This window comes from Tasmannia lanceolata, unplaced genomic scaffold (assembly GCF_043159265.1).
Source record: "Tasmannia lanceolata isolate RefF3 unplaced genomic scaffold, GAP_Taslan_0.1 ptg000013l, whole genome shotgun sequence".
NCBI lineage: Eukaryota > Viridiplantae > Streptophyta > Magnoliopsida > Canellales > Winteraceae > Tasmannia > Tasmannia lanceolata.
In genome coordinates, this window is record NW_027518690.1 from 11285402 (window position 1) to 11357490 (window position 72089).

At 38.7% G+C, this 72089-nt stretch overlaps 5 protein-coding genes across 5 annotated transcripts; 2 read left to right on the plus strand and 3 right to left on the minus strand.

Annotated features, from left to right (window-relative positions):
• Positions 1-1022: 1022 nt before the first annotated feature.
• LOC143889778 (small ribosomal subunit protein eS8) lies at positions 1023-5453 on the minus strand. The gene is made up of 5 exons (XM_077394129.1): positions 5303-5453; positions 5117-5189; positions 3925-4258; positions 1495-1664; positions 1023-1375 (listed from the first exon to the last, which is right to left on the minus strand). Exons 1-5 carry the CDS (start codon positions 5304-5306, stop codon positions 1288-1290), a joined length of 669 nt encoding a protein of 222 aa, XP_077250244.1. The 5' UTR covers positions 5307-5453; the 3' UTR covers positions 1023-1287.
• Positions 5454-10229: 4776 nt separating this feature from the next.
• Positions 10230-23830, minus strand: LOC143889779 (peptidyl-prolyl cis-trans isomerase FKBP62-like). The gene is made up of 12 exons (XM_077394130.1): positions 23509-23830; positions 22925-23011; positions 13309-13569; positions 13140-13214; positions 12967-13047; positions 12664-12858; positions 12479-12571; positions 12180-12355; positions 11959-12081; positions 10777-11051; positions 10556-10676; positions 10230-10461 (listed from the first exon to the last, which is right to left on the minus strand). The coding sequence occupies exons 1-12, from the start codon at positions 23681-23683 to the stop codon at positions 10399-10401; spliced, it is 1725 nt and encodes a 574-aa protein (XP_077250245.1). The 5' UTR covers positions 23684-23830; the 3' UTR covers positions 10230-10398.
• A 5635-nt stretch (positions 23831-29465) lies between these two features.
• On the minus strand, positions 29466-49752 carry LOC143889780 (uncharacterized). Its single transcript, XM_077394131.1, has 5 exons — positions 49534-49752; positions 49219-49413; positions 48123-48365; positions 42255-44777; positions 29466-30254 (listed from the first exon to the last, which is right to left on the minus strand). The coding sequence occupies exons 1-5, from the start codon at positions 49568-49570 to the stop codon at positions 29599-29601; spliced, it is 3654 nt and encodes a 1217-aa protein (XP_077250246.1). The 5' UTR covers positions 49571-49752; the 3' UTR covers positions 29466-29598.
• Positions 49753-57422: 7670 nt separating this feature from the next.
• Positions 57423-62416, plus strand: LOC143889781 (receptor-like kinase TMK4). Its single transcript, XM_077394132.1, has 2 exons — positions 57423-59845; positions 61603-62416. Exons 1-2 carry the CDS (start codon positions 57574-57576, stop codon positions 62130-62132), a joined length of 2802 nt encoding a protein of 933 aa, XP_077250247.1. The 5' UTR covers positions 57423-57573; the 3' UTR covers positions 62133-62416.
• Positions 62417-68347: 5931 nt separating this feature from the next.
• Positions 68348-71229, plus strand: LOC143890803 (Pentatricopeptide repeat (PPR) superfamily protein). The gene is made up of 2 exons (XM_077395482.1): positions 68348-69285; positions 69596-71229. Exons 1-2 carry the CDS (start codon positions 68698-68700, stop codon positions 70841-70843), a joined length of 1836 nt encoding a protein of 611 aa, XP_077251597.1. The 5' UTR covers positions 68348-68697; the 3' UTR covers positions 70844-71229.
• Positions 71230-72089: the final 860 nt, after the last annotated feature.

A 72089-nucleotide genomic window follows, 5' to 3' on the forward strand; every position in this document is an offset into this window, starting at 1 on the left:
CTCTATTGAACTTGGAGTGCAGTCCTTGATAAGATAGTTGTGGCCATTGTATCATTGGCAAAAAATAAAATCCTTCAAGTTAAAGCCTTAATTGGCTAGCCTTGCCCAATTTCCTTATATTATCTCGATGTTTCTTCTTTCATTTGTATATTAAAGCACATATGTAAATGATTACTTAAAAAATTTATACTTTTATAGAACAAAAATCTGATTTGTGGGGAGCATGTGGACAGAACCATGGATAGCAAGAGGATCCAAAAATGCACAAAATTGTATAATATGACTTTTTCTTTTACTCCTCCTATGGAAGTAAAGAAAAAAGGTTACTCGCTACTGATATTTGCACTACCATGTTTCCATAAAAAAAAGGCTACTTTTCTTTTCCTAAAATGTCACTGCTAAGTTCAATCGTGAGGATTGCCTCATGATGTTCTACAAGATCAGCCGTCTTGATTTCGTGTATCCATGTGGGGTCTGAAAATTTCCCGTTACAATTGAACTTGTCTGACACTTCAGTAAATGAAACTCATTCCTCAGCCTGAAAACAGATAACAGTTGATATTTGAAAACCCTATTCCTCCGCTTTCTAGGTTACATTACTTTAAACTAATTTTTCATTAAAATGACTAAGATGATCTACCATTAAAAAAATCCTAAAATGATCCAAAACCAAAACCTTACCTAAAGAAGCCCACTGAAGGTCTAATTGCTAGTCTGTGTATAGTGTTAGAAGGAGAGACCCTTACTCTAAAATCCTAACCCAACAATATAGTGTTAGAAGGAGAAACCCTTATTCTAAAATCTTAAACCCAACTGCAGTTCAGCCCACATCAACATCTCCATTTCCATTCCTTCTTTTACCCCTTCTCTATTCTCTCTTCTTTCTCTTCATTCTTTCCCTCCCTTTGGTTCCTCAAACCCTTGTTTTTCTAAGGAATTATCTGTGACTTCTGCCACCTAACAGCTCTAGCAATTTCCAGATATAGATGAATAGCATGCATTTTCACTTCAACTATTCACTATTTGTTTGATAATGATATTGATGATTTAATTAAAGAAACATGACAACTCTAAATAGTTTAGGCAACAAAGCAAACCGAAATTTGTTGTCGAGTCTCAACTCAACCGAAATTTGTTGCCAAGTCTCACATACTAAAAAATACATAGCAAAATTTCAGTAACTCAATATCAGTTGTAAGTGACCGTCTTCGGATATCCCAACAAAAACTAGCAGGAAGAGGAGACTCCAAGTAAGAAGAGAGAAAAAAAACCTGAAATGGATTTCGCTTAAGCAGCAGCACCAGCACCACCCTTGCCTTTCTTCCTCTGGATCTTTTTCATATAAAACTCCAGCTCCTTCCCCTCCAAAATGTATCTGTTCACAAAAAAAAAGGATCAACCTATAAATCCAACAACTGACAAAGTGAAAAGAACAAAGGAATCAAATCAAGAGAACATATGCTCCTGCTGCTTTATATTGTTTTCTATACTTACCCATCAGCTCTACCACACTGACCAGGACGGGAAGAGATGGCAGCCAATAATCTACCGCCACCAAATTGCTCCTCGATGTGGGAATCAAGTTTCTGACCCTGCTGACGCTTCTCCAGCTTCCGAGTCACATGATTACTCTTCTTTGCTTCCTCCGTGGGCCCCTCACCCTCCTGCCCACCAAAAATCAGTAGATAGTAATCATGAGATAGGTAGCCAGAAACTTATGAGAACAGAACAAATGGGTCTTTCAATTGAGTAGAGCTTTGAGTGTTGGAATTAAACAAGGGAATGCTGTTTGATTCCCAATCATACATATGTGCTTTTGAAAAAATGGGTGTGTTTTCACTCGTCCAAGCAGACAGCTGATATAAACACCATTTTTTGTCACGTTCATTGAATAATATGACCCCATGTTGAAACTTTTTAAAACCATTGGCACGAGTAATGCATCCAGTTAGTACTGATTGGGATAGTAAAAAATACAATAACTAAATCATGTTCTACAGATATTGTCATGGTGAATTCAAATTAAAGTAACCATTATAGCTGGGGTTTTTTGCTTATGTGATGGATTTTTGTGTGTATCTGTGCTTATTATAACACTTCCTGAAATTTCATTTTAAATTCTATCACTTACATATGCTTTATACGTTTATGTGATTTAAAGGGTCTTCACAGAAATTTCCATCCAAACCCAACATGTTTCTATTTCTCACATGGCCGAAACCAAAATGCAATACCAAAACTAAAACTTGAAACCTTAATCCAACTCGACAAATCCATAATTTTAGAGAACTAAAACTCAAACTGAGTCAAATCTCTAGCCTACTTAAGTTAGGGGACCAAATTTAGGGCATTTACACCTATCCTGTGGTTGTAGGAGATAAAAAGGACTAAAGATCCAATAGCAAGGCCAAGATCTCTACTGATGTAGAATCTACCATTGTGAACAGATGTCACATAACTTCCAAGTACTCACCCACCCATTTATGATTCCAATTGGCACTCTCCCAACTACTCAGCAGATTATGTTTACTTTATCCCTAAAAAATTTCAGTGTTATTTGGGTGTTTAGACCACAGCTGTGCTTTCTATTTGCCTCTTCAGCCCAAAATTATGAATAATGTTAGTTTCAATAATACCACATTCCAATTTCAAACAAATATAAAAATGGGAACATTTAGATTAGATATTAAGCATCGCTATAGCATGAAACAAAAAAATAATAACAATAATGAAGTTCTTTAATATGGGGCTCCTCCAGAGTGTTTTAAAATGCAGATGTGGGCAAAAACACGGTCAAAGACAATCCTAGTCGACTCTGCGTGCCACGCATGTGTACTCGGTTGACGCAGTCAAAACTCAGAAGAGTCAAAGCAGTATTGATTACATTTGTAGGGAAAATGCAGACTCGGAGAAGAACGCGGCCAATGTAAAAGGAGGTAACTCGGGTGAGTCAACGATGGAGTAGGGGCGTTTTGAAACTAAGCTTCTGCAAACTATCTGATATAGACAGCAAATTTCTACCTTCATGAATGACTTTCCTTCTCTCAAAAGCTAAAGTATTGAAAACTTAAAGCTGTAATGATTGAACTGATAACCGAAAAATAGAACTGATTTAATGATGGTGAAAACAGTTGCAAGGCAATTGATATCATCATGTAGGATTTTATGAAGTGCATGAATACAAAATTCTGAATTCATCCCCACAAAATGTTGAGGGAAAGACAAAAAATTGCTTCGGAATTCCTCAAAGACTTCCACATCTGCCTCTACTTCAAAGAAACTTGTTGCCACTTGTCTTGGAAGAAAATTTTGTGTGCTCATTATACTGCAGAACATAAAAAAGGATGACACAGACAAAAACCATCCCCATAGCTGTACAAGACATCAATTGCCATTGTTTGCTCAAGAATCCAATATACAACCAAATAGCAGGAGCTAATGCATTTACCATCAGCAATTGCTTTCAGAAAAATGATTTGAAAAAAATTGATCAGTTGTACTAGTAGTATAATGATATGCCAATCTAAATGAATATTAGAAGCCTGAACTTATTTTGAAGTAACTCTTGCAGATCCAACCAAACATGATACCAAATAGATTTCAATCCATATAAATTAACTAACAAAGCTCAGAAAAAAAAGTGATTACATCCGGCACCATTACAAAATTGTATATGAAGTCAAAGCATTAAATTAAGCTGGTAAAAAGATCGGCATCAGCTTTGCAAACAAGCAGCATCCAAGCCATCTCAATATCATAGAAACCCATATTATGTTGCACTAACGGAGCAAACAATCAACCATCGCATGGAAGAAATAAATAAAATCATTAATTCATTATGCTCATAGCAAAAGATATGCTAAAAAACTTTCAATTATTCAATAAACAGCAACAGAGACAATATTTTGAAAATTTTCAAAGTACCTCTGTTGCTTCCTTCTTAGCAGCAGGAGCTTTCTTCTTCCTCCCAATATCAAGACCATAGTGCTGAAGGTACCACTGCTTGAATGGAGCAGCATCAACTTGGACTATGGCGCTCTTCACCAGAGTCTGAGTCCTGACGAGCTCATTGTTTGAGGCATTGTAAACAACATCAAGTACACGTGTCTTACGAGTAACAGCCTCGCTTCCCCACGAGTAATTCCCTGTATCCAATCTAAGTGCCCTCCACTTCACATTCCCTCCCCTAACACGAACTCTCCTCACCGTTTTGTTGCTCGACAGCTTCGTATTCGCTGGCTGCCGACCGAGCTCATACCTTTAAAAACAGAAAGAATAGACACGTATACAATTTCAGGAAAGACCAGATGAGAAACCAAAAGATTCCAAAACTAAGGCCCTGTTTGGATCATAGGAATTTTTTGGAAAGTTTGGCAAGGAAAATTATTTCTAAAATTTTTCACAAAAATTGAACCAACCCTATTCAATTTTTATTTAGAGGGAACTTCAATTGATAATAATATCCCTGTAAATTAACCATAATCATGACATTTCCCTCTAAATCATGGCAATAAAAAAATTCCCCAAGAAAACATTTTCTGGCATAAATGTTTTTCTTGCGATCCAAAAAGGTCCTAAATTAAAAAAAATCCTGACGGATAACAAACAGAAGGTTCGAAAGAAAACAAGCATTAGAATATATGATTAAAACAAGTAATTTGCATACACTCATTAGATCGAAAACAGAAGTAGATGAAAGATAGAAAACATATACAGAGAGAGGGGCTCGATAAGAACTAAACACAAGCATCTCATTGAAAAGAAAAGCATGAGGGACTAGATTAATGGTGAAAAGGATTTCAATTGGATCCAGATCTGTTTCTTTAAGAAAGAAACGATCTTTGATCCTAGGGTTTCGTGACATGCTCTAACCAGCTGGAGAGCTTAAGTGAGAAACTCAGGTACTAGATTTTTTTATTTTTTTATTTTTAATGATAAATTGAGGTTCTAGATTAATGGTGAAAAAGCCTTCAATTGGATCTAAATCTGTTTCTTTAAGAAATGATGTTCGATTCTAAGGTTTTGTGATATACTCGAACCAGATCGAAAGCTTTAAGTGGAAGAAATTCAGGTTTTCTACTTCATGGAATCGGAGAAAGGGAGAAGAAATGCTTACTTTCTCTTCTTCCTCCAAGCTTTCTTCTTCCCTCCTGTAGCACGCCTCTTGTGCATGGAGTCTCGAGAGATACCTGTAAAGTACAACAAAACAAGGCGATGGGATTAAGAAAGAGTGTTTGAAAGAGAACGAAAGGAAAAATTATGGTTTTGCATAGAAAGAGATTCATGAAATTAGGATTCTTACCCATCTTTGCAGCCGGAGAACGACGACCTCTCTGTCTCTCTACGGTCCGATTGCTTGTCTATAAAACCCTAACCCTAACCCTAACCCTAAAAATGGGGGCTTTTGCCAAGAAGAAAAAGAGGCCGTTTATTTTAGTGAGCTTTTATACGGTGTAAGCTCGTAAAGTCCAGTGTGTTTTCAAAATGTACTGGATTACACCATAGGATGATCCAACCCGTCCATTTGATGGGCCGAAATGTAAATTGGGTATTCCCAAAAAATCATGCCCATGAGATGATCCTAGCACTCTGATCTATAGAGCTTTTCATAGTATGCAGTTCCTCTATAGATTGGAGGGCTAGGATCATCCTATGGATGTGATTTTTTGGGTAAAACCTATTTACATTGTGGCCCATCAAATGGAAGGGTTGGATCATCCTATGGTGTAAGCCGTTGAGTACTTTTTTTAAAATACTGCACTATACGGCCTTAAACTAGACTCAAGTAAGCCTTTGTCCCAAACTAGTTTGGTCAGTTAATGAATCCTTTAGAGAAGGGAAATGATATTTTCCCCCCATTTAAACGGATAAAATCCACACCCCGCCCCCTCTTTAACGGGTTTCTGTGAGAATAGTTCACTACTTAAGGATAAATTCACCTACTTTAACGTTTTTTCTTTGCCTTTACTTAACGAATAACGTTAAAAGGGTGGTAATTGTATCTGTCAGAAAGGGGGAAATATTAGTTCCCTTAGAAAATTTTCATGAAGAAGGTGAAAGGATCTATCCGGCTCAAATTGACTAAGTCTAATCCAAACACTAGTTGGGTTCGTCTACACTGATCATTTTCTTTCATTCTATCATATCCAATGTCTTGTTTTCTGTTATGTTCCTAGCCCTCAAGTCTTTCATCACTATTTCTACCCAGTTTTTATCTGTTTGCCCTATTTACTCCATCAACTTGTAACTGAAGCATCCAGATGCCTACATTGGATATTCTTAAACCATCTTAAGCGGTGCTCTCTTATCTTCTCCTCAATTGGTGCTACCCCTACTTTTTTTTGCAGATCTCTTCATTATTCTGCATTATACGGGCTTACACCATATAAAACCCCTTAGTTTAGATGCATCATGGATGGTCCTTCAGCATGGGATTTGAACAAGTTGTCAACTAGAAGTGGCCAATCAAATCAACGGTTATGATCAACAAACATGTAGCATGTGCATGGTGGGCCATCCCCACCAAGTCAAGCTGTAAAAACTCCTAGTCAGGGGTTGGTATCATCCTATGGAAATGATTTTCTGCGTACATCTTACTTACATTGTGGCCCATCACATGAATGGTTTAGATCATTGTAGGAAGTGGGATTTGATAGGGAACGGCTGTTGCATGAGAGTGGAGCCACATCTGATGAATTAAATGAATAGGACAAAATCTGAGCCTATGTGGCTGCACTCTCATGCAACAGCCGTTCCGCAAAATGTCTTCTATAATGGTCCCTAGCAAATATACTAAATGTCAAACAATAGTAAACTCGAGATTCAGGATGGCAAACATGTTTATACCGACTTTTCATAGAAATAAGATAATTAAGCAAATCCCTTAATAAATAATTAATTAAATAATAAAAATTGAAACCACACAGACGCCACGTCTTGGCTGACCCACCTCGACTCTGCGTGTACTGAAATCTCCCAATCATTTTTCTTAATACAGCAAGAGTGTAGTACTAGTATCAAGAAAGTGATTTATTCACCCCATTTTTACTCGGGACAGCCCCCTCTAGTGTCTAGCGTCCCAAGTAAGAAAAAGGAGCAAATATATCATTTCCCATTTTTACTTTATTTTTTAATAGAATTTCATCACCGATCAGAGTGATATGCACTTGAAGACCCCACGGTTTAGACTCGGAGACCGGTGGATTAAGTAGTAAAACAAGGAGGAGACAAGCATTGAAATTACCTAAACTTACCTCGGAGAATAGTGGTAAGTATTGTTTGGTTGCGAAGCATAGAGTCGGAGAATAGGGGAATAACTAGGGAATTTTATTGAATATTTCATATTTCATTTTGGGGCAGGGACAAACTGGGGAATTTTCCTTTTTTTTTTTTCTGCCGAGTAAAGGTAAAGTAAAGAGAGAAATATTTGAAGTTTCTTTTTTAGATCAAAACACTATGTATGGATGGTATGAACTATCTAAATAAGAATTCTTGAACGGCGAACAACCAGAGCCTATTACTCACTACATCAAACAATTTCCATTGAAAAATAAAAAGATAGAAATGAAATGGTAACTCCAACAATTTCTTTGTCCTCAACGCCCCCTATTTCCAAGAATTAGTCACTTCAATGACCTTCGATGGTTATACGGGTATCCAAAGTACGAACGAGATGCTGTTAGAAAAATGATGTGCAAATCTGTAATTTAGGATTCGAGAATACCTTGAACAGAATTAATCTCCTATCTTGTGCAGTAAGAAATCAACAATAACTATTCTGCCAGAATTAATTGTAAACAAATAAATAAAAGTCGTTAGATCACTTATCGAGTTGAGACACGAAGGATCTTCACTGTCCTTAAGGCAAATCTCGCCCCCACTATGACGAATCAACGGTGCAGATGGGCATCTTGGCGTATGCCTCCAGGATTCAACAACGTCGTTAGATCACTTATCGAGTTGAGGTACGAAGGATCTTCGCTGTCCTTAAGGCAAATCCTGCCCCCACTATGATGAATCAAGTGTGCAGATGGGCGTCTTAGCGTATGCCTCCAGAATTCAACAACTCTCGTTCCATAGGTGTGCACTCACGCAGCTCGGATGCCTTAGAACTTGCTTATATGAGCCGAATCTCCTTGATCCAGAAATATTATGGGAGAAATAGAAGTTCCAGAAAAACAGAGAGAAGCACAATAGAAAACAGAAAGTTGTTCCCAAAAGATATCTTTCTGTATTCCACAAATCCGAATAAATAGAAAACGTCGCACTCATTTAGTGCGTGACAAATGTTTCCCAATGGTCACGCATTTTCTTAAACGGTAAAATTAATTAAATAATTAGTAAACCAAGAGAAAAAAGAAAAATTAAAAGGAAAAGACTTTGGGCCCATGCGCGCGGCCGGCCTAGCCGCGCCGGACGGCGCGCGTGTATGGTAAGACCAAAAGCCCGCCGGACCCAAGTGGGCGATCCGTGCGCATAGGATCCCCATAACCTCTTGCTCATTTACAAGGCTAAGAGAGTGAAAGTATATATATATATATATATATATATATATATATATATATATATATATATATATATGGCCACTCTCACCCTCTCACACTTCCCATCTAGAACTAAAGTTTTTTCATTACTTTAGTCCTTTTGGAAGAAAGCCCAAAAGCATAAAGTAAGAGAAACATATAATGACTTAAAACACCCCATTGTAATTTTGAATTACAAAAATACTTTTTTTCACATAAAAAGTCAACCGTTGTCCCAACCATTCTTGTTAGTCCCGATCCCGATAAGGAAAAGGTTGCGCCATACATATGAAAGAGTATACAATAATGATGTATTTGGCGAATCAAATACGATGGTCTAATAATGAACCATTCTAATTAGTTGATAGTTGATAATTTTGTAAAAGATTCATGTGAATGGTTTTTTCACGCTTAATCCATGGGAGAATAGGGGAATAAGTAGAGGATGTCACTACCAATACAGAAAGAGGAGAGAGAGAAAAGTATCATTCACAAGATTTTTCAAGCAAAATTTCACCTTATTAGTGGAATTTGATTTGCAAAATTTCACATTATTTGTGGAATTTGATTTGAAACTTATAAAGAAGGGATAAAAAAGTCACACCAGCAGATACGAAATAATTACCCAAAAGACAACCCAAGAAGTCTCCGGGGAGTTCAGTGCAATATTGGCAACCAAAAAAGAAATGGCATCCCAAACCCAAACAAAATCCCAATAGGTTACGGGATTTTGTGCAATCAAAGACGGAATAATAGTATAAAATGTCATTGTATTTCTATTACAGTCCTGGGTGGGGAGCCTACCTGCTGCGATTGGGATTAGTTGGGACATGGGACAAGTTTAACTGACATAACCTAATGCGTTCCATCAGCTCTAGAGCTTTTAGCGTGGTTCCAAACATTATAGGTTAGGTTCCGAACATTACACAAAAAGCCCATACCAGGCTGGATCCCAACAGGCAGGCCCCACTCCGAATTCCTGAAAGAAATGTATTTTCCTCATAGAAGAAATTCAATATTTCAAAAAAAAAAAAAAAGAAATTCAATATTTCCATATTACATCTGCTCTTAGAATTACTGGAAATGTAAGATCAGGTTTAACTGTTACCATCCATGTCGCTCTTAAATTCATCCTAAAATTAACTAGATATAATGATAAAATCATATCTCACAGTGCTTTCTTTACTAACTTTGTAAAGCCAAATTCGGGGACGGGTTGGGTTACTGACATGCTAACTAGAACATTCAGCCACCAAGGTCCACCCAAAAACAGGGTAGAAGTGCACCAAAAATAGGGGCTGACCCTCCTTGTACGGGTTAGGGTTGAGATTTCGGGTCCGCAGTTTGGGCTAGGGTTGGCGTCAACCTGACCCAACCGGCCGAGTTGCACACCTACATAACTACAAAGCTGGATTCCCTGAACCTATGCCAAGGTCCAAATATTTCATACCCTTCTTTCAGGGCCAGTGGAAAATCTTGTTTTTAGGCCCTTCATCCAAAGGCTACCCACGATGGTGACCGACAAATGAACGGCTTAGATCATCTACATATACCAAACTTTTCATAGGCATGTACTTGACGAATCTACACGCCCAAGTATTAAATAAAAACCAAGAATACCTCCAAAGACAACCAACAATCAAATTTCCTATGTAAGAAAGAATATACCTATTGTGAGAAAAATCTACTTAGCTCTACCACATCCCGTATTCAAGTAGATCAGGATAAATTCATTCTTCCCACCGCAAATCTCTTTCTGCATATTATTATCCTCTACATGATGTTCAACTAGCAAGACTGACCGTAAAGCTGAACCACATAAACCAAAACGAAAGAAAGAAACAAAGTTCAGGCCAAGGAAAAAAAAACTCCAAGCTTAAGCTGCACTATCGACGCTCAAGGGCGCTGTCTCCTGTTTGGCCGCTGCGCTTCCAGATTCCTGCATAATTAGAGACAGAGAAACAAAACTGCGTAAACTTTTTTACGTATTGTTTAATTTGCATAGGAAGAAAGACATCTTTCTCTTTACTCACATTAGATTCTAGTTGCTCTAATTTGCTCATTCTTGCAAACATGTTCCCATAAAACTTGGCTTCTTTCTTGTTATGTTCTTTCATCTTCTCCTTCAGAGTCCTATACTCTAGCTTCACATCCCTGAAATATAAACATACAAACCCATTGATTCAAATAAAATACACTACCAATTGGAATTCAATTTAAGAATAGCATCCCAGATTGAGCTTTGAAGACATACTTGTTATCTGGGTCTATTTCAAGAGCCTTCTTGATATCTATCTCCGCCAAATCCAGGTCGGCCAGCTGAATATAGGCTTGAGCCCTCCGATACAGAGCTTTAACATTCCCACTCTCGATTTCCAAAACCTTTGTGCAAAGTTTCTCTGCATTTTTGTACTCTTTGAGCTTCAGCTTGCAGGCTGCATTGTTAAGGTTGCAGGTAACCTTAAGCACCTTGGCCTGCTTCTTCTCCTCCTCACTAAACGTGCTGTCATATTCAATAAACTTTGCCGCCTGAATTTCAAAAAATGATAAGAAACCATAATCAATATGCTGCAGGAAGAAAGGACCCAGATTTTTCCTGTTTTTGTTTCAATCTTTCTGGCTCAGGGTATGGTCTGGCCAGTAGGGGTGTAAACGAGCAGAGCCGAGCTTGGCCCAGCTCGGCTCGGCTCGGCTAGTTAAGCTCAACACCGGAGCTCGGGCTCGGCTCGGTCAGGCTCGCGAGCCTTACCAAGCTTGTTAATGGGCCAATTGGGCCCCAAAATCCTACATATTTTGGGCTTTTTTGGACCTGTCCTGTACAATCAAATGATTCAAATTCAATAATTACATAACCTGTAAGGGATTTAGGGTTATAACTATATATATATATATATATATATATATATATATATATATATATATATATATATATATATGAGAAAACGGTTCCTACACATATGTGTAGATAAGCTATCTACACACTAGCTTAAAATACAGTGGGGGTCACCTTATTTGGGTGATCCAAACCATTCATTTTTAAGGCCCTCACATAGATAGGGTGTCCACAAAAAATCAGATCCATAGGATCATCCTAACCATTCGAACTTTGGAGGCAAAAAATGAACTAATTTGTGAAGGTTTAAAGACATCCATTTTACCTCCACAAATCGTAGGGTTGGGATGATCCTATGGATCTGATTTTTTGTAGGCTCGGTTCGTTAAGGATTCAAGCCGAGCACGAGCTAGGAAGCCCGAGCCCAAACTGGCACCCCTACTGGCCAGCTTTATTCAATACTATGTAATGCCACCAATGTAATTTTCATAGTATCAATGAACATATGTCAATTTTCAAAAAAAAAAAAATGCCGCAACTCATAACACAGAAATTCCCAATTTGCTCTAAAGATAAAAGTACCAAAATGTCACAAAATTTAACCTTCTCATATCTCTTGGAAGCCGTTGCATATTTAGCCACTTTGAACAGCGCATTTCCTTCTTCCTTCTTCTTCCCAGCAGCTTCTATCTTCTCAGGAGTGCTCATGTCCCATGATTCTTTATCCTGACAGGTTCAAACAAAGTTAGATTGCCACCTCCCTCCCTCTCAAGAAAGCGAACAGACCAAATACTAAACGAAATTTGGGGGACGATTTTACCAACCTTAACAAATGATACAAGCTCAACTTCATAAGATACAGTGGAGTTGGGAGGAACCACAGCCAATTCGTTCTTTGATTCGGAGGAACCGAAAGCATATTCTGGTGAAATCGTAACTAATCCAATTTCCCCCTTTTTCATGGTCATCACTGCTCTGTCAAGTCCGTCAATAACTTGCTCTGTATTTCACGGTCAATATCAATATAATGGTTAGATCATGTAGACATTGCACCAGTGAAGCCAACATTTGAAGAACACCAATAAGGCTAGCAAAACCGCAATAACAAGAAAAGAAGTACTACCATTGTCAGTCTTGAATTCAAATGGCTCCTCTCCGTCATCATGTCCATTTCTCAGAAAAACAGTTCCATCTCCTAGCTTACCAACCAACTTCACTGTGTGCATCAAAGGCAATCAATGTTAGTCACAAGATCGTCAAAGGCAATCAATGCTACGGAAAAAAAATGCTCTTCCTTGAGCTGTTTACCCTTGACAACAGCCCCATCATTGGGACGTTCATAGCCTTCCCCTTCCTTGAGGATCTTCTTTAGAACCTTCTTATCAGGGGTCACCTCTGTTACAGTCTTCCATGAAACCAACTCAAGCTCCACGAGAAGGGTGGCATTGGGTGGGACCGCACCTTCAGCACCAGAAGCTGGTCTGCCCTTCTCCCCAAAACCATCTGGCCATCATCAGACTCACCGCATGAGGGTTTCACAATCCAAACCAAATTCCCAAAAACAAAATGAATTGGCTCTTAAGCTGAAGAGGGTCCAAGAACAAAACTTACATTGTGGCTTTACAGTCAAGAAAACCTTCTCTCCCTTCTTCATTGTTTTCACAGCTTTCGACAATGCAGCACAGAAAAACCCTGGTAGCAAGAAAATTCGACGTAAGAAAATGTATTTGAACACCATTACAAAGGAGAAATCTTAGCAATTAAGAATAAAAGCTCAAACCTACCTTCTCTAACGGGGAATTCCACTCCCTCGGATTTGGAAACCACGGTCCCATCTTCAAGCCGGGCTTCATATTTCACTGCAAAGAAAGAAGATAATTAAATCACCACAATTCATCAAACCATAATTTTTGAATAATTCAAATGCTTAGTAGGATTCAGAGCTATATGTACCAAGGACTTCATCAGGGTCTTTTGGGTTCTCCCATTTCTCTCCCTCAGTAAGAATCTTCTTGAAGATGCCCCCATCCTTGCATATGTCCTTAACGCTGGACCAAGAGAGCAACTCAACATCGAATTGGAGAGTAGCATTGGGAGGAATGGTCGGTGGAGAGCCCATTTCACCGTAGGCCAGCTCAGGTGGGATGGTGAAGATAGCTTTCTCACCCTTTTTCATTGTTTTGATCCCTATGTCCCATCCCTTGATCACTTTGCCTATCACCAAAGAAATCAGGACCATTAACAGTGATATGGGTACTTTATGATCTTGCCAGAATGAGAATCACAGTACAACTAATTACATTTGACGTAAAGATCTTAAAAGATCCTAACCAATTTACATGATCCAACGTTTATAAAATCATAGGTTTAACTTTAAACAATCTAATTTGATGATCTTCTTCAACACCAGTATGAGTGAAATCACTGATAATAAAACCAAAAGCATCGCCCAAGATTTAAATGTTCCAAAAAAAAAAGATCAACCTAAATTAACACAGAACTGTAACGACGTGTTATTTAATGAAAAGATAAAATTTCAACCAACAACCTATTTCGTGTGTTGTCAATTTCACTAACAAATGCAATTCACGGAATCACATGTCAAAATAGAGAAGATGCTTGGGCTTTTGCAAAATTGGCATGAAAAAGGAGGTGAGGCTTTGGATCTTCTTCCAATGAGATTATCAAGTTGGGGCTACAGTGGCAGGGGGTTTCCTCTCCTTGTCAACAGGCCTTATGTTTTTTTATGAATGGTTCAAGAAGCCTTATGTTAATGGTTTTTTACTGATATAAATGAGACAGGAGGGCTGTTCTTATAGAAAAGCTTTATTCCAACGTTCAGCCATTATGGCCATTAAATCATAAAGATCTGGTGTTGCAATCCGACAACCAGAAAACCATTCTGTTTGTGCAGATGTCTTGTATTCTGGTATTATACAGGACCTGACGGACTAATGTCTGCGACGCACACCCGGGCCGAGCTACGTGGTTAGCTGGCTGGCGATGCCGGGGCAGCTTGCCCCGACCGGGGTGCGGGGCCAGCGCCCTATCGAAAATTTTTATTTTCTGTTTTTTCACTAAAGGGTATTTCGGTAAATTTCTCCATTTAGTGGCATTGATACATATATATAAGCCGCATGTTAGGGTTGCAGGATTAGGTTTTCTTTGTGTTTCTTGGCCAAGAAGAAGAGAGTTTGTAACCCAGACCGAAATAGTGAAAATCCACCCCCGCCCCCCCTCGGGTGGACATAGGCAATGCCGAACCACGTAAAATCTTGTGTTATTTGCATAGTTTCTTGACGTTATTTTTTGCTGCACACCGTGTTCAATCCGTGTTGAGAAGATATTTCTCAATTTTTTCTACACATTTATTATAAAAACGATTTAAGTGTTGCATCTCCCATCATGCCATTGTATCAACTGCCCCCGTCCATAGGTGAAGTCCACCTAACGATGTCCCCATGACAGGTTACCAACTGACATAGCAAAACATTGACATCATTCATACCATTAATGTGCATGCTCAATAATGTGGTATATGATTTCATAGAATTTTGATTGAAATATTTTTTTTTTACAGAAAGTGATATATGAGCCCCATTTGCTTCCCCAGCCACCCCCTCCAGTGTCTTTCTGAGGCCTATTTTTACACTACAAGTGGCACGGAACGAGGAGGCAAATATATCAGTTGCCTATTTATGATAAATATAAATATATGCATAGATCAAACCATGCATGGGTATGGTGTTAGGAACTTATCTTACGACGAATGTTATTATACCCATTTGCCAGAGGATCTTACATTGAGAATTTATCCTTATTTTCCTGTTTGTTGTGGCCTTATCCTACAACAAAGGTTACTTGCCCATTCGATGCTGCTTTTTTATCAAAGGCTAAATCGTCAAACGATCCCACATTAAGAATTTATCAAAAACTAAAGTTATTTGTCCCCTCATTGCAGCTATCCATGGTGTAACAATCAATCGCCTATTAGTCCCATGGAGTAGACATTTCTCTTAAGATCCTCAAGGAAACATGTTATCCATACATCTTCAAATGCAATCGCATTATGTGTTATGAATTTCAATCCCATAATAAACTCAGAACCATATCTTGCTTTTCACCTGACCAAGATAATGTTCTTCCTTCTAACAGGAAAATATTTCCAAATGTACATTTTCTATCATTAAGATCTTCAACCAAGTAAACATCAAAAATACCTTATAACTGATAAATTATCTTCTCGATATGTCAACTTGTAATGCATTGTATTTTTAAAATATATCAGAATTCACTTAACGGCAATCCAATGAGCAATACTAGCTTGTTTTGAATCTTTTGATACCTACTCACATAACATACAACACAGCCTAGATCCAGTCTTGCACAAACATGACGCATGTTAGACATCCTATTGCCTGAGCATAGGGTTTGTTTTGCATTTCAGTTATCTCATCATCATTGGATGGTTTTATGTTCTTTGATAATTTGGTAGATTTTGCAAATGGAAATATCCATTGCTTTTGACAAGTCCATGTAAATCTTCGTTACTTTTGCTAAATAATTTTCTTATTATAAGCTAAGTTTGAACTTTCTATCCCTAATAATTTTAATACCTATAACAAATGAGGCTCCACCCATGCTTTCATTGCAAACTATGATTTTAAATTTGAGTTTCTCAATCATGGACGGGCTATTTCCAGCTAATAAAATATCATCAACAAATAATGATAATATCACAAATGAACTCTTACCTTTAAGCTATATACACAATGATCAAAGTTTGTTTGGTATAAAACCAGATTTTATTACAGCATTGTGAAACATGTAATACATTATGTGAATTAGTCTGTATAAAGACTTCATCAGCTTATAGAAGACTTCATCGTGTCTCTCAATTTCCCATCATCCAGTTTGGATCATATAAATTTCTTTATTAAGTATTCCATACGTAAAAAGAAAAAAAAGTGCCTACTAAATATGTTGATATGATTAAGGATATGAACGATGGAGCAATAATTAGTGTCAGACCGTAAAATACCTATCAAGTTGAAGGGAAAGTTTTATAAGACAGCTGTGAGGCCAGCCATGATGTACGGCTCGGAATGTTGGGCCACCAAGAAGCACCATGTGCATAAGATGAGTGTAGCGGAGATGCGAAAGCTTAGATGGATGTGCGGCCACACAACGTTAGATGGAATTAAAAATGAAGACATCCATAAAAAGGTGGGGGTGGCACCAATTGAGGAGAAGATGAGAGAGCACCGCTTAAGATGGTTTGGGCATATCCAACGTAGGCCTTTGGATGCTCTAGTGAGAATAAGTGACTCATGCCAAGTTGATGGAGTGAAAAGAGGTAGGGGCAGACCAAAAACAACTTAAGTAAAAACAGTGAGGAAAGACTTGATGGCTAGGAACATAACAGAGAACATGACCTTGGATAGGAAAGAATTGAATAAAATGATCCATGTCAACGTACCCAACTAGTGTCAGGATTAGACTTAGTCAATTTGAGCCGGATAGATCCTTTCACCTTCTTCATGAAAATTTTCTAAAGGATTCATTAGCCGACCTCAACTAGTTTGGGACAAAGGCTTGGTTGAGTTGAGTTATATGTAAAAGTCGTTTTAACATCCATTTTTTAAATTCCAAATCAAGGCATGAGATTATGACACTATTGATATAAGTAACTTTATAGATGTAAATTTGGATACAAGAGATTATGTCTTATCATAATCAATTCCTTTTTGTGTAAATCTCTTGCAACTAATCTAGCTTTGTACTTGTATACTGGTCCATTTGGTTTGAGTTTTCATTTAAATACCTACTTATATCCTATAACCTTTCAATCTTCAGGTTTATCTACAAACTCCTACACTTAGATTTTTCTCAATAAAGTTTAGTGTTTTTTTTTTTTTTCAATAGCTTCTTTCCATTTGTCCAAATCATGTGATTCTAAAGCTTCTCTTTAAGATGAAGGATCATCAATTATATGTTCATTTAAGAAAGTAACAAAATATCTAAACATTGACATGGATTGTCTAATTCTTTAAACCTTAGATGTTTCAGGTTGAAGTATGCTCAAGGAAGTTTCAATTACATTACTAACCATATATTTTAGTTATTTTATATAACTCTAGAATTAGATTCCCTACTGCAACTAGTTCTTGGGAGATGTTTTCCACATCGGTAAATTGAGGTGGGGAATTTGTTAGGTGCTCCCCAACTAAAGATAAACGCAAGTGATACAGTAGCAGAGTGAGAGATGTAACGCATAAACATTTTGCACCAATTAATGCTTTGGCTGTTAGTAACACATAAAAGCAATGAAGCACGGGTACTTAAAATCACCCGTCATACCCGTGTCGGGTGCATATCCGGTACGGGTACGCTCGGGTACGTCCCGGGTACGCACCCTAGAGATTGTTTTAAATTAACCCTGTTTTGTGAATCGGGTGCGTGTCGGGTGCGTTTGGGGTGCGCACCCGACGCACCCGACACGTTTAACTTTTAAAAAAACAAAAAAAACTTAAGTTAAGGGGGTGTGGGGGGTAAAAGTCAGGGGTTAAACATACATATATGTAATGGGGTGGGTTGTGTGGAGTAAAAGGTGGGGGGGTGTTTAAAAAAACCCTTAAAACTTGCACGAATTAGGTTTTATTCAAACCCTAACTTATATCTCTCTCTCCCTCTTCCTCTCCCTCCGGCTCTCCCTCCGGCTCCCTCCTCCGATGGAACCTCGCTCCGGCTCTCCCTCCTCCGACGGAACCTCCAGCTCTCTCTCTCTCTCTCTCTCTCTCTCTCTCTCTCTCTCTCTCTCTCTCTCCTTTTCTTTTCCTCAGATTATGGCAACTAATTGTGTTCCCCAAACCTATTTCCTCAGATTAATATGTTTAGGGCTGACAATCAGTTGTCATAATCTCCAAACTTATTCCCTTTTCGTTTGAGATTTTGGCAACTGATTATCAGCCTCAAACCTATTTAGGGCTGACAATCAGTTGTCATAATCTCCAAATAGGTTTTGGGCTTTTGGCCTTTTGGGAGCACAATCGGTTGTCAAAATCTGAAACGAACAGGGCCTTAAAAGTTAAATCTGAAACTGTAGTATATGGAATTTGCTATGGAATTTTGGGATTTGCTAGTATATGGGATTTGCTAATATATGGGATTTGCTAGAGAATAGGCTTTACTGCTGCCCCTATTTTTTTTCAGTCCACTACTAATTATTAGACTGAAAATGACATTGGGCCCTGTTTGTTTTTTTATTTTGAGAACAGATTGTGAGTCAAAAGCTTATTCTTGGACTAACAATCTGTTGAGATGAATTTTGAGTCCAAGAATCAGCATTGGACTCACAATCTGTTTTCAAAATCCAAAACAAAGAGGGCTTGCTTAAATGCAAATGTTTGTGCAATAAACTGTTTGAATTCTGCAAAACTGATTATTGGATTCAAAATTTTGTTTAATTTTGAGTCCAATAATCTGTTTGGGGCTCATTACATTTAGTGATTTTGCCCTGTTCATTTTAGGCCCTATTCACTTGCTCAGTTTAGGCCCTGTTCTGTTTAATTTTGAGTCCAAAATCTATTTGGGGCTCATTACATTTTTGGGTACAATGTACAATAACTGACTAACTGTTGAGTGTTGAGAGTCCTCAATTGCATTGCATTACAAATTTACAATTGTTGTTGTTTGTTGCCTTGTAACCTTGTTTTGTTGGGTTGCAATGTTGCATGCTAAAATTGTTTTTGTTGTTTAATAGATTTCAGAATGTCTTCATTCGGTGCTAGTAGTGCCGCCCAAGCCGCACATACGTCTTCTACTGATGAAGATTTGTCGAAGCTTTTATGGAAGCATGTCTCTAAATTTGATAAAGATCCTAAGGGTGGAGGGAATGTGAGGTGACAATGCAATTTTTGTATTAAGAGTTTCAGTAGCTCCTACACAGGGGTTAGGGCGCACTTGTTGAAGATAGCAGGGCAAGGAATCGGACCATGTGCTAAAGTGAAAGCAAGTGATCTACTTGCAATGCAAAGGTTTGAGGAAGAATGCAAAGAGCCTATGAAGCAAAATGCTCCCAAGAGAGTGCCATTGCAGCCATCATCAAGTAGTGGATCATTGAGTTGCCCAAGTAATATGTCTGTCCCTCCAAGTTTTGATCTAAAGAGGAGGAAGACAAGTGGTCTAAGTGGAAATGTGGGTGCTATTGAAAAGGCATTCAACATGGCGGCCCGTGATCACCTACATGGTGAGATTGCTCGGATGTTTTACTCGGGTGGCTTGCCATTTCACCTAGCAAGGAACACACACTATGAGAGTTCATAATCTTATGCGGCCAACAATCCAATTTCCGGTTATTTGCCTTCGGGATACAACTTGCTAAGGACAACTCTACTACAAAAAGATAGGGCAAATGTTGATGGGTTGTTGCAACTCCTTAGAGATACATGGAAGGATAAATGAGTGAGCATTGTTAGTGATGGATGGAGTGACTCACAAAGGCGGCCTCTTCTCATTAACTTCATGGCGGTAACCGAGGGTAGCCCTATGTTTCTCAAGACGGTAGATTGTTCGGGGGAGACAAATGACAAATATTTCATTGCCAACTTATTGAAATAGGTAATTATGGAAGTTGGGCATGAAAATGTTGTCCAGGTAATTACCGACAACGCTACAAATTGTAAGGCGGCCGGGCAACTTATTGAGGCACAATTTCCTTCCATCTTTTGGACCCCATGTGTGGTGCACACCCTCAACCTTGCTTTGAAGAACATATGTGCGGCGAAAAATGTGAAAGCAAATCAAATTACATATGATGAATATAGTTGGATAACGGATGTTTCGGGAGATGCTAGCATCATTAAGAATTTCATAATGAATCATTCCATGAGACTAGCCATATCCAACGAGTTCAACACTTTGAAGTTACTTTCCGTAGCAGAGACTCGATTCGCGAGTGTTATTGTAATGCTTAAGAGATTGAAACTCTTAAAGCAAGGTCTTCAAGCAATAGTTATTAGCGACAAATGGACTTATTATAGGGAGGATGACGTAGGGAAAGCAAGGTTTGTAAAAGATAAGGTGTTAGATGACGTATGGTGGGAATCTATTGATTACATACTCGCATTTACATCCCTCATCTATGACATGCTTAGAGAGTGTGACACGGATACGCCTTGCCTTGCCTTCACTTAGTTTATGATTTGTGGGATAGCATGAAAGAGAAAATAAGGGCGGCAATGTATAGGAAGGAAGGAAAGAAGAAAGAACAGGAGTCCAAATTTTTTGACGGGGTGCACGAGATTCTTGTTGCTCGTTAGAACAAAAGCAACACTCCACTTCATTGCTTGGCTCATTCATTGAATCCAATGTTAGGTGACTTTAAATTTATTTGGATTATTAGCTATTTATGTTTATTTCTAAGTTCTAACTTTTGATTTAAAATTTGAAGCTAAATTAGTTTTTCTTTCTTAAAGGTATTATAGTGAGCAATGACTCTGTGAAGATTCAAGTCGGGTGCCTCCACATAAGGATGCGAAAATTTATACCGAGAGGATAAAGTGCTTCAAGAGGTACTTCACCAATTCCGAAGACCGCACGAGAGCTAATGTGGAGTTCTCCAAATTCTCCATGAAGTCTGAATTTTCAATGATGTTGATTCCATCAATGAACGGTTCACTATCAAGCCTCATGAGTGGTGGGCCATCCATGGTACATGTGCCCCTATGCTTCAAAGCATAACTTTGAAGATTCTTATGCAGCCTTCATCGTCATTTTGTGCCGAGAGGAATTGGAGCACTTACTCTTTTGTGCATTCTCTCAAGAGGAACAAGATAACTCCACAACGAGCTCAAGATTTAGTTTTCATTCATAGCAATCTTCGGTTTCTCTCAAGACAAACTCCACAATATAAGCAAGGAGAGACAAAGATGTGGGACATAGGTGGCGATACATTTGATTCCTTCGAGGATGTAGGGGTACTTGAAGTTGCTAGTCTTTCTTTGGATGAGCCGGAGTTGGAGTCCATTATTTTTACCGACGACGTAGAGGACGATGTTGTCGATATTAGAGATGAGGCGACGAACTTCTAGGAATAAGGATTGATGATGCATTGATGCTTTATGTTATTTTGGTGCTTTATGTTATTTTGGTGCTTTAATGATACACTTCATTACGTATGAAATGAAGAGTAATATTAGAATTTTCCATTTTGGTGATGTTATTGTTATTTGATTGCTCTCCTTCTTCTTTTTTTAAATATATAATAAAATAATACAAATACAAATATTATTATATTCAACGCACCCGAACGAACCCGCACCCGAGTTTTTGGAAAATCACGTACCCGCATACCCATGTCGTGTCGCACCCGCACCCGTGCTTCATAGCATAAAAGTTTTTCATACTTAACATTAGTGGAAGGTTTCTCATGTTAACTTCTTAACTATAGAAGTTTATGGAGACTACTACTGAATCCCATAAGCCCAGGTGACTGCGAATAACAGAGGAATCCTTGCATTCAATCTAAAATTCGATTCCCTACCGCAGATAGTTCTTTGGAGATTTTCTCCGATGTCAGTAAATTGAAGTGGGGAAATTGTTCGGTGGACCTCACCTAAAGAAGAAGTTAGGTGATACAGTCGCTGGGTGAGAGAAGCAACGTATAAACGTTTTGCACCAGCAAATGCTCTGGCCATTAGTAACATTATACATATGGTATGAAATAAGTTTTCTAACCAGTGACCAAAACGCCATGAATGATTTTAACTATTAAAGGCCTTAGCAGCAGAATGTTGGGGTTGTTCTATAAGAACAGCTCTCACCCTCAATCGCGGAGCATCAAAAATCCGCTATAAAGCCCCTTTATAGGAGGTTAAAACCCACCACCACTGTAGTTTCATTAGTCTTCTTATTTTGGAAGAAGAATCGAAGCTTCCATCTCCTTCTCTTACATTTTTTTTGGAAAAAAACATCTCATTCTTTCTTTCTTTCTTTTTTCAGTTTTCAAATCTCCAGTGAAAATAAATAGAGAATATGCTGGGGGCTTTTGCAAATATGGGATGAGAAGGAAGATAGAGGCTTTGGATCTTCTTCCAATAATAGAATCAAGTTGGGGCTACAGTGGTAGGAGGTTGTCTCCCCCTGCCAAGGGGATTTCTATTAATAATTTTTTTCTGATTTCCAACTGATAAAGCGAGTTGTTCTTTATCCAAACGTTAGGCCGTTAGGGCCATTAAACCGTGCTTTAAGACCTGCCATTGCAATCCAACAGCCAGAAAACCATTCATCACAAAAATATTTTATACCTTACGCTAAGCATCATATAATAATAACTAAACAAAAACCAAGGAAAATAACTCGACATTCATTAAGAGGAAAACAAATACTCAAGGCAATCCAAAACATAGAATACATCCCCCAACGATCATCAATAATCAGAAACCCAACACCCAATACAAAATCAGATAAGAAAGAAAATCTATAACAAAACAAAGAAACAAAATCAACAATACATTATCAAGCCACTATAATTCCCAACAAATTCAAATGGATCAAGAGAAGTACCCACCTTGGCCGAGCTCAAATGTGAATGGCGTTCCTCTATCGCGGCTAGAATCGAACTGTGTTCCATCAAGTAGGGTTCCAGTATAATGAACTGCAAACCAAATACAATGATAGATTTAACAATCCTTCATTCACCCCAAAAAAACAAATGATAAACAAACAAAAAAACAAAAAGAGGCTAAATCAAAAATAGTTTAATTCATAGAGTAGGATTCCAGTGTAATGAACTACAAATCAAATACAGTAATAGATTTATATACCCTTCATTCACCCCAAAAAAACAAATGATAAACAAAAACAAAAACAAAAAGAGGCTAAATCAAATATAGTTTATTTCATATAGTAGGATTCCAGTGTAATGAACTACAAATCAAATACAGTAATAGATTTATATACCCTTCATTCACCCCAAAAAAACAAATGATAAACAAACAAAAAAAACAAAAAGAGGCTAAATCAAATATAGTTTAATTCATCAAGTAGGGTTCCAGTGCAATGAACTGCAAATCAAATACAAATGATAGATTTTATCATTTAATCCAAACAAACAAATGATAAACCCTAGAAAAAGGAGGCGAAATCAAATACCTTCAACTTCATCGCCGTTCTCTGGAGTACCCCAACCCTCTCCTTCTTTTATGAGCTTTTTCTTCAAACCCTGATTTCCAATCTCTTTCTCTTCTCCAACTTTCAAAGTCTCGTCAGGAATACCCATGCCCTCATTCATCTCATCCATTGCAGGCAGATCGAAATCCTCCTCCATGATTTAGATCAAAGATGTTGAGATTAGGGTTTTAGATCAAAGATGTTGAGATTAGGGTTTTAGCTCAAAGATGTTGAAATTAGGGTTTGCTATGAGCAATGGAAAGAAAAATGCTTGGTGATGAGTACAGAAAGAGGAGAGTTTTATGATGTGGGGAAATGGGGTAGAGTTCTAGAGTGTTCTAAAGAAATCAGATCGTTTGGATCATCTCGATACTTCTCTCGACGGTTTGGATCATCTCGATACTCGTGCGGTAAGCACGTGGGTGCCAATATCAATTTTTCAAAATGAGCCCATATCAATTTTCAATGGGAAATGATATATTCATCCCTTTTCTTCCTTGGGCCACCCACTTGTAGCGTAAAAGTCAGGGGTGCAACACGGGCGGGCTCAACCCAAACCCAGCGGGTTCAACCCGGAAAAAACTCGGGTTGGGTTGATTTCAAGTCGGGTTCGGGTTAGGTTGGGTTTTCTCAACCCTGGTTGAGGGTTTGGCCAACCCGAGATTTTAAGCTTAAAAACTAAAAAGATTATTGAACTCGGGTTGGCAAAAAGCGCTGCTCGGGTCGAGTCGGGTTGAACCTTGTTGGGTTGGAACTCGGGTCGGGTCGGGTTCGGGTTCGGGTTCGGGTTCGGGTAAATTGTTGCTCGGGTTGGGTTCGGGTTGGCCTCAACCCGAGCCCGACCCGCCCGAGTTGCACCCCTAGGTAAAACCGTAAAAGGATAGACATACACTAGAGGTGGGCTGGCCCGGGGAAGAAAAGGAGGGTAATAAAACAGTGCCTTTATCAAAAGATGTTTTTTGGCTTTTGCTATGTGTGGGCCCATAGTACATGTGGCACGTACGTGTGTTGATCAGGACAGTTGATATAATAATGGATCACCATTAGTACTACTCATTGACTCTAGTTTGACTATGATCGAATGATCCTAAGCCATTGATAAATAGATTGTTAGAAAATGCATAAAAAAGAGTTTTAAAGCTTTTAAATAGGGAACTCATATATATTCGCCCCCTTTTCTTCCCTGGGCCACCCCCTTTAGCACACCTTTTTTTTTTATATTGGTAATTTGGGGTTAGGCAGACCCCCACCAGAATTTATTCAAAAGAAAAATGATAACATACGGTTATAAACGGCTCCAGAGGAGTCTTCCAGAAGGATTACATTCAATTCATGAGGAATAACATAAGGGGGGATTGGAAGACCCTTACAAGGGCAAGAGATCTTAGATAAGAAATCAGCAGCCCTGTTTCCTTCTCGCCAAATATGAGTAATAGACCAGTTGTCAAAACCAGAAAGGTGCTCCGCAAGATGTTCAAGATCAGGCATTTTCTTCCAAGGACATGGAGATGAGTTTTGGACCACTTTGACAGCTGTCAAGGAATCTGATTCTATTCAAAGATTTTTTATGTTCATAGATTCAGCAAGGAGAACGCCGTTGATTCTAGCATCAATCTCGAGGAGATGAATGGGAGCTGGAGCACAATTCAGTGAGAACATAGCAGAAGACAGGCCCAGGTCGTTCCTGAGGATGCCCCCAATTCCTCCATCGTCACCAGTTAAAGATGCATCTGTGTTTAGCTTGCTGAACAGAGAAGAAGGGGGGATCCAGGAGCAAGTCTTTGGAGATGCTGAATTATGGAAAAAAGGGATGTTCCATAGGCGAGTAATTCTAACATTTTCATCGGATAAAGAATCATCAAGTTTGAGAAACAGAATTCTGTCTCTCGCTGCGGAGAGGATTGATTTCAAAATGTAATGCTTGTGCTTCTTCTGATTTTCATGCACTCTTCGGTTCCTTTCGAGCCAGATGAAGTGGATTGTAGCTGTGAATAGGATTCGGGCGAGGGTTGCAGTTTGGCCTTTCATTTGAATTTGCCTTTGATCCAATCTTCTTCCTCACCGATGGATTTTTTTTTGCTTCTTCCGATTGGAGATGCGCCAAAGAATTTGCTGCCAGATCCAGGCGGAGTAGCTGCACGAAAAGAAAAGGTGATTGTGGGACTCAGAATCCACATTACAAAGAGAGCAGAGAGTATCTCTCAAAGGACCTTGGAAGGAAAGCCTATCTCTAGTGCTAACCTTCCCTTGGATGGCTAACCAAGAGGGGTTCCATAGGCGAGTAATTCTAACATTTTCATCGGATAAAGAATCATCAAGTTTGAGAAACAGAATTCTGTCTCTCGCTGCGGAGAGGATTGATTTCAGAATGTAATGCTTGTGCTTCTTCTGATTTTCATGCACTCTTCGGTTCCTTTCGAGCCAGATGAAGCGGATTGTAGCTGTGAATAGGATTCGGGCGAGGGTTGCAGTTTGGCCTTTCATTTTGAATTTGCCTCTGATCCAATCTTCTTCCTCACCGATGGATTTTTTTTTGCTTCTTCCGATTGGAGATGCGCCAAAGAATTTGCTGCCAGATCCAGGCGGAGTAGCTGCACGAAAAGAAAAGGTGATTGTGGGACTCAGAATCCACATTACAAAGAGAGCAGAGAGTATCTCTCAAAGGACCTTGGAAGGAAAGCCTATCTCTAGTGCTAAGCTTCCCTTGGATGGCTAACCAAGAGGTAGTACTGAACTTGGGAATATGCCCAGGGAACCAAATAGACAAGGACCAATTTTGATGATGGTTTTTTGTTCTTATGGTGTTCCAAGCACTGGAGAGGGAAAAGAGCCCATTTGAGTCAGGTTTCCAAATAACTTTGGAAGGTAGCTTTGAAGTGAGGAGGGCGGAATCAGTGAGAGCTTTAAGCTCAGAGAAGTGAGGTAAGAGTTGGATCATATTCCACCACCCCTTCTCAAAGGTCTCCTGGATGGTGGCATTTGGAGGAATGAAATTTATTATGGAGCCAAAGGAGGGTTGGGAAGTAATAGGGTCATTTGGGAGCCAAGGATCGGACCAGAATTTCAGATTAGAGGTTGGACTAACAAGGTAGCAGGTGTGAGGCATTGCAAGAGATCGAGCTTTGATAATACTCCGGGCGGCCCAGGAGGGGCTGCAAGGCATCGGCAAGCTCCAGATGCTCCTGTTCCTGATGTATTTGAGATTGAACCATTTCACCCAAGGAGTACTTTTCCTAATCAAAATGTTCCACAATTGTTTCATTTGAGCGGCTTTGTTGAGGTTAAATAGGCTCCTGATTCCCAAACCCCCCTCTTTCTTGGGCTTACAAATTGCATCCCAAGAGATATTGTGGTAATTTTTCTTCCCACTTCCTCCCGACCAAAAGAAATCCCTGAGAATTTTCTCAATTTTCTCCAGAGTATTCGAGGGAATGTGAAACGCAGCCGACCAGAAAACCTGATAGGAGGTCAGAACCGATCTTATCAGCTCAGCTCTCCCAGCTCTAGATAGGGTGTTATTGGACCAAGAGGATATTCTGCATCTGACTTTGTCAATGATTGGCTGACAGTCAAGAGAGGTAAGTCTAGAGGTTATGAGGGGGAGCCCAAGGAATTTGATGGGGAAGGATTCCTTTAGCACACCTAGGACTACTCTTGTGTGTATTTTTCATAAAATATATCAGGGCTTACCTTTTTGGGGGCTAACCTATTTTCCAATGTAAATAGGTTAGCCCCCAAAATTCATCTCCGAAGGATGACCAGAACCCTTCGATCTACAGAAACCCTACGGATCCAATGGTTAGGATTTTGAGATGATTTTTTTGGGGCAACCTATTTTAAGGGGCCAACAAAAGCAATATTGGGGTCACTTATTCAATGAATCAAAACCATTTATCTGTTAGGCCTTGCCATGGATGGGGCCATGCGTCACCATGCATTTTACACCCACAAACTGCATCCGACGATCATTTATTGTCTTTAAACATGGAGGGTCTCAAACTACACATAGGATCACATTCATTTGTCACAAAAAATAGAACTGGATACTTAGTTTGAATTTTGAACTAGAGGAAATGGAAGTTGGGACCCACTATGGCATATTGGCCACGATTCAGTTTATTATAATGAGGGCGCACCCTACTCGAGTATGCGCCCTTACGCCCCTCTTACAACTTGGAGGACACAGAAATTGCCTTCTATCATGGGAAATGATTTCTGCGCTCCAATGTTTTGATAAACATGCGCTGCAACGCTGTAACTTTTGTCGTGTATCATCTGACAACCCTTTAAATACTACACGACAAACATGTGGATCGCCTGCTTATCAAAACGTTGGAGCGCTGAAATCATTTCCCTTTATCATTGATTAATAAAGTGACTTTCTGTATAGTCTTTTATCAACCTGAAGTTTGCAAGGGGACATGCATTTGGGGGAACTGAAGAGCAGCAGTCACATCAGATGAATTCAATGAATAAGACAAAATCTGTTAGAAAAGTGAGCCCATGTGGCTGCTCTCATGCAACAGCCATTCCGTGAAATGCCTTCTTCCATGGTCTGTAGCAAATCCTGAACTTAAACTACCCTTCAAAAATTTCTAGATAGGTTCAGCATAAATGAATTTTCCTAGAAATTGGGGAAATTTTAATTTCTAAAAACAATTCCATGCAAAATGAGTTATCCAAACACTGAAACTTCCAAGAAAAAAATTCCTGAGAAATTTTCCACCTAGACCCAAACAGTCCCTCAATGCATTTTGGTGGATGTTATTTGGAAGGGAATTGCTAGTGTCCATCGCAAAAGGCATTTCTCGGCTGGTCTGTCGCACATCAGACCAGCCACCTCGTGAATGGAGACAATAGATGTGCGACAGACCAGTCGCAAAAAGCCTATTGTGATGGACCTTAGCAAATCCCTATTTGGAAAAGTATATAGAGTACATGCATGTTAGGAAATGGTAACCTACATGCACATTTTCTGATTTTTTACTTAACTCTTCCAAGCGGAAATAGTCCCAAATCCAAACTTCGTAACAATGATCTTGAGGCAGTACCGTCTTTTGCAGAATAGTCCAAATTGATTTTGAGAAAACGGTTTTTACACACCAAGTGTAGATAAGTTATCTACACACTAGCTTAAAAATACAATGGGGGCCCACATTGTTTGGGTGATCCAACACATTCATTTAATGGGCCCTCACATAAGATAGGGTGTGCCCAAAAACTCAGCTTTATAGGATCATCCTAACCCTTCGAACCATGGAGCCCAAAAATGGACAGAACGAAGGTTTATACAAGTCCATTTTACCTCCACAAATCGTAGGGTTGGGATGATCTTATTGAGCTGATTTTTTGTGGACACCCTATTTATGCGAGGGCCAATCAAATGAATGGTTTGGATCACCCTAACAATATGCCTTCCACTGTATTTTAAGCTAGTGTGTAGATAACTTATCTACACCTGTGTGTACGAACCGTTTTCTCATTGAAATTTTAGAAATTTATTTTGGCTACTGACATTGGCACTACTATGTTTTAATAATTGCACTAACCCAGCTTTGTCTTTTCTGTTTTAATTGGCTCCTGAGAGTTTTTGGGAACTGTAATTACCTTTGACAGCTGTTTAAATAATAACAGACAATATGAGTTAGTGCAATTATTAAAACAAAGAAGTTGCAATATCAGTTAGCCCTTATTTTGGGTGGTCAACATAAACACAAAATTATGTTAAGAAAATGCAATTTTGAAGTTTTCCTTGGATGTGGAGAACTGTTAACCCAATAGCCTATTCTTATCAAGTTATCACACAAAAGGAAAATTAAAGCTAAAAAACTCAAAAAGGAAATGGATTCCAAAGCATTTCGCCATGGTTGGTTGAAGCTTCTATGGCACAAATAAGAAACAAAAACCAAAAATAACCCACAAGAAACCCACAAATCATCTAACCAGAAAAATGCAAAATAGATTATTTCAGAAACTCTCGATCACACACATACAATATGAAAAACCAACATGCGACAGCAATATGTAACAATTTTTTCTTTTCTTTTCGTGCTTATTATTCTCATTCTAAACTTAATTAACAGAAGAGCAACATACAAATGGAACCCAGTATGCTTTCACCTTTCTCTTCCCCGTCTTACTGACCGGTAGCCTCGCCGGAGAATTCCATTCTTTACTTGTGACGCCTTTGATATCCGGCGCTGCAGAAAATTCAGGAGCGATCTTGACCGTTGGACCATCATCTTGGGAAGTCTGATCTTTGTGGATTGTTGTTGTTGTTGTATGGTCTGGTGCAGTTAGAACCTTTTGTTGTTTCATGTCAAGGTTCGCTTCAACCAGAAGATTCTTCAATGGAGTATGGGGTTTTCCAGAGCTCCAATTCACCACCTTCGCAATGATCTCCTCATTTTTCTTTCTTCCTTCTGATTCATTCACAACATTTGTCGGGGAAGGAAACCAAGCGGCTTGTGAAGAAGGTGAATTGGGCTGTTGAGGGTTTTGTAAGAATTGAATTTCAGTAGAATTGGGTTGTTTCTTGTCAACTCTGCGAGGTTCAACCAGGGTCATGAAAGAAGGTGCCTCAAAGAGATCAGTGTTATCAGTATGTCCCTTCTTTGTGTTGGCATTGAATGCTTCTGTTGATGTTTGGACATTGATGGTTGGTAGAGTTTCAGTGGTGAGGATGGGTGGTGTATCTGTAACATCTCTTGTGGAAGGGACTGTTCCATCTGTGAAAACAGCAAAAGGAACCAATTTTACTAGTTCACGGAAATATCAGCGCTCCATTGTTTTGATATTTCCGCTCAGGTTTCTTGTCTTTTAGTATTTAAAGGGCTGTCAAAAGGCTAATACAGTTCCCAAAAAGCTCTCACAAGCCCTTTAAATACCAAAAGACAAGAAACCTGAGCGGAAATATCAAAACATTAGAGCGCTGATATCATTTGCCAAAAGAAATTGTTTACAAATAACTTGTTTTAACCATTATGAATTTCTCATAAGAAGTAACAAAAAAGCAGCCCGAATAAGGTGATATACTTCCCAAAAAATGAAGAAAAAAGAAAGAATAGAGATTTACATTTACAAAGAAAGAATATGTAATGAGACCTGATGGAGCTGATATCTAGAACCACAACACACGTAGGGCAAATCAAATTTCATCAGGTCCCTAGGAAGAACATGAATAATGCTGCATATCGATAAATAGTATAGCATAATTTTTTTTTGAATGGTAAATAATTATAATATATATAGCATAATTAAATAGGAAATAATTATAATATATATATATATAGAGAGAGAAAACGGTTCCTACACATATGTGTAGATAAGTTATCTACACACTAGCTTAAAATACAGTGGGGGCCACATTATTTGGGTGATCCAAACCATTCATTTTTAAGGCCCTCACATAGATAGGGTGTCCACAAAAAATCACATCCATAGAATCATCCTAACCATTTGAACTGTGGAGGCAAAAAATAGACTAATTTGTGAAGGTTTAAAGACATCCATTTTACCTCCACAAATCGTAGGGTTGGGATGATCCTATGGATCTGATTTTTTGTAGACACCCTATCTATGTGAGGGCCTTTAAAATGGATGGCTTGGATCACCCAAACAATGTGGGCCTCCACTGTATTTTAAGCTAGTGTGTAGAGAACTCTCTACACATATGTGTAGGAACCGTTTTCTATATATGAGAAAACGGTTCCTACACATATGTGTAGATAAGTTATCTACACACTAGCTTAAAATAGAGTGGGGGCCACATTATTTGGGTGATCCAAACCATTCATTTTTAAGGCCCTCACATAGATAGGGTGTCCACAAAAAATCACATCCATAGAATCATCCTAACCATTTGAACTGTGGAGGCAAAAAATAGACTAATTTGTGAAGGTTTAAAGACATCCATTTTACCTCCACAAATCGTAGGGTTGGGATGATCCTATGGATCTGATTTTTTGTAGACACCCTATCTATGTGAGGGCCTTTAAAATGGATGGCTTGGATCACCCAAACAATGTGGGCCTCCACTGTATTTTAAGCTAGTGTGTAGAGAACTCTCTACACATATGTATATATATATATATATATATATATATATATATATATATATATAGAGAGAGAGAGAGAGAGAGAGAGAGAGAGAGTCCAAACTGCAATCATAATCTAAAAAGGGAACTAACTGCAATCCAAACAGCCAAGGTTAGTGCCTACTGCAATCCTAAGCTAAATAGGGAGCTAACTTTTAAAAAGCCAAGGTTAGATGCCTGCAAAAACTGTACAAAATGTAGCTACCCTCAGGGAAAACAAAGGTGATGGCAGCATACCTAAGAATTATATATCATGTTTTGATGTCTTAAAACAAAAAAATTGGTGGTGGGTGCTTTATTGACCAAAACCCATCGTGTCTGAATTGGATTCTGCAGAACTCAAGATCTTCGAACTGGAGATCTTTGAAATGAGTACTTGTGCCTTCCAAATTGACATCCGAGTGTTTCATGGAAAGCAGTATGTGTGATTCAGCTTTCCTCTGGTTGGAAGAGAACTCAGCTCCTATATATTGATCAATTGGAAGGGCCTTGAAACATGACTGCTACTACCCACTGTTCTCCTCTTGCTAGCTTTCTTTTTGTACTTTCCAAATTGTCGGCTTATTCATGGCACAAACAGATACTTATTCATGGCACAAACAGATACTAGTTAACGCAGGGTGAATCTTCCTCTGCAAAATTTTCTGAGTGAGAAATCCTAAAAAGGTCCAACATCTGTTAATGCCTGGTTGATGAAAAACAATATAATGATGGTTGGAGCAATATGGAGCCGAGGAGCAAGGTTGTGAATAAGATAGAAGGGGGGTCCAGGATCTTGGTGGAGTAGAGGAACTGCTAAGGATTATGAACTTAAAACTTGAAGGCCAAGCAGCTGCTGAGAGAGTGGTTAGCAGCCAATAGCACCCTAGTTGATGGTGTCCCTTCTGGTGATTGGCACTCGACGAACCACGAGGCACTCCCTACAAAGCAAGAAGGTGTTAGGGTGCAAGGACATCAATTCTCATTGGGAGGTTGAACCAAAGAACCTATGGAAGTCGGAGCGGCCCCATCCCGATGGAAACGCAACAATGCCCCGGGGGAGCAGTTTAGAGGCCTTATAGTAGCAAGGAACTCTTTTCCTTCTAGGTCATGTGAAGGAGGCTAGTACAAGATCCTATTGTTCCTCTACAAAGAGGACAGACACTCTCTACGGCTAGGCACCACTCTTTCTGAGTTATCCCAACTTCTTGATTTCATGCCACGATGAATGAACAAAACCAAAAACAAAATTTGGAAAGCGTAAGAGAGGATGTGCTCGAGATTTATGAACTTAAGAAAACCAAATCCTCAACCAACTCCAGTATGTCAGCATCTAGCGTGTCACCTGGGTCCAAACCTTAGTTGTCAATTGTGTAGATTGAAACATTTTAGTGTCCCATTTGGTTTTCGATGGGGGAACGACACTTCCTAAGTGTAGAATAGCATGGTAATACAAAACATTGAACGAAAGCACAAAAAATGACCAGAAAAGATCATCTCCAACCTTGGTCTAGGATTTTAACTTTTAAGAAACAAAAGAAATCCTAAATGTGATCAATAGGGGGATTTTCTATAGATTTGAATTCTTTCATTAGAATGGGAGCAGGTGAAATACATTAAAGGGTCCTCATTTCCCTTAAAAATCTAACAGAAAATAGGTAAAATACGGAAAAAATTGCAATAGTAATTTTCACTGCATTTCTTGTCAATTCACCTTCTGGTTGGAAATTTTTGGAACTCCGATCGCACGTTTCATTGAGATTTCTTTTTTGAATTCTCTCAAAATGAAATTGTCTGATAACATGCCTCCCACTCGACCAGGTCCCATGCCAAGTGAGAATAGCCCAAGCATTTTCTATTTTCCATCCCATCATCCATAACCTTCCATCTGGTTCTAGAAGATTCCATTTTCTCGTCGTGAACTCACACATACATAATTATACTATCTTTCGGGTATGATATCCTGTTGTATGAATTATCTTTTTAAACTCCTAATACCAAGAGCTACATGATATCCTTTGGGGCAAATTTCCTAACAAGAACACAAGCCACAAAGAACCTCTCCTACAGATACATATCCGCTCAAGCTCCTCCACACCTCTCCGAAAATGCTTCCAATCGCCGAGGACGTACTCTCATCCATGTTAGAGTTAGTGCCCTAAAAGCCAGTACATTTCGTATATCCTGTCACATTAGTATTAATAAAGGTTTAATTTCATGACATCTAATGGGTAATATATGATTGAATATGTGTGATGTGCTTGTTATTCGTCACATATTCGTCCTTAGGTAGCAAAGTAGGAATACCATGCTCAAGGATTCACAGATCTTAGGGAGCAAGGAGATATGGTATCCCAGTTCTTTGCAGACCTTAAAGGTTCCCGGTTGGGGTCGAGATTGGACATCTCCTCTTGTACACAACCAACACTAGTCTTGCCTACATGCACGTGTCGTGGAGTGGTTTATTTCAATCACTTGGGTAGTGGACCCTAAGCAAGAAGAGTGGGTGTGACGATAGGATCACAAACTGAACAGGATCACACTAGAATAGCCTGTGGACAGGAGTTAGTAAGGCTATTCTACCAGATAGGACCATTTACATGTCCTTAGACCTGAGGGGTCATATTGGTATGTGGGCCCGGCCTTGATTCTTAGCTTATCTAATCATGGTCCTTCTAAAGATCACCAGAGGGTAGTACTAGAGTCTTGGACAAACCCACGAGGCTAATAGTGATACCCAACATGGAATTCTCCGCCCCAACTACGAGGATATCATCTACAGTTTCAGTCAGAGCACTGGGCCTATAAAATAACTTGGCCAAGTGAATTTGATAAATGGATTATCAAAGGTTTTACTAAAACACTTGATTGTGTTTTAAATAATTTTACAAATGCATTTGCAGGCTCTAACTGCTTGACTGAAAGGTATACCATGAGTGGGCCTAGGGGTAGTAGTTGTCCACCTCTCCTAGGACTCAACTCAATAGATGTGGACGGAAGAAGGGACTTGCACATATTAGATGTGATTAGGGTGTGATGATTTGCCGATAATCTTCAGGGTTTCGTCTCGATGGAGGCCACTAATCCAATGCAATTGTAGTTGTTAACTACGGAGCAAGATCGCAGTGGGGCCCACCACTGGGTTCTGCAGGATTGACAGTCGGATCCCTGCAATGATCCCACTCACAACTTGAATGACCCACTTATATCCTTTGGATAAGGGTCCTGCATTTAGTAGATTGCACAGACCGACTAGATTTGTCACATTTGATGCGAGGGAAAAGATTTACGTAGTTCCTTTGGTGTATACACACCGTAGGACGCATTTGAAATACCCAAAGAGTTAATTGTTAACTTGGGGATATTTTGGGAATTATAGAATATTATGGATGGAGCTTTTATCCCATTTGATGGGAAGAAATAAGTTTATTTAATTAGAAACATTAAATAACAAGTGTGTATTTAGCTTATATTTAGCTTATAAACTCGTTTTACTAAAACAGTCATAACTTTCAAACCTCTTGGCCAAAATGTGTGTAAGTACTCGTTTCGAACAACTTTGAAAGGGCTACAACTTTGTAGTTTATGATTTTTTCTGATTTGGCCATCTAATAGTCCAAAAACGAAGTCGGAAATTGGCTAGCGGTTTTCTAGTGGGAAAGTGGAAAAAGAGAGAATATCGAAGAGATTTTAGGAGACTTTTTTGGAATTTGATTTGAGCCAATTGTGAACATTTTTTTAGTATTAAAGATTTCCAATTAAATCTTGTTTCTCTTTAGTGAAAAAGATAAAAAAAAAGCTAGTTTTCTGAATTAACTAGTTTTAAGGAGAATTAATTGGAAACTTAAGAGGAAAGCAAAAACTATATAAACACATATGAGAAGGTTTTTTACAGATTTTTGGTGAGAAAAATGTTCTCTCCGCCTTGGGAGAACATCCAAAATTTATCCTCTAGTTCTTCGTCCAAAATATCTTTGAAAAACCAAAAGCTCCATCAAGAAAAATCAAATTTCCATCCAAGAGTGCTGATATAGATCAGTACATATGTTTGAAGAAAAGTTCTTCAACTTCCATTCGCGCAATTTGAAGGGATCGGTTCAACTTGCGAGTCCGCGGCTTTCGGAACGATCGTGGCCGCTTGAGGAGTAGATCAAGCAGAGGCTGGTATTATGGTCAGTCACAAAGGTATTTTTATTTGAATCACCATCAGATCATCTAGACCCAAGGATCATGGCTTTAAGGGTGAAATCGGCGAGAAAATTTTTGTTCTACGCGATTTCTAGTTTCGCTGCGCGTGGTGATTTCATCTGGGTTACAAACCATCCAACAATCCATGCATGCAGTGGAACCCCCATCGTCCATAAACAGCTTTCATCAAACAATGCTGAGAAAGTGATATGCTAATCACGATGAATGACCTCCTAGAACCGTCTTCATATCAATCTCCAAGGGGAGAATGAATAGAACCTCCCAATTTTCTACCTCCCAAGCCTCGATTCTTCATTTATCCATCGTTCTATGGTATCACAGCCTTCAGACACCTCCAAAGGGGTGTTCATGTTGTCAATTATACCAACCAGACATCTACTACGAATTGCACACTCTGGATCAATGGCTTCTAGGGATATACAAACTGAGGGAACTCTTCAATCTCTACTTGAACCACCTTACTAATGCCCATGAGAAACAATAATGCATATAAGTAGGATTTCTCATTCCTTTAGACTCTAACTATGACCTTTGTTGTCGAAATAACCATGCATCTCTTCTCGGGTTCGAGTGACGGAAACAGCCTCTCTGCAGAGCAAGGGTAAGGCTGCATACATGTAGCCCTCGCTAGACCTCCCAATGGCGGAGCCTCGTGCACTGGGCCGCCCTTTATCCATGGTATCCCTTCAATTATCCCCTTTGTTTTAGTTTTTGGAAACTTTTGCCCATGGTAGGGACCTTAGCGCACTCTATGCAGGAGCTTCACAATCGAACATGGACTAACACTCTTAACAGATCCTATAAAGAACCATATGACCAATGTTTTTAAAGTTGCAGCAAGAAATCCACTACTCTCTTTGTGATCCTTATGATCGAGTGGCATGGCACTCTTGATCCTTCCATCCCTTCTCGAACGAACTTCCTCCCATTCACAACTGGGAGAGCTATCCTCACTACGAGAACAATCCCAGTCGACAGAATAACAATGGGAAAAGACCATGCCTCTATGATTCGACCTCCTCTTTGCATTGGAGATTAGCTATGTCTAGGGGTGTAAGTGGATATTCGAAAATTCGATTACCGTCCACATCCGAATCTGTTTAAAGCGAATATTATTTGAATCTGTTTCAAGTGGATATTATCCGAATCCGTTCATGAGATATTCGACTCTTAGCGGATGCGAAACTGGTAAATGGTACATCTGATCCGTTTAACATCCGAATCCGAGAAGTACATCGGTTTATCCCGAATATCCGCATCCGTATCCTTATATCTGAATTCGTATTCAAATTCGATATCCAGATTTGTTTTATTATTTTTAAAATAATTTTTAATATTTATTATTAATAATATCATCAAATAAGTGTCATGACAAATAAATCCTCAAATATACTTATATTTACATTTTTGCCATAAAAAAGAGGTTAGTCATACTCATGGCCATTGGTGGAAAAGGCAAAATTAATGGTTGGGATCTAAACTAAAGGGAAAAGCCTACAATGAAGTAAAAGTTCGTCGATCCTCAGATTCTCCACGCGATCTCAATCTGATCATCGGCATTGATAAATATGGTTTTTATAAGCAAACCTAGAGAAATTATATGGTGTAAGTCCCGTACTTTTCTAAAAATACTGTATGGCCTACACCATAGGATGATCAAACCATCCATTTGATGGGCCACAAAGTAAATATGTTGTGCCCTAAACTTTATTTCCAAAGGATGATCATAGCCCTTTGATCTATAGAGGAAATGCATATTATGGAAAGGCGGTGATAAATTCAGCCCCTTCTATGTATTAATTCACCCCCTATTTTTCAAAATGGACAGTACATCCCACACCTTATGATGATCCAAATCGTCCATTTGATGGGCCACAACGTAAATAGGTTGTGCCCCAAAAATCATTTCCATAGGATGATCGCAACTGTCCGATCTATTTTTTGGGCATAACCTATTTACCTTGTGACCCATCAAATGAACAGTTTGCATCATCCTATGATGTGGGCTGTACTGTCCATTTTGAAAAATAGGGGATGAATTCATACATAGAAGGGCCTGACTAGGGGTGTAAACGAGCCGAGCCGAGCCGAGCTTGGCCAGGCTCAGCTCGGCTCGTTAAGCTCAAAGACTCGGCTCGGCTCGGTCAGGCTCGGCCAGGCTCGCGAGCCGCTCGCGAGCTTTATCGAGCTTGGGTTTATCGAGTTTCGCACATGTCAAAGCTTGGTAGCAAAAGCAAAGGTTGGTAGCAAAAGCACAAAAAAAAGTAATCATTACACAGAGAAAAGTAAAATAGTTGATTTATATAGTTTAAAATGAAAAATTACGAAGAAAAGGTAGTATGTTATGACAATTAATAAAAAAATACCAAAAAATGTTGAAAGTTATGATAATTACAGGAAAAAATTAATTTCGAATCGTTTGATTTGCGATGATGTTGACAAGACCTACCTACCCTCGGTACGTTATTTTTGCTTTTTGCAGATTATGTTGACTTTACGAGCTTTAACGAGCCGAGCTTGGCCTAACTCGGGCTCGGCTCGGCTCGTTAAGAATTCGAGCCGAGCTCGAGCCGAGCTTTTCTCGAGCCGAGCTCGAGCGAGCCTCCGAGCCCGAGCCAAAATTGACACCCCTAGGCCTGACTTTATCACTGCCCTTATCGAAACCTATTAGATGGGAGGATTGAAATCATCATACGCCCATATTTTTTGGGCAACACCTATTTATGTTATGGCCCATCAAATGGATGGTTTGGATAATCGGCCCCTGTTTTGAGGGGTTGGGCATCACAGTGGACCCAAAAAATGAATGGTTTAAATCACCTAATAATGGGGCCCCAGTGTATTTTTTCCCAGCTATTAATCCTGTGGTGCAGTCCGTACAGTACAATTAGAAAAACACGGGACTATAAGGGCTACACGGGTCACACACTTACACCATAAAAAATCTCACAAAAGGTCAAAAAAGGAATAGCAAAAGCAAAAGACTAAAAGAGGAGATCTGCTAGGGTTTCTCAAACCCCCCCTTCCTCACTCTCCTAGTCGAACAGCAATCTCCTCCGGGTATCCCTCTCCGCTCCATCTCCTTCCTTCCCTTTCTCTCACGTTTTTAGCGCTGGATCGAAAGAAGAAGAGTAGAGGATTCGATTGGTTTTTTTGGGGCTACATTTGGAGGGGAGAGCTCAATTGCTAGGTTTTGAGGAGGAGAAAAAGAAGAAATAAAGAGGTTTCTCACATCTCTCTCTCTCTCTCTCTCTCTCTCTCTCTCTCTCTCTCTCTGTGTGTGTGTGTGTTTTGGGGGTAGAAGTGATCTCTCTCCCTTGGATAAACGGATTCGAATAATATCCGAATTTGAACATCCGAATATTCGAATATACCGGATAAACGGATTCGGATAATATTCGAATTCGAACAATATCCGCCGGAATTCAATTCGGTAAGAAAAATGAAATATCCGTTCGAATTCGGATATTGTATACTGGAATCGAATTCGAATTCGAATATAGCAATATCCGCTTCGAATTCGATCCGTTTACACCCCTCGCTATGTCTCGTCAAGGCAAGATCTCAGTGTCACAAATCCCTATAGGGACGGAATAATCCCATATGACAAAGCCACTAGAATCACAACAAAGACCTCCAATACCAGCATGACACGGGTTACCCAAGCTCGAACCATCAAAGTTGAGCTTAAACAAACCACCGGGCGGGGCCTCCCAATTTTGCACAATTTGACGTCGTCTCTCCCTACTAAAGCATACCTCCTGCCACCCCTCCCACAGGTCAAAGGCCAATACAAAGTGAAAAAACGGTAAACTTCTCACCCAAGTAATAGATAACGCTATTACTTTGATATAAATCCAATAAGGTGATTTGGCTATCCCTTCGAATACTCTGGAGTTTCTCTCTTTCCATATAACCCACCATGTAGCAAGAAGATAGATTCTCCAAAGCACCTTTCCTTTCCTCTTCCATGGCACCATCTCCCAACTCATAATTAAGTCAGGTAGTGTAAAAGGAAATACCCAGCAAATGCCAAACCTAGAAAGAATATAACTCTAGATATCTCTAGCTAATCTGCAATGAATGAATAAATGACCTACAGATTCCACCAGCCACATACCATGTTTCCAGGGAAAATCGATTGTTTGGATCCGAGCACTGCTTGCCGCCCTCCAAAAAATGCATACTCTACGTGGAACATGAAATTTTCATACTTTTGCTGAAATAGAGGGTAAATCACAAGGCACTAAATGGAAATAAAAGGATTTAATAGAGAAGACACCTAAGGAATCCTAGGTCAATACTCATGATGTAGCACCCTTTGATCAGATCTAAAAAGTGTGATATGAGTCCAATTCTATACCAAAAAAAATCCTTAAGAAACCTGGCTTCCAAACCACACTATTCCTTTCACGCACAAAACATTCAGAAACTATGGCTTCCTCGTGGGAGGCAACAACAAACAAGTCAGAAAAAAGATCCATGAGGGGCTCGGCCGAACACCACGCATCACCCCAAAACAAAATGCGGTCCCCAATGTAGACCCCATATCTTATACCTTGTTTAAAGCCATGACTCATCCCCATGATGTCTCGCCAAATAGTCAAACCTTGCTTATTGAAGACATTGTCCGCTTCCCAGTGCGCAATATTAGAACCATACTTACTCCCGATCACCCTAACCCATAGTTAAGATTGCTCGCCAAATCTCCATAACCATTTACCCAAGAGGGCATGATTAAAATCTATAATCCTTCTAATCCCCAGCCCCATATTCTTGATTGGCAACAAACTTTCTACCATTTCCCCAGCGGAATACTCTGTAAATGAGACACTTCCACCTCGTTTTGACCAATTTTAAAGCCTTCAGGGTTCAAACAAACCAGAGCTACACCCTCAATACATCAGTCTGCTAAGGGTCTCGGCAATAATGACGAATAGGAAAGGGGAAAGAGGATCACCCTGCCTAAGACCTCTTGAGGATTTGAAAAAACCTTTCGGCAATCCATTTAGTAGTATCGGAAAACAGGATGATGAGATACATCTCCTGATCCACCCTCCACCTGTTTCCAAAATCCATTCTCCCAATCATATAGTCCAAGCAGTCCCATTCCACGCTATCATAAGCTTTCTCCGTGTCTAATTTACACAAAATACCTCTCTCATCTGATCTTGAATAAGAGTCTATGGCCTCATTAGCAATTAAGGAGCAGTCTAAGATATGTCTATTGCTGACAAAAGCACTTTTACTATCTAAGATGACAGATGGGAGGACCACCTTAGGGCGTCGGCCAAAACCTTCACCAAAACTTTATACAAGCATCCCACTAGGCTTATAGGCCGATATTCATATAACCTTGAAGCACCCTCCACCTTGGGGATGAGAGCTATAAACGTTGATCCTGTAACCCTATCCAATACCAATGATTTCTATGGCTTGGGAACTCGCAAAATCTTTGTAGAATAGGAAGTCCAACTCATTGCTCAGTATGTTAACGAGTTACGGATATCCAAATGAAACTAAGTGGAGAAGTATCATTGTTGGATTGTTTTGCATGTAGTTCAATTGGCTAAAAGTAGAAAGCAATTAAATCGAAGTGAAATTAGACCTTATCATGTAGATCGATCGAACACTAAAGGAGTTTACAAGGAGGAATAGCTACTTGAGGTTGCGACCTTATTGGACAAGAAGGACAGTCTACTCAAATAAGCCATATAACCAATCTTAGTCAATGAAGATAAATTATAGGTGGATCAACTTCTACTATAAACTTTGGAAAAAACCCCTCAAGATACAATATATAATCATTCTTTTAACTCCTTAAAATTTAAACAACTTGGGTATTGAATAGTCAAATGTCCAAATAGAAAGTTTGTGAATGTAGCTAGCAACCAATGATAATAAATGCCCCAGCCATGAAGAAGATCTATATGAAAATTATGATGGAACAGAATATGATGCCACATTGACGAAGGAAACAGAAGATGGAGAAGAAGCTCTAGTTGTTAGAAGAAGTGTTTCAAAATGCGGATGTGGATCAAAACGCGGTCGAAGAAAATCCTAGTTGACTCGGCACGCCGCAGTCGAGAACTCGGTTGGCGCAACAGAGTACTCGTTGATGCAGTCATAACTCGGGAGAGTCAAAGTAGTTTTTATTGACTCTGTAGGGCCAAATGCAGAATGCGGCCGAGGTAAAAGGGAGTCGACTCAGGGGAGTCCACGATGACGGGGGGGGGGGGGGGGGGGGGGTGTGTGTGTTAAAACTCTGGTACTAATAAGTCTAGAAGATGATGATGAATTCAAATGTTACACAGTGAATAAAGAATGTTAGGAATCAAGATACATTAAAACAGAAAATTTATCATAAAAAAATCTGGAACAAGTATAAACTGAGAAACAAAACAAAGCGATTGAGGAAAAAAGAATAAAATAACGAAACCTAACCTGAAACAGAGCCCCAGTACCCTTCCACGCTGTCAGTTTGACTAATAGAATCTGCTGATGTCTCCACGGTAAAAACTGAAGCCTTGACATTTTGCTCAATAATATCAACACCCTCCTCTCCTAAAGAATGAGAATAATTGTCAGCGGCATCCCCTTCTGAAAAATCTTTTGCGTTGAAGTTGTCAAGGGTGACTGAACTCTGAACACAACCAGTATCCGGTGGTGAAGTTGCATGATCTTCAGATGTGGGATTTTGTGCATCAAACTGGTGGAATCTAACCTCACTACTCTCATTCAGTTTAGGTTCTTCAAGGTGGGGTTTGCGAAGCCTACTTTCCATTTCAATCCCTGCCAGACCTTCTGTTTTCATAACAGACGGATCCAAGCAACTACGAAATGCAATTTCCTGTGAGCTTTGATCAGAATTAGGTTCCGATATATTTTCAGTTGGTTGTAGATTCCTTTTCACTTCATCCCTTCCAATATCGCCATGAAATTGCAGCTTTGTTTCAGAAACACCACTTGCAGATTCAGGGATAATCTTTGTGCCAGACACAGAATTTTTTACTGTAGCGCCTTCCTCACTGTACTCACCAACTATATTAGAATGGGTCTCCTTATTAACAACATCACAATCCCTACTCTCCATTGTGGTTTCATCTACAGCTACTATTAGGGATTGTGGTGGGATTTCACGTGATACATCAATCTGACGTTGGTGCTCTCCATAAGAAAATTCTGTTTTCTTTTCTTCTGAATTTGCAGATTCAGGGTTAATCTTTGTGCCAGACACAGAATTTTTGTCTGTAGCGCCTTCCTGACGTTGGTGCTCTCCATAAGAAAATTCTGTTTTCTTTTCTTCTGAATTTGCAGATTCAGGGTTAATCTTTGTGCCAGACACAGAATTTTTGTCTGTAGCGCCTTCCTCACTGTATTCACCAACTATATTAGTATGGGTCTCCTCATTAACAACATCACAACCCCTACTCTCCATTGTGGTTTCATCTGCAGCTACTATTAGGGATTGTGGTGGGATTTCACATGATAAATCAATCTGACGTTGGTGCTCTCCATAAGAAAATGCTGTTTTCTTTTCTTCTGAATGGCTTACTGTTGTATTTACGCAAATTGAACCCATAACTCCATCATTGGGAGTGAACGCATTAGTTACTAATGGTTCTCCATTAGTGACTTCTGAACGGGCATCTGATCCCTCTGAGCGAAGCCCTTCAGCTGCACATTCACTAGATGTAAGCCCAATATAATGACCCCTTTCCTCATTGTGATCCCCATCTGCACCACATTCACTAGATGTAAGCCCAATATCTTTGGGCATACTTTTGCTGCCTGGCACATCCACTTGAAGGTTACCTTCCTCTACTTGCATAGTTGAAGCACAGGTGTCCACACTTTCACCATGTTTAAGTGACATGGACCCTGGATGAACTTCAGTATCTATGAGATGAATTTCTTTCTCAGAAATGGTTTCAACATTCGCATCTTGCCTAGAATCAATTTGCACGCTTCCTTCTAGAACTGCAGCATCAACATTCGCATCTTGCCTACAATCAATTTGCACGCTTCCTTCTAGAACTGCAGCATCAACTTTATCAGCTTCAACTTGTGTAGATCCCGAGCAAGTACTAGAAATCAGTTCTTTATGAGGCTTTGGCTGTCCCAATGCTTCAGTTTGCTGTTCTTGTTCCTGGCAGCTTATTGTGCTGTGTTCCTGCAAATCAATTTCTGACTTTATGTCAGAAATGTTTCCAACAGTTACGTCTGCAGGCATAGAAGATTTGGGCAGATTTTCATCTCCGTGTCCGTGTACATGCACAAGGCAATCCTCAACTGTATCACTTGGATTTTGAATATTTCCTTCTGAAGCTTGAGCAGCATCAACAAAAGCATCCAGATACTCCTGACTTTCAGAGTCCATAGACCCCAATTGAGTACTAGCAGACAGTTTATTATGAGACTTTTGTTGTCCTAAAACATTGTCTAGCTCTTCGTGTACGCGGACAATGTCCTCAGAAGAATTTTTAGCCATTTTGACGGCACTAGGATTAGTGAGCTCTGATGGAACTTCTGCGTAGGCAAACTCATCCATATTGTCTAACGTAGAATCGATCTGAGAGATATCACTTATAGATATGCCGGGTAGCACTGTGACTGGTAAGTTTTCATCTCTATTACCTTTTTCATGGCCTTCTGCTACAACCACAGAGTCAATAACATTCTCACAAGTATTGGCTGTTGTATTCCCTACAGATTTATCTCTTGGGGTTTCAAGTACCACAGTGGATGCTCCAGATAATAACAAACCGTCATAATGATTTTTATCTTTTGTTGGATCCACAGCTATGGTCTCCGTTCTCTTGTCCAAAATTGAGCTCACATCATCAGTGGAAGAGCACAAAGAATGATCATGGAAAACACTCTGCATCTGAACTGCTTCACTTTTCAAAGCATCAGGAACTTGAATCTGATCACCACATATAAGATCGGTAGGTTTTGGAGTATTACCTGCAACATGGGAATGTAGGTTAGTTACAAGCACCATAACTGTGAAGAAACCATGCTAATCCAGAGAAAATTAGTCACCAGGAGTTAATGCTGAGTTTTTAGTTCCTACCGGAAAATATATGTTAGCTTACACCATAAGTACATACCAGTTGTAGGAAATCAAAGCACGACTTCCTCGATAAAGTTACTTTTATCTCTTACCAATCATCCCTGATGTCAGTAAACTGAGTTGTTCATAAGCGTCAGCTTGCATCTATTCATGGATTGGCTTTGGCCTGACTGATGTTTCCCCCTATGTCATGTATCGTCTAGGGTCTTTTTGATTCATCTAAATCTGTATCATTGTGCGCACTCAGTTCTATGGATAGTTCTTAGGTACTCTCCTGAGTGTCTTGAAATCGGCAAGTAGTGGTTCAAATCAAAACATCAGGTACAGAGGTATGATCAAAATACCCAATATACCCCTAGAAGCTTATTTGTCAGAAAGTAAGCAGGGCTATGTCAGGAAGTTTTTTCATGCAAGGCTTCAAGTTTCAATTTCAGTATGTGTTTCAATTATGATGGGAATGGAAAGATGGCCATTAAATTTTGGAGAAAATCAAACATACGAAAATACATCCTAATCATAAGACATTTAAAAAGAAACCTCATAAAGTGCTAGAATAAGCAGAAATACACATTAAAAAACCATCACAAAAAGAAAAAAAACCCTCACGTAATGGATCAACAACAACGAACACCTGCATGTCTGATAGTTTAGTATGTACCACATTTCACATATTATTCATATAAATATTTATACATAATAAAAACACGACACTTCACATGTAATTCATGTGTAAGTGTGAAAAACATACTGGTTAACTATACTACTTATACACTTACTATTTTTGTTTCGGTATGAGTTTTGGTGGGGATGAAAAACAACAACATTTCGGTCGTTTCATGTCAGTTTAAGTGGAAGTTTAAAACCATGCTCCCATGTGTTATGTACAAGGTTGTCCATATAATTGAAATAATCACTTGAAGTTAGAACCACTTATATTGAAACAGATTTTTTTTTTAATAGCTCTTATATTGAAACAGATAAAAGCAAGATGATGAGCAAGCTTTGACTGCTTCATCATGCAGAAGGAAAAAGTATCAGTATTGCATGTCAATTCACCCAAAAACTTTAACATATCAACAACATTGATATGTGTAAGGCGATATGCTATATTTTTCTTTTCTTAAAATCAGCAAACATATGAAAATTAGAATTTCCTCATTTATCAAAAAAAGAAGATAGGAAAGTATCAAGTGAAATGCTGTATTTTTCTATTCTTGTAATCAGGTTAAATTTAAGAAAATTACAAATTCTTCATACATCAAAATAAAGATATAGAAGTAAGAAATAAAGGACAGAGAGGAATAGATAAATCTTTTAAGCATATTCGTACACAAATGAATAAAACAAACAAAAGCTCTAACACTTACAGCTTAGAAGCACAAATAAGAAAAACAACAAAATTACAATGCATAAAATAACTAAAAAAGAAGAAGAAAACTAAATATCCCCAGTTTTTGGACTTTAAGTTTGTATGGGCTCTAGGTTGTGTATTGACCCTGTGCATGGAATTTGAGAGTTGGTGTGGCCTTCATGATGCTCCTATCGTCTAAATAGTGCCTTTCTTGTGTTCGTGTGGCATGTCTTTCTTTTCTTTACATTTTTTTGAGAAATGATGTGTGTGGCATGCATGATCCAATTGATGTCTCGTTTGTGTGGGTCTGCAGCTATAATGTTCCTGGAAAGTAGACTCCTGCCGGGAATTGAAAGTTGCTGCCCTATTTATTTGTGTTTTTCGCAGTTTTTTAGTCATCTCCCTACTTTCCTATGGTGTAGACCTCTTGCTACTTTATTGGTTGCTATCTTATTCACAAATTTGGTAGGGTGCTGCCCTGTTTATTTGTTTGCTTCCCAGTTTTTCACTTTTTTGTGATCTCCCTACTGCCCTGTAGTGTAGATCTCTTGCTACTTTATTGGTTGATGTCTAGATCATTAATTTGGAAGATTGTTCCCTAATTGTGTGACCTATGTGCTGAATTATTGTTCTAATCAGTTGCTTCCCTATTCCTGATTTACACTCATGAGTGAAAGCAAGCCTAGCATACCCAACATTGTGCAGACGCCAGTAATACCAGTGAAGTTGAATAGGCCATATTATCTTGTGAGCCAGATCTATAAATGCAGCATTAGGTGCAAGTGGTAAGTTAAATTTTTTTAACTGAGGAAGGTTAGGATGAGGCCATGGTAGTATCTGCTAATTTGAGCTCAAGATTGAGGATCAAAAGTCAAGCAGTAAGAAAATCGAGAAAAGTGGTCAAAAAGAGACTTCTATTGTCATCATGCTAACGTTGCCAAAGGGAACTGCACTAAGTCATTTGCACTGATAATTGAGAGGTCATTTTAAACTTTTAAGAATTGCAGAGGGCTTTATCCTAATTGTTAGAAGATTCTAGACATGAGTTTTGTTACTTGTTTAAGAAGTTTCTTTGATTAAGTTTGATTAGTAGCCGGTTGCTTCTTTAGTAAGTTGCTTTGGAGCAATGAATATAGTACAGGATTAGAAGTATCGAGTTACAATGAAAGTCTATTCGTCCAAGTTGCATAATGTATATGTAAATTCGGGTGAAGAGAAAAATTCATATTTTCTATCACTGACAATAATACAGGTGGCTCTCTCAAGGCCCTAACTTGAAAATCTTCTTTATGTTTAAGGTTGCAATGGCCTCCTGTCTGAACAAGTACCTTTTTCTTATCGTGATCATCACAATTCCGAAGAAAAAATCCTCTGAATTCCATCAAAGCCCCAACTACAGAAACTTGGACATGGTAAGTGAGCATATGATAGACATGCAAATTAGAAAATGTAGCCATAAACAACACAACTCTCCTCCCTCCCTGAAGATTCTGTGCATTGCGTATTTATTATCTTTCTATGTCTCTGTCTTTATTTCTTTCATTGTGCACCAACCATCTCGGTCTCATGGTTTCCCATTTTCTTTTAATATTATTTATCATCATCATTAAAAACGAACGCAACTCTCCTATGGAGTGTAGGGGGGATGCAGCCTTTCCAAGATAAACTGCGATTCAAAGTTCTCCACCACATTTTTTTTTTAAACAAAAGGGTGTACTTGATCCCAATCCAAGAGTCTAAATTTCAACTTATTCAAGGATAGCTATATTAGGTGAAACTACTTGAACATAAAGGTGGTACCATCAGTAACTAAAATTCTTTATGACAGGGAACAAACATTTTCACAATTTTATCAACTAAAAATCACAAGGCTAGAGAAACTTACTTTCAGCAGGAGCCTCTAAAGCACAATTTTTGGTCTGATCCTCTAAGACTTGTTGTAAATCTTTGTCCTGTTTTGTGGTTCCGCCGTCCACAACTGTTTCAGTCATCGGACCAGATCCCAAATCTGGAAATTCAGAAACAGCGTCCGAAAACACGTCCTCTACGGATTGGTTCACTCCTACTTTAGCTTCAATTCTGCCACTACTCTTCTCATCCAGCCCAGTGTGTTGATTTTTCAAACCTTCTGCAATTTGCAATTCATTCAAATTCCAGAAAAAAACATCAAATTCCTTGGTAATAATTTAGGCTCTGTTTAGATTGCAAGTAAAACATTTCTTATGGAGAAATTTTTTTTATTTCCCCAATTTCAAGGGAAATAATGTGATTACGATTAACTTAGAGAGATATTATCATAAATTGAAGATCCCTCTAAATAAAAATTGAATAGGGGTGGATCAAATTATGTTTTTTCAGGCGTAAAAAAGTTAGAAATTTTAGAAATAATTTTCCTTTTCAAACTTTTCCAAAAAATTCTTGCAATGCAAACAGGGCATTAATGAAAGAATGCGAACGATAAATCACTACTATATAGAATAAAAATAAAAACATAAATAGAAAAATAATAGAAGAAGAAGAAGAAGACAGGTTAATTCTAGAAAACCCAAGCCTCTAACTGATATTGATAATTTTCTTTATTCTTTCTCGTACAGTCAATCCTTTATTTATACTAGTTCTACTCTAATTAACTCCTTAACTCAACCACATAATTACTCCATAAATCAAGCAATTACAAAGTATAATTATTCCTTAAATCAAGCAATTCATTCAAATTCCAGAAAAACATCAAATTCCTTGGTAATTACTCCATAAATCAAGCAATCACAAGCATAATTACTCCCTAAATCAAGCAATTCATTCAAATTCCAGAAAAACATCAAATTCCTTGGTAATTACTCCATAAATCAAGCAATCACAAAGTATAATTATCCCCTAAATCAAAAAATTACAACATTACACTATTTATTTTGGAAAATCATAAAATATGGAATAAAGACAATTTAAGGAAGTTCCTAACAGGGAAATTCTTAATTTCATACCAGGTTTGGGATCTTCATCAGAAAGCTCATCATCAGAGACTCCCAAATTGCTCTTACTTTCCGAGCTTATCACTTTAAAACCCTCCATCTTTCCACATACTTTCTTGTGGGCCCTTCTCTGTTTTGCACTCGGATGTGGATTTGGGAAGCTCCACCCACATTTTTTACACACATGAACACCATGATTTTCATGCCCTGAAAACCAAAACTCATCATAATCCCTCTACAAATTAAAAGGAACAAAAACCCAGAAAAGATAGAGGTGTAATTCAGATAAGGATAAGAAAATAAAAAGAACCCATCAAAGAATCAAACCTGGTGGGTGGATTTTTCTCTCCTCTTCGGTTTGCATCTTCTTAAGCTTAAAATTAAAAACCCAAAAATAAAATGCAGGGCAAGAACAGAACAAGGGTTTTGATTTAGAGAAGAAAAGTAAAAAAAACCAATTGGGTTTTTTCTTATCTTCTTCAGAGAAGCTTCGTGTTTTCTTCCCGTTGAGGGGAGTAAAGTCGTTCTAAGAGTACAAAAACAGTGTCAGAAGAAGATGAGAACAGCTTATCATACACCACCCATGTGCGCATGTTAACAGTGTGGGTCCTACTAAACAAAAGGACAGCGAAAGGAATTCTTGCATCCGACAATCGTAACATATATGGGACTTTGGTAGGCAGTTTTGCAGGAAAAAATTTCGCGGCTCGGTTTTTCAGGGGAGAATAACCACAATTTTGTCTTATTGATTATCAATGTGATGTGCCTTCTCGGAATGGTTTTTTGCGAAGTTTGTTAGCAGATCACAAAAATTATACAGAAGAAAAATCTAAAAAGAGGGTGGCAGTTGCATTTTGTGGACCTCGCTTATGCCAAGGAAAGGACAAAGCCAGGAATTTACTTTGGAGGCAAAAAATGGTTCTTATAACTTATAACTTATAACTTATGAAGATATTTTATATGGTGTAAGCCCTTATAGTTGGGGAAGATCCCAGTAAACTAGGCCTCCCAAGGACGGAAAAAAGTCCCTCAGTTGATTCCGCGTGGAGGAGATTGTTGGGGTTCCACGCAAAAGAAAAGATCCCACATCAGAAAAGTGAATGGATTTGATGGGCTTACAGGGACATGGCATTCTTCCCTTAACGGCTAGCTTTTAAGGATGAGTTCTACCTGAGTCCCAACAGAGATTCCTCATCATAGTTGACTGGGACATGTTTATTGGCAGTATTGATCGTTTTCGTGGATTTTAAGCTAGAATAATTCAATGGTGCGAGTAGATGATACTTGAAAAGAATAATAGTGGTTTCCCATGCCGACAATTAGGTGGAAATGCCAACAAAAAAAAAATTAATGTGACTGAGAAACAAGCCATGATGAAAATGTTAGGTTTTCTCGTGTTTCCTAGTTTGATTAGGAGTTAGGTTAGGATACTTTATTGGTTTACTAATTAAACCATTTAGGTTTCTTAGGTCCAGGGAGAAAGCTAGATATATACATTTCCCCTTGTAAATTTGTTAAAAAAAAACAACCTAATACATGAAAATCTAAAAAGAGATCGAGTGGATTTCATCTTGGTCATGAGAGGGGGATTTCCAAGTTCAGTTAGGGATAATCAAGGTTATGGGATTGGGCAATCCCTATAATCTCCGTTTATCTTCTCTACAGTGGAAATCATATCCCACCCCTGTGAGCATAGTCATCGTCTACTTGAACCACGTAAAATGCTCATGTTATTTTGTGCATGATCGTATTGATTTCGACCCATCAAATTTCTACAATTTGGAGTAAAGCGGGTGTTCTTGAAGACACTTTGGATTGGATGATTTTTTAAGAAAAGTTTGGAAAAAAAAAAAAAAATCTGATTCTGAAATTTCATGCTTTTTCATTGTTTGATTACATAAGTTCAAAACTGAATAGGACAGCCGTAGTTCAAGTTTTATTTACATGAACCTTTAATTTAGGCTATTTATATTTGCACTATTATGTCTTAATAACTGCACAAACTCAGTCTTGTCTTTTCTTTTGAATTGGTTTCTGAAAACTTTTTGGGAGCTGTAAAAGCCTTTGATCTCTGTTTAAATAATAAAATACGATATAAGTTAGTTCAATTATCAAAATATGGTAGTGCAACCATCAATAGCATTAATTTACAATGATATCCCTAAAATTTAATCTGTGTTTTTGCAAAAGAAGTCCTCTAGTTTGCTTTATTTGCAAAAAAGAGCTCTTCCAGTCTGACAATTTGCGACTAGAGTCGTCACATTTGGGTGAATTTTAGTCTATAACACGTGATTTGACATAAAGTTGCCCACTTTTCACGTCAAATCAGGTTATAACGGGCCGGGGGAGTTTAACGTAATGCAGGGGTGAAAATATCATCTCCCAGACAAAAAGGTAAAAATTATATTTAAAAAGACCAAGATACCCATTATGGACCGTGATATGTTTTGAATAAGGGTGTGAGAATATCAGTTTCTGTATATACTAGCATTCCTTGCTCATGGCCTCCTGCTATGCAAGCGTGTGAAAAGAACTGTGAGGTTTATAAATGGTTGGCCCCACCTATCCATAGGCTCGGGTGGGGGGAGATCATGAAACCTACGTATCAAAACATGAGGCAGAGTGGTGGGTCTCATTGATGAATGGATTTGAGTTGAATTTGTGGGACCCACGCCTGTCAAAACATATTATTAGACCTGGCAAACGGGCGGGCCGGGCAGGTTTTGACCCGACCCGGCCCGTATGGGCCCGGGTCAAACGGGCAAGGTCAAAATGACCCGGGAAATTTTACAGGTCACTATGCTTGGACCCGGACCCGGCCCGTATGGGCCGGGCCGACCCGCGGGTAGCCCGGATTTCTGACATATTATTTTTAAGATTTTTTTTTTAATAGGGATTCGCTAGCCACCTTCCCCGAGTCTACTTTTCAGCTTGTCCACATCCTTTGCTGCAAAGATCCGACAGAAGTACGAGTTGCGCAAAGGTGGCTAGCAATAAAATAATAGCAATTTATAATAATCATACAGTTACTAAATTTTAAATGAAACATTACCAAAAAAATTACCAAAAGAATGTTTTAAATATGACAATTACCAAAAAAACTACAAAGAAAATTTAAAAAATATGACAATTACAAGAAAAAAGGCCAAAATAAAACTTTTGTAATTCGCTAGGGCACGGCCCAGTTCTGACGGGCCGGGTGGACCCGCGGGTCAATTTTAAACGGGTCACAGATTGGTGACCCGGGCCCGAAATTTACGAGCGGGCCGGGTGGACCCGCGGGTCCGGGTCACTTTTTGCCAGGTCTACTTATTATTCTGCATCACAGGTGTGTCCCGTCTTTTTAAAGGGGAATTTTCGTACTTTCACAAATAAGGACATTTTGGTCTTTTATGCGTTAAAAAACTGCCATGGTTATTTTGGGTCACAAATTAATGGCCAGACCTGATTTACAAAATTCACTCAGATGCCATGAGGAAGACCTCTTTTTGCAAATAAACCGAAGTACAAGACTTCTTTTGCAAAAAACCCGATTCATTATTTTCCTCTAAAATGTGGAAATAAAAAAATTCCTAGAATGACATTTCAGCCATAAATGCTTTTCCTCCAATCCGAACAGCCTAATGGAAATGAACGTTTATTGGGTTGAACACTTGAACCGGAGGGGTAAGTCCTATCCAGATCTATTTTCAACACAAAGGAGGAATTGTGATATTATAAATTGAGAGTGGTTTTATAATCCATATGTCCACGTTTGTATACCTCATGTTTTTGTATTTGGATTTGGATTTGAGTTTTGGATACAAAATACACCGGTCACTCTCGTGCTTATGTTGTACGAGGGAGGGACGTCTGGCTGTTGAAGCAGCAAGGTTGAGGAGCAGCGAGGGTGAACGTAATTGCCACAAATATAGATTTCCAAATAATGTCTTGCAGAACATATTTGTAAATCGGTTTTTTTTTTTCACTGTTGTAGCTGATTTAGAAATTGAAGGATCTAATCCATTTCCAAATCTCAACAGCAAATGTGAGAAATCCAAGTCTAAATCTTGTGGGTATCCAAACATGGCCTAAAGGGAAGTGATGTATTCGCCCCTTTTTACTATTTGGGACAGCCCCTCTAATGTATTTATCATGACTACTCCTTTACGCTGGAGAGGGCTGTTCCAAGTTAAAAAGGGAGGAATATATCATTTCCCCTTGTAGAACCAGTGTAGACTCTTATTAATAGTTCCCAACTCCTTACTTGGACAACGATGCATTAACTACTTAGCTCATAGGCCAGGCAAAAGCTTTTGCAATCATAATCCTATTTAAGGATGAGAAATGATATTCCCACCCCTTTTTATGCATTTTACCCCCTTTTGTTCGTTTTTTCTTGAAAATGAAAAAAATACAGACAAATGGTGGTGAAATTGCACCCATTTTTTTTAGGAAAAATGAACAAAAGAGGGTGGACATATCATTTTCCATTTAAGGATTAATCAACCAAGGCATGTGTTAAACCCTAATTTTCTTTGGTTAAGATCCATGTTATTCTATGCAAATTTTAACCCTAATTTTCTTTGGTTAATGATGCAGTCCAAAAATCTGGACGCTCTTCGTGGCGCAACAGCGGATGCAAGATTGATAAAATAAATGAAAAAAGGTCCCTTCGAACACTGTCGTAGGGAATATATTATTTCGATCACCGTTGAAGGGGATGTGATTTACTTTGATCCCGTCGAAGTGGAGTTTCTCAGAGCGAAACTAGAAAATACTCCTGCAGGTGCTAATCCAAGCAACCAAAAGTTTTCAAAAGAACTCAAAAGCCAAAGGCAAATTTCATTCAATAATCAAAAGTCCCATTACATGTCTCATCCACCTCCTTCTATAGATTAGGAGGAATTCTAAAAATGGAATCTCATACAAGCAAAAGAAACATCTAAAATTCCCACCTTCATATTAAAGGCAACCTAAATATAAAAAGTAAACTCAATCCTAAATGACTTTATTTAGCTATGCATAGAATGGACAAATTCCTTATTTGGTCGTGCATGGAAATAGAAATAAATCTATCCTAATTGGCATGAAAGAAAATGAAAATAAATCTAGCTTAAACGATATGCAAGAAAATAGAAACAAATCAGCCCGTGGATTTGGGTTGCATCAGTCTCCCCGGGTTGGAGAAAATCCGTCCTCGGATTTGAATCTTTCAAACAATACAAGCTTTCGGTGGTCTTCGCTTCCATCATTCTTCCATGGTTTAAAAATACCCGTCCTTTAGTTTTGAAGTAACGGAGAAAGATCATCAATTGAAATTAACACAGACAAAGCCATACTATGTAATTTCCAAAACGAAAAGATAATGTCCGTTGATCTTGGACATGCTTGAATTTATAAAATTTTAAGGTAGCCGCCACTGTATGATCTAATAAAAATGGATCGACATAAACTGTTGAAGAATTCGACATAATATTCCCGTATTGGCCCATCACTTCAATGTCCAAGCCGTCATATCCAATTTCCACATTCATGTTTTGATTGGGTGCATCAACTAGCTTTTCAAGTGAATCATTGATCACTTTGTCACCAGCAAGAATCAACGATTCATCTGAACTCTTATAAAAAATTAAATACCCATCTTCCGAATATTCATCATAGATTGGTGGAGAGTCCCAATTTATGATTTCTTCTTGTAGGTAATAATAAAATAATTTTAATTGCGGTGTTACCTCCCAATCTTGGAATTTAGAAACCCTCCTTTAAAGTGACTGAAGATAGTCTGTAGCCATCGAGAATCCACACAAATCTAGCTACCAATTTTCCTCCTCAACCCGAGGAAGGAATCTGCTCTGATATCAACTGATGCAGTCAAAAAATCTGGACACTCTTCGTGGCGCAGCAGCAGATGCAAGATTGATAAAATAAATAAAAAAGGTCCCTTCGAACACTGTCGTAGGGAATATATTACTTCGATCAATGTCGAAGGGGATGTGATTTACTTCGATCCCGTCGAAGTGGAGTTTCTCAGAGCGAAACTAGAAAATACTCCTGCAGGTGCTAATCCAAGCAACCAAAAGTTCTCAAAAGAACTCAAAAGCTAAAGGCAAATTTCATTCAATAATCAAAAGTCCCATTACATGTCTCATCCACCTCTTTTTATAGATTAGGAGGAATTCTAAAAATAGAATCTCATACAAGCAAAAGAAACATCTAAAATTCCCACCTTCATATTAAAGGCAACTTAAATATAAAAAGTAAACTCAATCCTAAATGACCTTATTTTAGCTATGCATGGAATGGACAAATTCCTTATTTGGTCGTGCATGGAAATAGAAATAAATCTATCCTAATTGGCATGAAAGAAAATGGAAATAAATCTAGCCTAAATGATATGCAAGAAAATAGAAACAAATCGGCCCGTAGGATTTGGGTTGCATCAGTTAAGATCTATGCTATTCTATGCAAATTTTAACTCATGCAAGTATGATACTTGCTCTTTCTCTTTCTCAACCATCCTCTCTTCTCTCTCATAGATACACACATAAGGCCCCTTCTTTTTCATCTCATGTGACCCCTCTCTCTCTCAATTGCAAACCTCTCTTTCTATCTCTCTTGACACTAATTTTATGAATTCAGACCAACCTTGGATCTTCAATGGCTCACTCTATTATTGGGCAAAGTACAATATAAAGCGGGTTCTAGATGATCCATCTCCAATGGCCATCAACTCCACTATCGGACAAAGTAAGTTCCAAGGTGGGCCCTATTGGATGATCCATCCTCAATGGCTATTAAAACTATTCCTGAGCAATGTGAGATCCAAGGTGGGACTCGTAAACCCTTTCTTGTTTTTATGAGTAGTGAACTTTTTTTTATGGCGAAGTGACCTCCCCCTCCCCCCCCCCCAAAAAAAAAAAAAAAAAAAAACACACACACACACACACACCTTTTCTTCCTCAGGCCAGCCCCTCCATTGTATTTATGAATTATGACTACTCTATTTACACTAGAAGGGGGGTGGACCAGGGAAGGATTCCCCATAAAAATGTTTAGTGGAATTGCTAGCATCCATCACAAAAGTCATTTCGCGGCTGGCCTGTCGCATGTTAGACCACCCACCTCGTGAATGGAGACCAAGGTTTTAAAGTTTGACCAAAATCCAAAATTTCGGATTTCATTGGAGAATGAAACCAAAATTGGGTAAAGTCGAAACGTTACAAAATTTCTATAGAAATTTTGTTTCCCGGCCAAAATTTAAGGTATATCTCCAAAAGATCAGTTTTTGGATGATTATTTAATATTATCCTGAAGTTTCAGCCGAAATTTGTACCCGCTAAAATATTGCTTTACTCTATTTCAATCTATTTCGTTGAAATCTTAGCTGAAATTTTGGTTTTATTGAGGACCGAAATGCATTCCAAAACTGAAATTTAAAACCTTGATGGAGACAACTTTTATCTCCATTCACGAGGTGAGTGGTATGACATGCGACAGACCAGCTGTGAAAAGCCTAGACAATAGCAGATCCCAATGTTTAGTACCAAAAATTTGGGTTTCAGTTTATAACAAAACCGAAATCGATTAAACCCGAAATTGTAGTTTATTTTAGCCTAATTTTCTTCTGGAAATCTCGTCCTAAAGTTTAGGGATTTCTCCTAAAATTCCGATTTTTTTATAATTATTTAATATTATCCCAAAAAATTTCGATCGAAATGAAGTCCGAGCAAAAATATCCATGGAATAGATTTCGGCCGAAAAAACAGGAAAGGTATCCCAAGTCAAATGTTGAAGCAAAAGGCCACTCATTGGATGGTGGCTCTCCCATCAAAGTGCTCAAAATCAACGGCTGATATTCGATATTCGATATTCGACAGGAAGATAGTAACACGACACCCATATAAAAAATTAACCTGTTGTCGGTAATTTGCCCAAAGGCCAAAACCCAAAAAGTCACTGTCAGAAGTTACCCCATTTCAGTAACTCTGCAGATAGACAATTAATATAGCACAGATAAAGAGACCTGATATATTCTCCTCTTTTTCTTCCACAGGCAACCCCATTTAGTGTAAAATCTAAAATACAAAAAAGGGAGTGGCCTAGGGAAGAAAAGGGCCCTAATATACAAAAAACACTTATCTTAACACCTCTGTTTTACCTCAAAACAAATAACCGTTTTAAGTAATCTCCCACTGAAATCACGCGTTTAGACAAATCAATAAACAAACATTTGAAAAAACAAAACCAACTTCTCTAAGTACCTCCACTAGAAGAACAAAAAAAAAAAAAAAAAAACCCCCCAAACCCTACTTCATCTTCTTCTTCCTTTCCCTTTTATCCCCCTTCAGCTTTCAGACCCTAGAGAAACAAAACAGAGAGAAAACCATGAGAGAAAGAAAACCCATTTCCCCTCTTTATCTCTTCATTTTCCTCTTCTTTTTCTTCTCTCTTTCCCACTCTGCAACCCCAGGAGATACTACCGTTATCCAAAAACTAGCAGGATTACTTTCCCCAACACCTTCTACCTGGACAGGGTCTGACCCATGTCAATGGTCAGGCATAAGTTGCAATGGGGGCCAAGTTCAGTCCATCAGCTTAGCTTCTAAATCTCTTTCTGGATCTCTCCCTTCAGATCTCAACCAGCTTTCTTCTCTCATATCACTCTCTCTCCAAAACAATACGCTCTCTGGCCCTTTACCTTCTCTCTCTAACCTCTCAAATCTTCAAGAAGTTTATCTAGACTCCAATCAATTCACCTCCATACCTCCCAACTTTTTTTCTGGCCTCACTAGTCTACAAACCTTTAGTGTGAACCAAAACCCATTACTCCCATGGGTAATTCCTAATGATCTCTCTGCTGCAAACAGTCTCACAACATTCTACGCTAGTAATGCCAGTGTCACTGGTTCGATTCCAGACTTCTTTGGGACTTTGCCTAGTCTCCAATCTCTTAGACTTTCTTATAACAATCTTACTGGAGGTCTCCCTCTTTCTTTTGCTACATCTGGGATTCAGAACCTCTGGCTCAATAATCAGCAATCTGATGCCAAGCTCTCTGGACCCATCGGCGTTCTTGGATCGATGACTCAGCTTTTGCAGGTATGGCTCCACTCTAATTCTTTCTCTGGCCCAATTCCCGATCTTTCGAAATGCACTTCGCTGTTTGATCTTCAGCTTCGCGATAATCGCTTAGTTGGGATTGTGCCCAATTCATTATACTCTATTTCTAGCTTAGTTAATGTATCTCTTGGGAATAACATGTTACAAGGACCTTACCCTAGTTTTTCTTCGCGAGTTACGATTGATAAGAGCATGGGGATTAATAATTTCTGTAATGTTAATCCGGGGCCTTGTGATCCGAGGGTGATGGTATTGCTTTCTGTAGAGGAAGGTTTTGGTTACCCGTCGAACCTTGCGAATGCTTGGAGTGGGAATGACCCTTGTAAGGCTTGGTCTTTCGTGTCATGTGATACAGAAGGGAAGAGCATCACTGTTCTAAATCTCGCAAACCAGCATTTGGTGGGGACAATTTCGCCCGCCATTGCAAATCTCACTTCGCTTAAGAGCTTGATCTTGAGCAACAATAATCTCACTGGATCAATCCCAGATAGCTTGACGAGTTTGCCCCAATTGCAGACCCTTGATGTCTCCAACAATAACCTTTCTGGAAACTTACCTGTTTTTGGTGGAAATGTGACGGTAAAGACTGTAGGTAATCTGTTTATCGGTATAAATTTGACTCCGAGCGGAGGTCAGACAACTCCTGGTAGCAATGGGCCTAGCCCGGCGTCAAATTCTGGGGGGAATACAAACTCATCATCCTCTAGTGGAGGGCGACGTGTATGGTTGCCTATTGTGATTGTGGCTGTAATTCTTTGTCTTATTGTAGTGCTTGGTTTATCTTATTTTAAATATAGACAATCCAGCCAGAAGAAATTCAAGCAGATCAATAGCCCTCTGAATGGATCAGAAATGGGTAAGATTGGCCTAGTGGGTATGAATGGAAATGGTGGGATTACGAGTGAAAAACATAGCGAGATCAGTAGCGGGCGTAGTGAAATGCAGCTGGTTGGAGCTGGAAGCATGTCCTTTTCAATTCACGATCTTCGACAAGTCACGAACAATTTCAGTGGAGATAATATATTAGGGAGAGGAGGGTTTGGGGTTGTCTATAAAGGGGAGCTTGGTGGGACAAAGATTGCAGTAAAAAGGATGGAATCAGCTGTAATTAGTAACAAAGGAATGGGTGAGTTTCAAGCTGAAATTGCAGTTCTTACTAAAGTCAGACACCGGCATTTGGTCGCTCTTTTGGGTTATTGTGTTGAGGGGAACGAGAAATTACTAGTTTATGAGTATATGCCACAAGGAACTTTAAGTCAACATTTGTTTGAGTACAAGGATAATGGTTATGATGCTCTTAGTTGGAAGCAAAGGCTAATAATAGCATTGGATGTTGCTAGAGGGGTTGAATATTTACATAGCTTGGCGCAGGAGAGCTTCATTCATAGAGATTTGAAGCCTTCAAATGTACTCCTAGGAGATGATATGAGGGCTAAAGTTTCAGACTTTGGGTTGGTTAAGCATGCTCCTGATGGGAAGTTCTCTGTAGAGACACGATTGGCAGGAACATTTGGATATCTTGCACCTGAGTATTGTGGTAAGTACAACTTCACTTCAAACATTCTTTGGTTGCACTTTATGTTCTTTTGATGCCTGGAAACAAACATAAATACACGAATTAAATACAACATAGCATAAACTACCTTGCATATGTTTTTTTTTTGGCTAACATGTAACCACGCAATATCGTGGAATAACATACAGTAACTCAAGTTCTATTTGCAACATGTAATTTCTTAGTATATTATGCATCAAACTTCTAGGCGTAAGTCTGAAATGGAATATTAGTACTTTATTTTGAATTTCTCAATAGTTTGTTAAACCTGTTCTTGAGCCTGTCAAATGGTATTCATTTGTACAGTATTCATGGATTGATAGAAACATGCGTGCATTTCTCTTACTACACTCATGGCATTCTAATGCACGGCTTGCATTTCTCTTACTAAACTCATGGCATTCTTATGCACGACTCAGGATTTCCTCTGTGAATAAATTTACAGAGGAAATTTTTGTTTGCAACTCCCAAGTCACAACAGCCTCTTCTTGGTATGCCGATAATTAATATTGATTTTTTCCTTTTTCCTTTTTTTGACTGATAGCATTGATAGTGATTTTATTCCAAATAAAACAGCAATACAAAAAAGCCATTCAAAAAAAAAAAAACAGCATTACAAAAGAGGGGTGAGTTGCCCCTATACAGTAAAACACCACTAATGGCGCTACTCATTCGCGGATCTTGTCTTGTGTTGAAAAGATAGAGTTATCCTCCAGCATAAGTCGAGAATTTCCATTTCAATACCTACAAATATTCAACGTTCAACTGAATTCCTTGTACACATAAGATAAGATTTGGGAAATCTCACTCCACCAATAATTTCCCACTCAACAGTGATGCAAAAATCCAATGTCCAGATAGTAAAGCGTGCACCTCTGTGTGATTTGAATCACATTTCCCGGCAGTTCTGGAATATGCCTTTGGAGCTAAGCGATGGTGATCTCGAAATACATCACCCCTTCGGCTATAGCCGGTATCCCTCTTGAACTACCCTCAAAATTTTAGTGTTATCCATTCATGAGGACGTGGTTCCCAATATTGGTTATGGAGATATTGAGCCATTTTTGTAGAACCTTTGGACTGCTCATGACATCTGCATTTGTATCCAACCATCAATCTGTTTTACTCCAAGTTATATTTTATTCCTCTCTCTCATCAGTCTATTTTTAATATGTCCATACTCAGTATTGAGTTTTTCTGTAGAACCTTTAAACCTGTCACAACATTTGCATTTATGTGAAACTCATGGATGCCCTGTGCTTATTTCTGTTTAGGCCTGTAAAAATGTAAAATCTTCATGAAAAGCTTGTTTTCTTTGGTATACTGGGTTTTGAGTTCACATTTGACAAATGTATATCCTTAACATTGTCTTGTCTTTTTGCTAGCTTCGTCGTAGGATGATTCTGGCTATTTTCTTCCTCTCTTCCATTATGAGCTTGTGGCTAATTCTGTCATCTCTGTGCCTAGTAATGCCTTTTAAATGACCTAAATGCTTTTATTAACTTTCTAGATTACTCCAACTCTAGAATATACTTAGGCTTTCAAATTGACGGGTCTTGTTGATGAATGATCACATTTTGTAAATTTGTCCCGTTTCAGAATTTGTAAAATTGCCCTTTAATCTTCTCTTATGGAACTGGGTTTTGTTGTATATTTTCCGAGTGGATTGTCATATTATTTCAAGCTTTTTGAAGTATATAGATATACTTGCTGAACCTTCAATCTATGTTTCCTTACAGCTACTGGGAGGGTGACCACCAAGGCAGATGTTTACTCCTTCGGTGTGATCCTAATGGAGCTGGTCACAGGTAGAAAGGCACTAGACGATTCCCAACCCGATGATAGAACTCATCTGGTCACATGGTTCAGAAGAGTGTTGATAAACAAGGATAACATGATGAAGGCCGTGGACCCTATTCTTAACCCGGACGAGGAGACCTTCGCAAGCATCTGTAAAGTGGCAGAGCTCGCGGGTCACTGTACAGTTCGTGAACCTTATCAGAGACCTGACATGAGTCATGCAGTTAACATTCTGTCTCCTCTTGTAGAAGAGTGGAAGCCCACCCAATTTGATGAAGAAGATGGATTAGGCACCGATTTTCAAATGAGTCTCCCTCAAGCACTACAAAGATGGCAAGACAATGAGGGCACTTCCATGACAAGTGACATGCTATACAGCCACCAGAGAAGCCTGGAGAACACCCAATCTAGCATACCCACGAAGCCTGCCGGGTTTGCAGATACCTTCGATTCAATGGATTGTCGGTAGAAGAGAAAACAAAAGAGACCAGGAAAAACAGGTTCCCAATTCATCTTCTATGTGGGGTTAAACATCGCTTTGTTTCCACGATTTTTTTTTCTGTTGTTTCTCATCAGAATATTTTGCTTGAATCCTGAAACAGAAATGTTGTGTCTTTCATCTTTTTTGGATTCTTTGTTGTATAGCTGACAAAATTGGTTTGTTGTTGTTGAGGTGAGTATTGGACTTTGGTGGTAGTATGCTTGTTGAAGAAAGAATTAAGAAATTATATGATGTTTTTACTTGTTGGGTGACCTTTCTACTCTCTGTTTTTTTAATATATGTTACCATTTGATGATGATTTTATTGATCATACAAGGCTTGCTGAAGAAAAAAAAGAAGAAGAAATTGTATGATGATACCATTCAAAAAAAGAAAAAGAAAAAGAAATTGTATGATGTTTGTACTCTTTACGAGAACTTTATACTATTTGATGATTTTTTTTCTTATTTGTCACTATTTGATGATGAGTTTGTCGATCATATAATACAAGACTTGCTGGATTGAATTATATCATAGGTGGGTGTTATTGCTTCTTTGTTTTTCCCCTCTCCTTTTTCTTTCTGGGCAGTGAATTGTTCTAAGGTCCATGTGGTAGGTTGCCACCGAAAGTTGAATGACATCATTTTCCCTTTCCCTGGATTGTTTGGTTGAGTCCCTGATAATGTGTTTATCTACAACTAATGTTGCTATCTTCAGAAAGCTTTTGTTGTTCAATCTCATCCATTCAAAAAAAAAGAAGTTGAAGTGCTTATCTTTATGCAACAGAACTCATGTCACAATCGGAGGTTAGACCACCTCTATTATAAGTTTTGAGTAAAAACCTTTTGTGAGCCTTGTATGTGTGCCACACTTTATGGCTATCTAAAGGCCATTGGAAAGTCTTACTGTGTTAGGTGTAATTTACTTTACAAAGTACTCCATCCAGCTCATTTTCCTTATGGGATGAGCTGTATTTTATTTTGGCCAAGGTGGTGCCTAAAGTCTCTGTTCCCATTTTCAGCTCAAATGAAGTGGAAAATGGGATTCCAGCTGAGATTCTCCAGGATATTTTTGTACTAATTTATCTATTGGGTGTCTGTTTGACATGGGACCTAGACCACTTGGGCTGCCCCATGATTGCACATAAATGTCCCCATATAAAAATATAAATCAAGCTTATATTGTCCTCTACTAATAATGATAATGACACCTATTTAAAAGAATGTCTTCTGATAACGGCAACCGAGACCAAAGACATTTTTTCCCACATTTTTGCATTCCCTTTACTTTGTTTTAACTTAGAAAATGAAGTCATTTTACTTATTCAAAACAATGAAACATAATGATCTTACCAGGTTATGTGAAATAGGATCCTGTCTTCCTCTTTATGCCAGCAAGATATAGCTGCATGGAGAAGTGGGGGGTTTGAATAATAGTGGGCAGAAGAGGGTGGGGACAGGTGTGGACAAAAGGTGGCAAAGGCAATTTGAGTTGCTTTTCTTCGATCACATGGGAGAAGGGAGCATTTAAAGGCATCTTTTGTGGTCTTTTCTGAAATCGAGATGGTATTATTGTATTATATTGCAATATTGTAATGGTGGAAGGTGTTGGAATGAGTAAGATAAGGCGTGTTGCACATGAAATGAAACTTTGGGTGGGGACCCTTTGGGACAAAAAGTGTTTTGTTTACGCGTTGAGTTGAAATGATTTCTGTTTGGTTTTGCATGTAGTTACATCATAGAGTAGTTGTGGAAATAGTCAGCAGGGAGGTGACGAGCCTTGGAGTCTCCTTGTATTTACCTCATAGAATAGTGGTTAGTGTTCTGTTGTCAACCTCGTAAAATAGTGGTAGCGGTTGGGGTTTCTTTTGGAATGAAACCAACTAGGTTGGAGGTAGAAGATGTGATTCAAGAGAATAACATTGTTCTCTTGATGCCAAACAATCGAAAAAAGAAACCCAAGTTGATATACTACTCACTAAATTAGATGCATGGCCCAAAATATAGGCTACACTTCAAATACGAGATTAGCTTTTCTTAATTACACTTAGCTTTCTTAAGCTACTACTAACACACTAACAAATGAAAAGTAAATGACTTGCATAATTTCAAAAGAGCGTTGCTAGGAAAACGGAATTTCGTCTTGGGAAAAAAAACGGGCATCGACAATTGTAGCCACGTCCACTAAAAGACAAATGGAGGGAACTCAAATCCCCATAAAAGCAATAAATACACATTGAAAAGGGTCAGATCAACGGTTATTTTGGTCCAAAACAAGAAACTAAGTCCCTAGAATATTAACTCCTACAAAATGAATTCCAAAGTAACTTAAAATGTAGGAATATCAATGTGTACATGGCAAGCTCCATGCGAGTCACAAGTTCCAAGAAAGCCATGTGTCAAGCTTATATTTCCAACAGTGTCATTACTAGTAGAGAGAGAAAGCATCAAATTCAAGAAAATCCAAGCAAAAAAGGTGGTTTTTTTGCTTGGATTTTGTCGGGAGTTTACTGGCACGACATGACGCCAGACAAGGAAACAATGAGAGACATCCATGGTAAAAACTGAAAACCCAAGTAAAAACCCTAAAAAAGCCCGGCCTCTGTGCAACCAAACTAAGCCTTTTTGTATGGCATTTGGGTGCCACATCAGCAAAACCCCTTGTTTGGTTGGGGGGCCTTTCAATTGATTAAGACTATACGTATAGGTATAGCTGGGGTTGAGTAAAACATATAATATTTGACATGAAGTTTCCACTTCCTTTTTTATCTTTTCAAAAAACACTAATCAAAGGAGGGTGGAAAAACAATTGGAGAGATTTTAGATTGGATTGAAGTCATGTTATGACTTTCCAGCATGTTCGCCGGTCAACTGACAACGAGGTAGATAGCCTCGCCTGCACACACTTGGGGGTGGATATGACTTTCTTTCTTCTTTAAATTTTTGTTTGCTTCGTTCTTCTTTTTTGTTTTGGAGTATTTTCTGAGGTGACCACCGTGATCTTCTAACCTTCTTTTTTCTAATAAATCATTGTCATCCGAAGGTTAGAGAAGGTTGAAAATGAAATCATTTTTTTTATAGGAAGGCTATGTTTCTTTCAATGTAAAATGAGCGTAAAACAGGCTATGTTTCTTTCCCCGTAAAATGGGCGTAAAACAGGCTATGTTTCTTTCCCCGTAAAATGGGCGTCAAACAAATTTTGGCCCCATTTTAAAGTGGGGAAATGGTCGCAAACCAAATTTTACACCTATTATACGTCCAAAGAATATGAGCGGAAAATGCTAAGGTGGAAATGCTGGAAAAATGGAGGTATCATTTCTAACTTAAAAAGTTCATAAAATTATATTCGATTATGTGATGGTGGAAAAGGTAACTTTCCTACTTGGCCGATTGGGTTGAAGCCCTACAATAGAGAGAGAGAGAGAGAGAGAGAGAGAGAGAGAGAGAGAGAGAGGTACTGCTAAAAACATGGAAAAATCCTTAAAAAATGAGCTTTCCATGGTTTGGTTTACACATTAAAAACAGTTTTATCAATCTTGGAATAAACTTTATGTAAAAAAAAAAAAAAAACAAGGGAAGAAGGAAACCTAGTCGGACTTATTGGCGGAGCGGCACATGTTTTTTTAAAAATAAAAGCAAAAGGGGTAGAAATATGGAGAATGGAGAAATCACTTTCCTTGCCACTAGACAAATAAATATTGGAAACCTTGTGACTAAATTATTGATTTATCACGAGTAAAACAGACCTAAGAATTTTGGTCGACTCATAATCTTTTCAAATAAATTGAAAAACATTATAAATGTAAACTTTTTTTTTATAAACATGAGAAATCTTATAAGACGACTAATATAAGGGAATCTTTATTGTAGAAACTATACAATAATGTGATTATAATACATTCAAATTTAAAACTAAGGCAAATTTGAAAGAAAAAAAGTGGCTTTAGGCCCAATCACAAGTCGAGCACACTTGAGTTGTTATACCAAGATCCTAGAAACTTGGTCAATAAGATTGTCTTTAAGGCTCCATTTGGATGCATTTCTAGTAGGAATTCTCAGCCGGAAGCTATAAAAAATACACTTTTAGGGGGTCAGCTGGTGTTGGGATGCAAGGAAATTTCTCATTGAGTAAAGCCCCAAAAAGTCCTAGTAAAAGAGAGCCTTTTTTGCTTTTTGCCTTCTCGCAATGGAAAACACACTTTCCAACACCAATTTCACATTGGTGTCCCTGATTTGATAATGACACTACTTTTGAAAGTCTAATTTAATGAGAAATTATATGATAAAAGCAAGGCCTTATGAACACATACCCATTATTCCATCCTTGATATTTGATGCAAATATCAAGGGTTGGACCTTTATCTTACCACCTTTACTGTTCATACGTCCTTTCATCATATAGTTGACACTACTTTTGACATTCTAATTTAATGAGAAATTATATGATAAAGGCCTTATGAACACATACCCATTATTGGGTTGGACCTTTATCTTACCACCTTTACTGTTCATACGGCCTTTCATCATATAATTTCACTTGATTTGATAATGACATCCCTCTAGACTTCCAACACCCATCTCACTTTCCTTCTAAGGTATTAGAACGAAACACCATTTGACCAATCCACATCACTCTCACACGCCTTGGGCTCACTGCACTTCACACCCTTAGCCTAAATGGGGCCTAAGGGCCTATCAATAATAAGTATTGATGATACTAAGGTGGAAGGGGCCATCCCACTGCCATGAATCCATATTCATCCATGATGCTCTCTCTCTCTCTCTCTCTCTCTCTCTCTCAACATTAAATAGGAAAATGATAAATCCATTCCTTTATTTAACAATGCAGCACCCTCAAAGTGTTTTACAATTAAGGAATAAGGTCACATAATACCTACCAAACCAACTAAAAAAAGGTCACATAAACGCGGTTTGTTCTGGATTTTAGAATCGATTGTGACTCCAAAACTGCATATAGGACTCAAAATTAAGGTCCTATTTGTTTTGAATTTTGAGAATGAGTCCAAAACTGATTATCGGGCTCACATTTACTCACATTTATGTTTAATTTTGAGTTCAATAATCAGTTTTGGACTCACAATCAATTCTAAAAATCCAAAACATATATTGGCAGTGGGAGGAGGAAAAAGTAAAGGATCTAGGATTTTCTATCTGATTTTGTGATTGTGCCTGGGTCACGATTCAAAATAATTTTGATCTTTTTGACATGGATCCAATGGACACAGTTCGGATCCAACTTTGTGTCCAAATCCTGTCTATTAATGTTAGGATCCCTCGGACCTGCGGAGGTCCATTGACGCCTCTAAGATTGCGAGTTTGAGATATTAGAAAGCATATGACATTTAGTTTGCAGACCCTCAAGGTCGAAATTCATCAATTCATGGATTCATTTGCAAATGCCAAAGCTTATAGCAAATGTTTGTGGCTTAAAGAATGGAAACTTGGGTAGAAAAGGTCAGGTTAGGGAGCTGACCGAGAACTATTACTGGAAATTGGGCTACAAAGAAGTGACCCTACAACACTAGGTTCTATTTTTTTCAAAGGTCCTGGACTAATGAAAGCCGGATTTTGAATTCAAATCATGTGGAAGCTTGACATGGAAATAATTAGGGTGATTACCTAACAGCCAGACCCATTTTATTGGCTATCTAAACCATTCATAGAGGATGATCCTAACCGTTCAAGGGTCTAGATCATCCGATAAAACTGCTCTCATCAAAATTTGGCCAGAAATTAGATGAGTCACACTTAGAGTGGAATAAATTAGTTTGGTTTTTTTTTTTAATATTTTTTGGAATTTTCTTTCTAGTTGTTTGGTATGGGTGTGAGAATAAGATCGGATTATCTGATAGATTTACTAGTTAATATAAATTAAGATACCAATTTAGATTAAGATAATCTTGATTTAAAAGTTACTATATTTATCTGTATCTCTTTTTATGTTAATCCCTTTGAGTGTTCTATATAAACACTCATTAAATTCCATTGATTTCGGGTCCTTCCTTGAAGTGGGTTGAGAGGCTGATCTTCCTTTTAAGAAGACTAATCCTATTGCGAACTGATTCGGGTTCATAACACCATAGGTGTATTCCAAGAAGGGTACTGCTGATATCAGATATTTTATATGGCCTAAGCATGTATAGTCCACTATTTTTCCAAAAGTAATATACAGCTTACAATAGGATGATCTAAACCGTCCATCTGATGAACCACAGCGTAAATAGGTTGCGCCCATAAAATCACCTCCATAAGATGATCATAACCCTCTGATCCAACTAGGAAACCTCTATAGATTGGAGGGTTCGGACCATCCTTTGGGTTTTTAGGCACAATCTATTTATGTTGTATCCCATCAAATTAACGGTTGGGATCATCCTACGGTGTAAGCCGTTCAATACTCTTGAAAAAATGCTGCTGGACTATAGGCACTAGCACCATATAAAATCTCACTCATATCATTTCCTCTAGACACATGATAATGTACTGAACTAAAACAGTCAGTAGCCCAAGTTAATGGCTTTTTTGGGCAAGGAATGCCCCTCCACCATCACCTCCTCGCTCTTCTCCAAGCCTCAGCTAAACACCAAAACCCTTCCCATGGCAAACAACTCCATGCCCAAATCATCAAATCCGGGTTCCAAAAATCCGCTCCCCTCCCCAACAACCTCATTCACATGTACGGTAAATGCAAACTCCTCCGAGACGCACTCCAACTGTTCGATGAAATGCCCCAACGAGACGCAGTCTCATGGGCCTCCATTCTCACTGCCCATACTGAAACTAACCAAGCCCACAAAACACTAGCAATCTTTCCCAACATGATTAGCCTCGACCAAATCCAACCCGATAATTACATCTTTGCCACCCTCGTCAAAGCCTGCACAAACTCAACAGCCATTAAGCAAGGCAGACAAGTCCACGCCCGTTTCGAATGTTCTCCTTTCTCGGAGGACGATGTTGTGAAATCAGCTCTCGTTGATTTGTACTCGAAATGCCGCTCACCTGATGATGCGCGCCGGGTGTTCGACTCAATTACTCAGAGGAATTCTGTATGTTGGACGGCGATGGTTTCTGGGTATGCCCGCAATGGCCGGAGTTCCAATGCCATGGAACTCTTTCGGGTAATGTAAAACAAGTGATTATTCCAAAAGCTTAAGCTATTAGAGATGGTGTTATTTAATCTTTTAGACTTCAACATTCCCCCTCAAGTGTGGCCCCTCTTCTTTTTTTTTTTGGGTTGACCGTACACGTGGCACATGTGGCCCCTCTTTTGGGATGGCTGTACACGTGGATTTTTATTATCAAGGAGTTAAGTTTTGAACCCAGGACATGCTGTGAGACAATACCTAGGATACCGTGTGAAACAACCAATTACTCCAAAAGCTTAAGCTATTAGAGATTAGTGTTATTTAATCATTTATACTTCAACAGGTAATGCCGGTAAAGGATTTGTTCTCGTGGACAGCTTTGATATCTGGGTTTGTTCAGAGCGGGGATGCCATTAATTCGTTAAAACTGTTTGTGGAAATGCGGAGGGAAATGATCCCAATTAAGGATCCTTTTGTTCTTTCTACTGTTGTTGGGGCGGCTTCTAACTTGGCAGCTTTAGAACTGGGAAAGCAGCTTCATTGCCTTGTTATGCTTCTTGGATTTGTATCAAGTATGTTTATCAGTAACTCACTAGTTGACATGTATGCGAAATGTAGTGACATCGTATCAGCAAAAGCTCTGTTTGACGAAATGCCTCAAAGAGATGTCGTTTCTTGGACGACCATGATTGTCGGTGCGGCTCAGCATGGTAGAGCTGAAGAAGCATTTTCTTTGTTTGATCAGATGGTTTTCGCAGGATTAAAACCAAATGAGGTTACATTTGTTGGCTTAGTTTACGCTTGTAGCCACGCGGGCTTGGTTAATGAAGGTCGTTGCTTTTTTAATTCGATGATTCAAGATTACAAGATCAATCCATCTTTGCAACATTACACATGTTTGTTGGATCTTTTTAGCAGATCCGGGCTTCTCGCCGAGGCCGAGAATCTCATCAGAACAATGCCATTCGAGCCTGATGAAGCTACTTGGGGAGCTTTGCTAAGTGCTTGTAGGCAGCACCGGAGTACTGAAATGGGGATTCGAATTGCTAATCATCTAGTGGGTTTAAAGCCGCGAGATTCATCAACTTATATATTGTTGTCTAATACTTATGCTGGTGCTGGTATGTGGGATCATGTGTCTAAGGTGAGGAAGTTGATGACAGAGTTGGCAGTTAGAAAAGAACCCGGGTACAGTTGGGTCGAGCTAGGGAAGGAAAGCCACATGTTTTGCGCTGGGGAAGTGTTGCATCCGATGAAAGATGAGATTCTTGGGTTGCTAGAGGAATTGGGTAAGGAGATGAAGGTTAGAGGCTATGTTCCTGATACGAGCTTTGTTTTACATGATCTACAACAGGTAGAGAAGGAAGAACAGCTGTTTTTGCACAGTGAGAGGCTGGCTGTTGCACTTGGGCTTCTTAAGGCCGTTCCTGGGACGTCAATTCGAGTTGTGAAGAACCTTCGTGTGTGCGGAGACTGTCATACTGTCTTGAAGTTGATTTGTAGCATTGTGGGGAGGGAGATAGTTGTAAGAGATGCAAATAGATTTCACCATTTCAAGGGTGGGAGATGTTCTTGTGGTGATTTTTGGTGATGTTGGAGGGAAATATTCAATCAAATGATATCAAGCATGTTTCTCATCTCTTCTCGAGAAACAAACAAATGGGGTATTTCTTTATAAAATTGTGCTGAATTTCATGTGGCAAATCCACCAAGATTTTTTGGATATTGGGTGGGGAAGAATCAGCACGAATCATATTTTTTGAGGAATGTATCGAGGGAGAATTTGTTTCGGTAGTTTTCCTATCTTTTCCTGTTGCAGATTATTGCATTGTTTGATTCAATATTATACAAAGAAGAGAGCACAAAATCACCTCTCATATCTTCATAACATAGCTTGAAAATTCTATAGAATCAAGCTAGAATTACTCATCATTGTAATTGTTAATCCACTTCAATCAAGAGATTAATATTTGCTGATGATCCAAGCTCGTTTATCTCATGTAGATCAATCTTGAGTTCATATGATTAAGAACTTTTTTGGTCAAAATATATGAAGTCGTGTTTATATTGATGAATATAGAAATTGAACTCCTTATAGATCAATCTTGATTGAATATTATTAATAATAATTTTGGTCAAAATATACGCAGCCTTATTTGTATTGAGGGTTTAGAAAATGAACTCCTTATTGTTTTTTTTTTTTTTGGTTATTTCTTTTCATTAGTAATCAACCATGTCATGGGTATCAATAAATGTTTAGGATTAAATCTTATTGTTATTATGTATTCGTTATACGGCCTTAATGATAAATACGTATAGCGGAAAATAAACAATTTTTTTTTTGTTCAGCGTCTCTGAGCATCAGATTCAATCAATACTTCTTAGATACTCCTGAATTATGACCGCATCAACCAAGTACTCAGCCTCATCAGCTACGTACCCAACAGTGTCCTGCTGAGTTGATTAGGATTTGTTTTGGCCATTTTTTGACTCGCATTGAAACATTATTATGTATCTCCTGACTCTGGCCTTTTAATCAAATGAAACTATGATGAATAACTAATTGATTTCTTTTCTTTTAGTCACTCTTGTTTCCTCCCCAACTTTATTAATAACAAAATGGATTCTTCCTATGTATAAAATAAAAATTCCAATAGCTTTTGCTACTATCAGTCTATGACCTTCTCCATGCAATTCTTTTAGGATAACTACAGTTGACACTTATATTTTATGTTCCCGGTGGCATCTTTTTTATAATTGGGATTTGGTAGTGTCCATCGCAGAAGGCATTTTGCAGATGGCCTGTTGCATGTGGGAGCAGCCACCTCGTGACTAAA

Coding starts and splice junctions, on each gene's coding strand:
- LOC143889778 (XM_077394129.1), bottom strand. Junction 4,259..5,116: donor GCTTGGAGGAAGAAGAGAAA/GTAAGCATTTCT, acceptor CTGTTTTTAAAG/GTATGAGCTCGGTCGGCAGC. Junction 1,376..1,494: donor CAGTGTGGTAGAGCTGATGG/GTAAGTATAGAA, acceptor TTTTGTGAACAG/ATACATTTTGGAGGGGAAGG.
- LOC143889779 (XM_077394130.1), bottom strand. CDS start 23,683: ATGGAGGAGGATTTCGATCTGCCTGCAATGGATGAGATGAATGAGGGC. Junction 12,356..12,478: donor TGAATTCAAGACTGACAATG/GTAGTACTTCTT, acceptor CGTGAAATACAG/AGCAAGTTATTGACGGACTT. Junction 10,677..10,776: donor GAAATAGACCCAGATAACAA/GTATGTCTTCAA, acceptor TTTATATTTCAG/GGATGTGAAGCTAGAGTATA.
- LOC143889780 (XM_077394131.1), bottom strand. CDS start 49,570: ATGCAAACCGAAGAGGAGAGAAAAATCCACCCACCAG. Junction 49,414..49,533: donor GAGAAAAATCCACCCACCAG/GTTTGATTCTTT, acceptor TTTGGTTTTCAG/GGCATGAAAATCATGGTGTT. Junction 48,366..49,218: donor TGATGAAGATCCCAAACCTG/GTATGAAATTAA, acceptor TGCAAATTGCAG/AAGGTTTGAAAAATCAACAC.
- LOC143889781 (XM_077394132.1), top strand. CDS start 57,574: ATGAGAGAAAGAAAACCCATTTCCCCTCTTTATCTCTTCATTTTCCTC. Junction 59,846..61,602: donor TCTTGCACCTGAGTATTGTG/GTAAGTACAACT, acceptor GTTTCCTTACAG/CTACTGGGAGGGTGACCACC.
- LOC143890803 (XM_077395482.1), top strand. CDS start 68,698: ATGCCCCTCCACCATCACCTCCTCGCTCTTCTCCAAGCCTCAGCTAAA. Junction 69,286..69,595: donor ATGCCATGGAACTCTTTCGG/GTAATGTAAAAC, acceptor ATACTTCAACAG/GTAATGCCGGTAAAGGATTT.